Below are 72,089 nucleotides of genomic sequence, written 5' to 3' on the forward strand. Positions count from 1 at the left end.
TAAAATGTACGTAGCAAGCTTGGCGCCTGCTACACGCCTAATTACTTTACCGTTTTAATGAGATCCACCTGTTCCACAAGGAAATAAGTGAGCAATGATCGCGCCCTTACAGCGCTAATTAGGTAGTCGACGCGCTTCGACGTACTTGAGAGGTATTCACATGATTTGCATCGGCCGAATTCACGCAACTTTCAGAGCCGTCTCAATGCCTCCATTACGTGAAACCAATCAATTGTGACCCTACCGCCACAATAAACGGCTCTACAGCAGCAAAAATGAAGAGCGCTAAACATAGCATTATAAGTACTGTAGCGTCCCTGTAACGACGAAGAACGCAACAATCAAACCTGGAAAGATCGAGCTACTGTAGGCAATGCGGCGAACGTGTGCCCAACCAACCGAAACACTCGCTATAAGATGACAACGGCGACCGCGGTCTTCGGTCGCCGAGAATTTGATTTGTGGATTGATTTGTGGATGCTTTGAAATTATACCTTCTATCGTCTTAAATCATTCTATGTTGTCCTTTTTGAACTGTGATGCAGCGATTGAATTGTTTTAGTTGTATTCATATCCATGTTTTATTGTTTCGTTGTTTTGCTATAGCTGTTGTATAACATTGTTCTATTGATGCTACATTGTCTTGCCATTTGCCTTTGCATTTTTTTACATGCTTCCTTTATCGTGGGTCCCACTACAGTCTTCGGACTATGGGACCCTAGTCTGTAAAACGCCTCCTTCATTTTATGCATCGCTACTTTGCTAATAATAATAATAATAATAATAATAATAATAATAATAATAATAATAATAATAATAATAATAATAATAATAATAATAATAATAATAATAATAATAATAATAATAATAATAATAATAATAATAAACTAAACACGCCAGAATTTGTACATGCTTCATTGTAGATTCCAGCATTTTCGGTGGGGCTCGGGTACGTTCCAGCATGTACTCAACTATTCGAAATATTTAACAACTACAAAAATTCACACTGAGAAAGAAAACAGCCATGGCCTGCGGCTAACGTAGGGCCTTTGGAAATAAGTGCTTGTCGAAATAAATTTTGCTAGTAAAAAAAGGGACTATGCATGCATGGTTGATAAATACTAGAGTTCACTTTATTCTTAAAGCTAATTCATTCCCGTAAATCTATGCTCTACATGCACTATCACTTGGCGCAAAACACGCCTTGATGTGTTTGAACCTTCTCGAACGCTTTATTCTAATCAGCTTATGTGCGCGACGCCGATAGCGGAGTAGATCCTGGGAAGCACGCGAGGCTAGCGCGATTTTCTGGAAGGTACTATAACTATTTTACGAATTGCCGACGCGTCACATACGTCGATCAGATTTCCGACGACCGACGCCTCTGCACGCCGATGTCGTTCTGCAATGAGTGTTATTATTGGGCTTAGGTTTGACAAATAAGGAGTACCTTCTTCAAGTTACGCTTCGATTTCCAACTCTTCTTTTTCTGGCGAGGAAGGCGAAATTATCGCATTGTTATATACCTTCACACGAGGCAACGCTGTTTGCCAAAACAAGGTATGTATTTTGTAAGTGCCATGATTATCCGGTGTACTTAATATTTTAAACTGCTGTTACACTGGTTCTATTAAATGCGAAGCATTTCTTAGCGAACTTCTGCGACTTTGAGCGTATCTATCTATCTATCTATCTATCTATCTATCTATCTATCTATCTATCTATCTATCTATCTATCTATCTATCTATCTATCTATCTATCTATCTATCTATCTATCTATCTATCTATCTATCTATCTATCTATCTATCTATCTATCTATCTATCTATCTATATCTATCTATCTATCTATCTATCTATCTATCTATCTATCTATCTATCTATCTATCTATCTATCTATCTATCTATCTATCTATCTATCTATCTATCTATCTATCTATCTATCTATCTATCTATCTATCTACGACTTTGTGCTCTCCTGGCCGTTTCGTTAATAGGATGTACGCCAAAATTATTATGGCGTAACCTGACTTTATAACGAACATAAATCACAGGTCATAACATGAAAATCATGATATCCATGTCATGAACGACATGATTTACATGCCACTGTTTTCCTGTTCTTGCGGCCGTTTCGTTATTTTGTTATAAACCAAAATTGGTATGGCGTGACAAGAGTGTATGGCGAACATAAATGACACGTCCTAACATGCAAATTATGACACGCATGTCATGTACAGCATGACTTACGTGCCATGCTCATGGTGCACTCGCGGCCCTTTCGCTGGCTTGATATACACCAAAATTGGTATCTCGCGAAGTGACCCTGTGACGAACGTAAATAACAGGAGTTAACATGAAAATCATGACACGCATGTCATGTACACCATGACTTAAGTGCCACGCTCATGGTGCGTTCGCGGCCGTTTCGCTAGCTTGATATACACCAAAATTGGTATCTCGCGACGTGACTGTGTGACGAACACAAATAACAGGTGGTAACATGAAATTCATTACACGCATGTCATGTACAGCATGATTTACATGCCACCTCATGATGCGCTTGCGGCCGTTTCGCTAGCTTGATATATATCAAAATTCATATCGCGTGACGTGACTGTGTGACGAACACAAATAGCAGGTGGTAACATAAGAATCATGACACGCATGTCATGCACAGCATGACTTACGTGCCGTGCTCATGGTGCGCTGGCGGCCGTTTCGCTGGCCTGATATACACCAAGATTGGTATCTCGCAACGTGACTTTGTGACGCAGAGAAACAGGTGTTGACATGAAAATCATGACACGTATGTCATGCATGACTTATGTGCCACGCTCATGGTGCGCTGGCGGCCGTTTCGCTAGCTTGATATACACCAAAATTGGTATCTCGCGAAGTGACCCTGTGACGAACATAAATAACAGGAGTTAACATGAAAATCATGACACGCATGTCATGTACACCATGACTTAAGTGCCACGCTCATGGTGCGCTCGCGGCCGTTTCGCTATCTTGATATACACCAAAATTGGTATCTCGCAAAGTGACTGTGTGACGAACATAAATAACAGGAGTTAACATGAAAATTATGACACGCATGTCATGTACAGCATGATTTACATGCCACGCTCGTGGTGCGCTTGCGGTCGTTTCTCTAGCTTGATATATACCAAAACTGATATCGAGCGCCCTGACTGTGTGACGAACACAAATAACAGATGATAACATAGAAATCATGACACGCATGTCATGCACAGCATGACTTACGTGCCACGCTCATGGTGCGCTGGCGGCCGTTTCGCTAGCTTGATACACACCAAAATTGGTATTGAGTGACGTGACTGTGTGACGAACACAAACAACAGGTGTTAACAAAAACTCATTACATGCATGTCATGTAAAGGATGGCTTGCGTGCCACGCTCATGAAGCGCTGGCAGCCGTTTCGCTAGCTTGATATACACCAAAACTGGTATTGAGCGACATGACTGTCTGACGAACATAAATAACAGGAGTTGACATGAAAATCATGACACGTATGTCATGTACAGCATGACTTACGTGCCAGGCTCATGGTGCGCTGGCGGCTGTTTCGCTAGCTTGATATACACCAAAATTGGTATCTCGCGAAGTGACCCTGTGATGAACATAAATAACAGGAGTTAACATGAAAATCATGACACGCATGTCATGTACACCATGACTTAAGTGCCACGCTCATGGTGCGCTCGCGGCCGTTTCGCTATCTTGATATACACCAAAATTGGTATCTCGCAAAGTGACTGTGTGACGAACATAAATAACAGGAGTTAACATGAAAATTATGACACGCATGTCATGTACAGCATGATTTACATGCCACGCTCGTGGTGCGCTTGCGGTCGTTTCTCTAGCTTGATATATACCAAAACTGATATCGAGCGCCCTGACTGTGTGACGAACACAAATAACAGATGATAACATAGAAATCATGACACGCATGTCATGCACAGCATGACTTACGTGCCACGCTCATGGTGCGCTGGCGGCCGTTTCGCTAGCTTGATACACACCAAAATTGGTATTGAGTGACGTGACTGTGTGACGAACACAAACAACAGGTGTTAACAAAAACTCATTACATGCATGTCATGTAAAGGATGGCTTGCGTGCCACGCTCATGAAGCGCTGGCAGCCGTTTCGCTAGCTTGATATACACCAAAACTGGTATTGAGCGACATGACTGTCTGACGAACATAAATAACAGGAGTTGACATGAAAATCATGACACGTATGTCATGTACAGCATGACTTACGTGCCAGGCTCATGGTGCGCTGGCGGCTGTTTCGCTAGCTTGATATACACTAGTATTCGTATTGCGCGACATGGCTGTGTGACGAACATAAATAGCAGGTGGTAACACGGAAATCATGATATGCATGCCATGTAGGGTATGATTTAGACGCCACACTCGTGGTTTGCTAGCGCCCATTTTGTTAACTGGATATATATCTAAATTGGTAGGGCATGACAGGAGTGCGCGACGAACATAAATAGCAGGTCACGCATCGTATATATGTAGCAGAATATATGTTTCATTAGCATGGCATATACCCGATAGTACGCTCATGCACGTATGACAGTCTCGCGATATATAGTGAACTAGATGTCACGACATGAATGACTTCATTAGCCTCAATGACAAACAAGACGATGTATGCAGCTCTTTGCTGGCTGCTTTGCATTACATCGATTCCCACATTGCGTGGGATCTGCCGATTTTTTTGTTGATTTTTTCTTCATTTTTTATATTGTTATCTCAAGGTGGTATGCACAAAAACTAAAAATGTGTATAGATTCAATGTATTCTTAGGTAGTACCTGACGAGTAGGACCATGCCAAGTTGTGCACAGCAGCTTTTTGCTCTTGTCCTCGCGTTCCATAGAGCTTACGCTGTAATGAATTCCAGATAAATTGATTTCACTTGATTTGGGTTGCCCCGATCATCACCATCACTAGAACGTGACAGTATGCTTCGCCGAAATGTTGAAGCACGGAAAAAGATGTGGGCATTTTTGTTGCAATAAAATGTATGAAACGAATAATGCAGGCTACGTCTAATCGCAGACGAAACAGGAGCATGAGGAATGTGCACTTGGTCTTCTGGGTCGGTGAAACACTAAAGGAATAAATAAAGTATTTACACCCTTGAGAAAAAGTGCATACCGACTACGCGGGCGCATGCCAGACTGCTTATCTGCGCCACCTAGTAGCGTCACCAGCCGTCAATCACAGTTCTGGTCCGGGAATATGGTTTCCTGTTATTGCCTTACATTTCAATTGCCTACTGCCACACGGCACATTGCTAATTTGAGCAGTTTTCCCACAATGGGCTCACTTGCATTAAGGCCGTCACAATTCTACCTCGATTGCCGTATTATCTTAATGACTGTATGCCTCGAGCGGTGTGACGATGAGTGGACACTACAGAATTAAAATAGACAAACAGCCGGTTAAAAGGAAAGTGTGCGCCTGGGGCGTAGCGCTTTTCTCAATGACAAGTCATGCACCTGAAGTGTCTCAAATTGGCCGTTTGCCACGCACTTGCGTGGTACTTGTACTCTGACTCACGAATGTGAGCACTAAATATTAAATTTTTTCGTGTACTCATGTATCCACGTAGCCTAATCTTGGCTATGAGCTGGTCTTGATACAAGTTAGAGGTCCAGTGTATTCCATGTATGCATGCACAGTAGTGATGCTGGCAGAGGTTGGTATAGCGTACTACATGTGAGATGGCGAGTTATGTTCGTGGCTTGGTAATATTTTAAATGCGATTTTATTTCTCCCTGTCTTGTTTTCTCATTAGTGTATTTCCTATAATGGGCGTGTTTAAAATGACTTGTCTTAATATTATTGATATGGTTGAAAAAAGTCAGAAGAAAAGAAAAAAACGCAGAAAACTATTTATCTGAATAATTTCTTTATTTTTTAGTTGGGGTGCATAGGCCATAATAGCAACTCTGAAAGAGAAACAAGAAATATTCTTATGAAAAATTATCGGCGAGTCATTACGATCCTTCAAACAGGACAAATATACAAACACGGACAAAATCTTTTAGACGAGCAAGTAAATACTCATGAAAGTTTTGTTTGAACTGCCGCGCGGAGATATCCTTTCACCTATATGCGGTCCCTTCTATGCAAGTTGGATTATCTCCTCAGAAAACTTAACGTATTCTTGGCCTGCTGCTAAACACTGATCTACTTGAAGTCACATCATGGATTCGTGCACCAGAGGGAGAATCAAGGAAGTGCGAAGTTGGAGTTGAAAAGTAGTGATGGTTATAGACTCGTTCTTGGCCTTGTGTGTTAAACATACTTGAAAGTAAAAGGTTGCGCGAAAACGGGACACGATCACATGGAAGGGTACGGGGACAGGCGACGATCATATAGAAGGGCAGGTACCCTTCCATGTGAACGTGCCCTGTTTTCGCGCAACCTTTTACATTGAAGTGACGGTTGTGTTCGCATTGGAGGTCGTGCCCATACTTTGCGTACGTTCTTTCTATTAACTATTAATTTGTCTAGTTAGCATAATTTCTTGTGTGGCGAACATCTTGGGTGGTTCTTATATATGTGCCTCTTCGGTAAAATTATTCTTAATGAGACAACTTAATTATTGCACCCTTCGCATGATAAAATTTAGGAGCGCAGTTTCTGGAAGAGGCTATGTGCGGGAGATGGTACAAGCAAAAAAATATATTTAGTGACGCGTAGTCCAACAGCTGACTGTTGTGATTATATTTGTAAGGAACGAAACCGTAATGACAGATTTAAGAAGGAGCATGTGAATTGAGAGGTAGAGCACAAACACAACAGTAGGTATGCACTACCAACTCACGGAATATCCCCCGAAAAACGACACGTGAAAGTATATTGTCGCGTAGTCGTGACGTTGAGGAAGAAACGAGGTATAATTATATTATAATTATAGCATCTAAGAAGGTAAGTATAGTTATCTGCCTTTTGGAGCTCATCAAGAAGAAAGTGATATGCAAAATTACAATGTCAGGAAAATGAACTAAGTCGCAATATAAATTGTGGAGGGGGAGTGCAGCTTTAAGTTCGTTAGAAGGAAACTTGGTGCATAAAAGATTGAAATGCTCGCAGGTAAAGATACGCGGAACATTGTTGAACGTATTGGACGTAGCAGGCGACTTTAGTAGTTCGTTCAGTATATGGAGGTTCTGAGATTGTCCATGCCAAGCTGCTCGAAAGTAATGACGAAGGGGATAGTGAAATTCCATGTGTAACCAGCGATAAAGTTAGAAAAGCTTTGCAAGGCATGCCTCATAGAAAAGCATGCCTCATAAAAACACACACACACACACACACACACACACACACACACACACACACACACACACACACACACACACACACACACACACACACACACACACACACACACACACACACACACACACACACACACACACACACACACACACACACACACACACACACACACACACACACACACGGGTCTGTGTGTATATATATGCACACAGTCACCTTGACTATCGCACAAGGCTTACAAAATTACAGACCAAGGGCGACATGAGCAAGACAAGCGCTGTACAAAAGCATAACGGCGCCTTAATGGTCTGTGAAGACGGAATCATGCAAGTGAGTAGTACCATAGTAGGGTTGTTGTTACAGGGTGTTCCTGCCGGTGCATATATGTCTCCCTGATGCTTTCCGCCTGACCATTTTGTCAATTCGCAAAGAAAGTGGCAGTGATCTGAAAGAGAGTGGTGGCGCTGAAAAAAGAAATGTAGAAAGTCAGATCGCTTTTGCATAATCATATCTCCGCATCAGTGTGCTCAACGACACGGACACACCAACAGAACAAGGCGTATAGTGGCACACAGCATCTCAGTAATAATTTAGTAGCATTTGTAGCTAGTCGTTACTTTGAGGGTAGTATAGTACAGACCTTAGTTGGGCAGCAGCCTTCAAGACATTTTCAGAACTCAACCGGAGGTATCAAAAAATAATAATAATATCTGGGGTTTAACGTCCCAAAATCACGATATTTTTATTTATTTTTATTTACAGAATACTGCAGGCCCAAAAAGGGGCCCAAGCAGGGGGCGAATGTACAAGAAATGCATTTAAGCAACGCGAAACGCGTGAAAACGTTAGAAAATGTCAATAATACATAATGAGCAAAAAATAACACTAATAAGTATAAAACAAAACAAACATGAAGAGACGGAAGGCGCAAGCCGTACAATTATTAAGAAGGAACAATGCGAAATGTAAACACCAAAAGTAGCCAAAAACCAAAAGTATACACCAAAATATAGTCAAAGGTAAAATGTTCACATATTTCAAGTTAAAGCCACATTAATAAGAGCGCGTGATATGCAGATACTTATATACACGTATGCTCATATTGCCACGCTCGCTTCTTGTTTTATTTTGATGCATTCGGGTTTGACCAGAAAGGGCGGTTATCAACGCTCGACGCTGACCGCGCTGCAGTGTTCAAGAAGCTTCGCAATTGTAGTAGATCACTTTGTAAACATTGCGCTCAGCACGCGAATAGTCTACATTATTCCACAGCTGGCGCGACCACCAGGGATTAGACTGGAAAGTTGGATGCGTGATCTATAAAAGATCGCGCGTCCCAGCCATGAGTAGTTTTATCGACGGCCGACGCTCTGTTCGCCGCTATCAGTGTACAGTGTGTATTGCTGTTGTTTGACTTTCCGTTTCCCGGCCACAAGTTCGGTCAAATAAAGAGATTCATCTCGGACCGCCGGCTGCTCATCTGGGAAATTTCGACCACCTGGGGTTCTCTAACGTGCACCTAAACCTAAGTACACGGGCCTCAAACGTTTGAGGTATACTCGATGACACCACTAATTTTCTTTTTTTTTTGAGATGTCAAAAAATTAGTGATGTCATCGAGTATGATGACGTCACATCAAGGAAGGGCCGTTTGACGTCACTCGAAGTCCTCGTGTGAAGTGCGAAGCAGCTGCAACCTAATATTTACCGGGAACGCGTGGGAGGGTGTTCCCATTGTTCACAGCCTCCTTATCCATCATGCGGTTTTGATGCTTGTTTTCTGGTTTTCTTTATTAAAACAAATACTGATATCTATGCTGTATGCCTAATTACAAAGAAAGTAACGCCGTTTGCCGTCAATTGTTAAAGGGCCCCCAAACCAACCAGAGATCTAAATTTACTTGTGGAGTTGCAGTGGTACACGACCCTACAGCGAACGCGTTCGTCGGCTCGTCTGACCATCTCTCCAAATGCCCTTCCTCAGCATCCGTGATGAACACGCAAGGATCGCGACCATCTGCTGGCAGAGGAGCACACGAGCGTCTATTGATGGTTTAGGAGCCCTTTAACCTGGCGTTTTGTCTTTGCGCCAGGTCCGACCAACGAGAGGTATACAGCTTCGATATAAAATTTTAAGCAACGTCGTAACTAACTACTTGGCAGATTGCGCAGTATGGTCTTTCAGACGAAAATAACGGCCACGGAAGCATTGTGCATTCCTGTGGGTCTGTCGCGTGTCATCCGGAACATGATCGTTTTATTCTTAGCGTAAGCACACCTAAGACGCTTTAATTATTCAGATTCCTAATTATAACGCAAGCACATTATATGTATAGTATGTAGGAAATGTACGTCACTTTTTATCGGAAGGGCTATCGCCGTTTCATGCGTCTCGTCATGCATCATACTCGATGACATCACTAATTTTTTGACATCTCAAAAAAAAAATTAGTGGTGTCATCGAGTATACCTCAAACCTTTGAGGCCCGTGTACTTAGGTTTAGGTGCACGTTAGAGAACCCCAGGTGGTCGAAATTTCCGAGATGAGCAGCCGGCGGTCCGAGATGAATCTCTTTATTTGACCGAACTTGTAGCCGGGAAACGGAAAGTCAAACAACAGCAATACACACTGTACACTGATAGCGGCGAACAGAGCGTCGGCCGTCGATTGTTTCCCCGCGAGTGTTTCCCGCTTTCGTATGTAAAAGCGAGACCTGTCCAGCAATTCATTCAGTTAATTCTAAGACTGCCATGGGTAGACTACGGAAATTAAAGACTCCAGACGAACAGCGTTAATACAATGCTCAACGAAAGGAACAAATTTGTCTTGCCAGAAATGGTCGCGGAACCAATCACAGTCTTCCACAGCGACCACAAATGGATCATCACTACTATTATTCTAAAGTAATAACAAAACCTACCTCCCCCCCCCCCCCCCATTCAATCAGCATGTTTGGTGTTTGGTACACCTTCACTGAACATTTACGTTCGCAGAGCGGTATGGTGACGAATGTTTTTGCACTATTATGTTTGTTCTTGTAGTAGGAATTGATGATTGTGGCAAATATTTTATACTCTGGACACATGCTGTTGCGTTAGTTGCGAAGACTCTGTTGGGATGTAAAGGCTCAGTGATAGCGCATAACACACTTCTGCTTCAAGATTAATGTACGAGCGAATATGGAAAAAGCGTTGGCAATGGTGTCTCTGAATAATTTATACAAGAACTGTTACAAGTCGTAATGTACAATGGCAATATAGAGTGAATATATGAAGTGAATATATTGGTTTATAGTGAACGGAGAATTTAAAATTTATGTCGGGGGCTCGAACACTCGACGTTGTGAGCATGCACTAGACGACACCTTGACCTCGAAAGTATACAGGACCTCGAACCCAGAACCTTCCACGTGTGTAGGGTATTGAACCAACGGCAAATCCTCGAAATTTCTAAGCGCGCAGGTTATCGAATCCATGACCGCAGAATCATATAGTCTCGAACCCCGAACCTTCCAAGCATGGTGTGTACCAAGAAATGACGGAGATGAGCAAGTTGCGTGATAGTTTAACTTCCGTTGATTCGGATTGACCTCAAGGAAACTGTTTTTCACATTCCTAAATTTAATGCGGTAGAGTTGGCAGTGCTCTAGAACAGACCGTTTTGAGATCCAATCGGATGCACACAACAAACGTATAATTATTTAGAGACTTACCTTAACATAGGACGCATTCTTGTAGTCCGGGAAAAACTTCTGGCAGTAATGTGTTCCGTTCAGGAAAGGTCCTTCCTTCTTTAAGAAGTGATATGGCAAGTAAGTTTTTTGGTACGTGGCGGTTATTTTCAAGCAATACGCGCGATCTGACCTGTTCGAAAAGACATTGGTAGAAGTGAATTTATTGTTCACATAATCAATTACTTTTACTTACTCAAAATTAGCCGTGTCGAAGCAGCTGTCTTCGCGATGAGTTAACGAAACGAAACTTATTATGGCCTATAGCGTTGCTGATATTTCCGTAAAGGGCGGTTATGAAAATTTGAACAATTCGAATGTATTACAGAATAATTTTTCACATGTGTTTTAAGTTTCGAGCGGCGCATAGAGAAAACATTTTGTTGCAGGGATTCTTCGTATTGATTCATTACTACAGGTGAGATAGAACTAGCCCCATCACGCAACCAGAAGCCTAGCTTCACGGCCAACGTAGACAATCTGGCATTTTGCCTTGTATTGCATCTGCACGCAGCATCCCTTACCTGACATCCTCCGTCCTCCACAGAAAGGTTTGCGTCATGTTGTAGTAATGAACAATAACTGCTTTTTAAAAGTAAAGCCCCACTCCTTAGTGGCTTTCCTGGGCAGGTGCCTGCCTAGCCGAGTGTTCACTAAAGCGAAACAATATTGAGTGAGAGAGAAGGTAAGGAAGGCAGACCGTTCCCTGTCTTGAAGGCTTAGGCCAAAAGCTTGCCAGTTGGTTTCAACAAAGCCTACCGGCCCTCCCGGCAGCAGGGTAACAAGCTGAACGAGTTAAAACCGACATATCAACTGCGCAACAATGTGACTAGAAAAGAATAGATGACACGAGCACAAACACTCAATTAGATTAGTTCAGGAAAGCCCTAATCCATATATTGTGTCATTGCCAGGTTCCCTCTGGTGATGGATACGAAAGCTTAGAAGAAAGGAAAACTAAGCAGTAAACAATCGCTATCAACTATCGAAAAGGTCGAAGGTACACCTTTCGTCCTTGAACTGGAATAGGCATGATGACGCGTGCTTTGCAGAAAATACACCGTTTGTTGAATCAGAGGAACTCACCGCAAAAAGTCGTGAATAGCGGCCATGCTGCATGAAGAGAACACGTAGTTTCGCGTTCCTCCTTCGTAAGCGTGCATTAGGTGTTGGTGATCAGGTCTACAGTTCGCCGAGCCGCCTTCTCCATCATGGCTTGAGTTCAACCTAAGACGCAATGAGGAAGAATATTAGAATACGCAGGCTACGTTATATTGTAAGGTGAACATTTCAGCGCAGATCAAGACCGACCAAATGAAGGAGACTGGACAAGCGATAGTGCTGACGCATGATCTCCAGACGTCATTCTTGATTTAAGTCAACTGTAAGCAAATAGCAGCAATCTGCTGCTTGCCGACATACAGCTAGAGCCCCGCCCAACGAAGTAAGTGAGGACGGGCCCTCTGTATGAAGAGAGGGCACATGAAGGACTAGCAACTGCGCTCGTCGCTTGTAAGCTCTAAATGCCACGCACGGCTACAAAATCTGGCTGAAATTCTCACACCAGTGTTTGCTGTTCGTAAAATGTGATTTTCGCCAAGCCCGAGGGGCGGTTCAAACCACATTAAACAGTAAAAATATTGCCTCTGTAATCATGTAACGAATTCGGCAACTTGGGAATTTTTCATCATAAGTTTCTATAAATAGTACATGAATTCTTAAGTCATGGCAGCCTAATGACTGCACCTAATCTCTACCCTGCTTTCGGGTTTCTGTTTATTAAGTATTACTATTTCTGTTTTTCTGTATAGATTCGTAGGTACTACAGACAGATAATTTAATGATATATTTAAAACAATTTTACTGTTGAGTGTACACTTCAATTGATCTTTTCTATTCCACCCGTTTTAGTGACTGCCAGTATACAGATTTTTCCCTCGAGCGCTTTCAAGAAGCTCTGCAGCGGCACCTCGTGTGTTATCGCGGAATGTCTCCCCCATAAAATCCCATCGCCTCCAGGTACTTACAAATGCGATAATTCGTGTGATGCAGTGTGCAACCCCGAATACGTCCGTGGTTCGTCCACTCCCAGCGAGGTCTTGAAGAATGCGCACATTTGCCCCAAGAAAGCCAGCCCTGCGTGCACGCAGCAGTCCACAAATACAATGGGCCAAATACAAGTTGATTATTCTGTAGAAAAAAGGTTTTAAATATTCAATCTTTGTGCTTTGCAGACAACAGTATTACATCAAGTGCCCCTATCTAACACTACAGGAGGCTTAAGCAACATAAAATGGCGTCGTTCAAGACATCAGCTATTCGTAAAAATAAGGTATTTCAAAGCTGCGTAAAAACGTCTCTGTTGTTCCTTCCTACTCTTGTGGCGCTGCACCTACTATATTCACTCCTAATGATGTACCAATCAGGTAGGTTAGGTGCGCTCCTGCATAAAAATAAATTTGGTGTTCACTAACCTGGCATGACATTTTCTTTTTGTCAAGACAACATCTACTCGAGCGTCTCGACTGAAGAGTTGAAACGGTGGCAATATCACTTTCATGATGAAAACGGAGCCCAACGAACACAGGGCAGTGACGTTCTTACCTACGTGGTGAGTAGTTAGCTTCTTGCCGTTCAACTGAACAACAGCTCGCCTGACGGAAAGCAAAAATTTTAAAAATAATCAGCACGACATTACATAGGAGTAGGTGCTTTGCATTTATTGTTTTGATCTTACACGCAGTACTTTCATGCGACGATCTCAGATTACCAATTATAAAAAAACACCGTCATCAGAAGCGAACTGCTGCAGACATGTGTTATAGACAAGTGCAGACATGTAGGAGTTCGTAAACCAATAAAACAAAAAAAAAACACTTTCAATTGTCCACTCCGATATATGTACCATGCATGACGTTTGCCAAGAAGTAGTTTTTCACTGACAGTATTCTATAGATATAGCTTGATATCTGAGTAGCCTGACCTTCTTTTGTTTAAAGTTCTGTAGCGTTAGCTACACTGGCCGAGCTCGAGCAGTTTCGCGTGGCAGTCCGAGAGCCTTGCTGCGCATTCGCGAGTAGTAGTGACGTCACATGACGCACAGCTGGCGCACCGGAGCCGCGCGCGCCTCGCCGATCTGCACATTCCAGAGGAGTGACGTCATAGCCGTGGCAGACATACTGGCGCCGGCGCTGCCCCGGGGACAAGACGCTGCAGTTGGGACCAGGCACGAGACGCTGCCATGGAGACGCTGCCGTCTCTATGGCCCCAACGCCGGCGCTGCGCCGGGCGTTGGGGTCATAGAGACGGCAGCGTGTTACTACCCTGACCGCCATCTTTGTGGCAATGGAGAAATGGCGTTGAGCAAAAAATAAATATACATGTGTCACATAATGCGTACACCATATGTGTGTCATTGAAGCAGCAGTAAGCCTGATAATCAAGCTAATCCTAGACAACCAGGAGAGCTAAGAATAATCAGGTGAACCTTAGCTCACGCTACATATATCCTGGCATAGCCGAGGTAAGCCACTACAATTTTTGTACTCGATTAAGAATAGAGTTAATGAACCCTGTAACATTGGAAGTGGGAGTACCGCAAGAGTAATTGGACTCCTTTATGTGGCGAAGGACTAACTGGAGCGTTAAAGCGTTGCTATATTGAAGCTGGCTGACGAGGCATAAGTGGGAGCTGCGAGAGCTTTTGTTGACTTTCGAGTGTTGAGATTACTTATGGAAACATACTAAAGCTAAAAGCTTAAGCTACATGCATCTGTATTGTCCATTTTAACTTAACTTATGTACGCGCGTACTTGAAATGGGTTCTTTTGATTATGTATCTTAGCCCCTTTCCTGCAACAGCCTCTAATGTGAGCAAGTGTTGAAGATTGGGCGAGTTGGTTCGTCGTACTTGAACTGGTATAGCGCATTACGGGGAAGAAGAAACGGCCGAGCAGACCGACACAAGAGGACAGGGCGCTATCCTCTTGTGACAGCGCTCTGTCCTCTTGTGTCGGTCTGCTCGGCCGTTTCTTCTTCCCCGTAATGCGCTATACCAGTTCAAGTACTCTAATGTGAGGCTAGAAGTATGTTCAAATAAATAAATAAATAAATAAATAAATAAATAAATAAATAAATAAATAAATAAATAAATAAATAAATAAATAAATAAATAAATAAATAAATAAATCTCTGCTATATTCTGCGTCAGTGACAGATTTTTGTGCATATATGTGCACGGAATAAAAATTTCTTGGGGTCCCTTCTTGATTGCTCAGACGACTATTACGGGCTTCTCCAAGAGCGTGTAGAAAAGTGATGCTTTGTAGAAAGACAGCGGATAGTACACAAGGAAGTGACGTGTATTCCCCTAGCATTTTTGTCAGACACTGCACTAAGTGATTCGTGGCGAAATGCACTACTTGGAAAAAGACTGCGAGGCAGAGAACTTGCCGGACAGGGCTGCCAGGCTAGCCTCAGCCTAGCAGCTTCAAGCAGAAGTTCCGCAGTTCAGCGCTGCGTGTGTGTGTTCCTTCTTAGATGTTTCGCATTTTTGCGCTCGTAAACCTATCTTAATTATGAACCAACTCGCCCAAGCAGCAGTTTTAGCAAAGTTTATTCCTAGTAGACAGGGGCCTTTTAACTGTTTTCTTGTTGATCCTTGTCTCATCATTTTGTTCTTTGCCGTGGCCGTATGCCGAGCATGCGGTTTAGCTTTCCACCTTCGCATGAAGCAGCTTCCCGCAGAAGATATGCAGTTAAGCGCTGTGTGTGTGTGTGTTCATTTTCAAGTGTTTCGCCTTTTTGCGCTGGTAAATCTGTCTTAGCCCCAGCCTGTAGCATCACCGCGGTTCAAGTGGAGAGAAAGAGAGAGAGAAGGAGAGAGATAAAGGTTACGCAGAAAGCAGAGAGATTGATTGGAGGACAAATATCCATTTTGTTGCCATGGGATGGGGTAAAGGGAGAAAGGAAAACAGTACAGAAGTCAATGGGAGAAAGAGAGAGAGGTAGAAACAGACACAAGCAGGACAGTGTCACAATCTTTCAACAAGGCTGGTTGCTCGTAGAAATTCAAGCACCAAATTTTATGCGGCAGCTCCTAACAGCGATGTCACATCCAAGTGGAAGGCGTGGTGCTTAATAGCGGCACTATGGGCAGCTCGTGTTGGCTTCATTTAATGATTTCAGCGCGAGGCAATAAACATGTTTATCGACATTGCCACAAGTGAGTAGAGTATCGCACTTACCCGGTGGCCAAGAAGATTGCGTCTGCCTTCTCCATTGCGTTGTTGCGTTTCGAGGCGAGCGCTAGCTTCTTCAGCGTTTCTGTGCCATAGATGGCGTCGTTGTTCCGCTGGTGCACGTAATACTCTTTCGCCTAGGAGTGCAACGTGTAATAAGCGTGACGTCAAGCTGAGCGTGTATTTACTTACGATATAGGATCCCACAATAGATGTTACCGATATGGTGCCGGGAGAGCTAAGCTGTTGCAAACGCAGGGTGATCTGCGAATAAGAAGTGAAAGTGCGGCGTCACAAAAATTTAATGCTGTATTGACAGTAGGCACAAGTGAAAAATAGTGAATTGAATGGTAGTTTAGGTGAACCCACCATAACACTCCAGAGAGATTTTAATTTACAACTAAAAGATATGCTTCTTATACTACGTTCGCCTTCATAAAATGCTTGGTAGCGCTTCGAAGGCTAGGATGATGTTCTATAATTCACGACTCATGACAGTGACACATACATACTAAAGAAAGGTATAATAAGTGCGATGTTACTTCAATGCCAGAAATACGTCGGTATACCGCATAAGTCCTTCAGTATTTTCTATTCTAAATTTGCCATAGCTGTTGGCCAATGGTCAGAACCTTGCAGGCCATACCCACTGCCCCCATCTTTCGTGCGTTATAACGATTGCAAATATCTCATAATACTCCAGAATGGCAACTAAAGAATGCTCGTTCTGGTCTTTACCTTTGTCGCCATTAGTTCTTAGCTACTGCCAGAAATTGTCGTCCTGGCTAACTTCGGGCATCTATCATCTTACGCCAGAGGCCTACTTTGCCCACTTGCTCCTGGGTAAAAGAAGCGGGGGGGGGGGGACACTGAGAACACAAAATAAGTCTACCATTCTTGTGATCAAAACATCGGATATGTTTGTGCCAGGTTCATTCTAGCATTCCATATATATATATATATATATATATATATATATATATATATATATATATATATATATATATATATATATATATATATATATATATATATATATATATATATATATATATATATATATATATATATACTATACAGTAGAACCCCGCTAATACGTTTTTCCCGGGACCGTACCAAAAATTCAACAAAAACCGTAAGAACCGAGAAACGTAAGCGCCGAGAAATGGAGAAAAAAGTGAGAAAGTAGTGGCGAGAAGCGCAGAATTTTATTTCAAACCTTTCGCTTGAAGAAATCTTGCAGCATCGCCTGGCGCATTTTCTCACGCCCGATCAGAACAAGTCGTCTCTCAAGCGCCTGCTTCCTCGTCGCGTTTTCTTTCACTACACGGACAATGTTTAACTTCTCTTGCAGCGAAAGGGGCTTCCACTTTCTTGGTGCCATCCTGTTTGTCTATTCGGCGCGTTGGAGGCGCCGAAGCACTGAGACGACCGCGCACCAACACACAACCAACACGGCAGCCCACAAGAAAGAGACAGCAAACGTGAGAAGAACAGGAAAGCATTTCCTACAATAACGATAGCGATGAGTCCACCCCGGCACCTAGACAACGCAAGGAGATGACTCCGGGCAACAAAAACTCACCTGGAAGTCTGTAATCTTCATGAATGCATCAAAACGAATTTTGAGCACCCAAACACGTCATAGTCGTCATGTTTAGACGAAAAATACATATCTCGGAGGTAGTGTTTTTGGTGACGCGACTTAAAAATGCCTCGTAGATATCGCTCTCACCGCTTCTGGCGGCCAATTCAGTCGTCAAGCCACTAAGCGGACCAAGCCAAGCCACTTGAAAAGTCAACATGGCCGCCTGTGCAATCTCGGAGGGCCGGTTCGCAACGTACAATGCGGGAATGGTCCCGCAGTTACGACGTAACAGCGGGGTTCCCAGTGCATTGGATCCTATGCAAGCTATGCTGGGGCCGGCCAGAAACGACGTAACAGCCAGATAACGCAGCACCTAAGAACGTAACAGCGGGGTTCTACTGCACATGTTCGGAACGAAATGGAGCCCCCGGAAGTGGCGGAGGGGGGGGGGGTGGCGTACGTGGAAGAACAGAAGGTCAGCAGATTTCTCAGAAGCGAGCAATTTCTGTCGGGGTTAAAAACACAGGGTTTCGAATATGACAGCGTGCTTGATTCTTGCGTCCAAGAATATACACAGTAATGTCAGAAAAAAGTGCCTGCCTTCCTGCAACCTGAAAATTAAATTTATTTCGGCCCGACGGCCGCCGCTCTCTGTGGCAATCTGCCCGATTTCGTCCAGGGTAGCTGCTGGCGGCCGCGCCCCGATCAACCAGAATATTTGCCCGAGTTATGAGAGGGCAATTGACAACCTCCAGTTTGTAGCACGAAGCCACAAGGAAATACATACGTATTTCTCAGAAAGATCTTTCGGCAACGAAGAAATCTTTCTGATAAATACGTCTGAACTTTCTTGTGGCTTCGTGCGATGAACGGGTGGTTGCCAGTTGTCCTTTCTTAACCCTTCCGCCAAATCGCGGGATTCCGCGGAACCGCAGACCAGATTTGCAGTATTATGTGTCCATGCGCTTCGAGTTGCCCATTAATTCGCTGTCACACTGCCAATTGCTAGCTTCCTGGTTAACTCATTTTGTATAGCGACCGCCCCGGAAAGGCTTTTTTTTTTGTTCCGGGTTCGATTCCCGGACCAAGACGAATTTTACGGCAACTAAGAAGCTTTCTTTCTGAGAAATCCGTATGGATTACCTTGTGGCTTTGCGCGACATACGGGTGGTTGTCAGTTGCCTTTTTTTAATTCTTCCGACACCTTGCGGGAATCCGCAGGACAGATTTGCGGTATTTCGCTAAGCTTTTCGCAGCTCATTCATCTATCTACGGAGCTTCCCCACGAAACCGGAGGGGTGAATCAAGTGTACTATCTCTAAAGGACGGCTATCAACTTCGGATACAGCACTGTGCAGATATCTAGGGAATGAGCCTTTTCAATCCACTGACGTGAAATCATAATTGTGCAAAAATTTCATTAGCAAATATCGGGCATTCACGTAATATTAGCAACGAACATCAGTACAGTGGCAAATACTTCAGTCCATTAGTCACTCGGGGAGAGAGAGAGAGAGAGAGAGAGAGAACAACCTTATTAAAAATAAACGAACCCCGATCCGGGTTCACTAAAAAAGAGCAAGGCCTAGCCATCAGGGAGAGAATGTTGCTAACTTACCGCTTGTGCAAACACCTGTATATATTCGTTCTGTCGCACTCTGGAAACCTATAGTGTGCTTGTAGTCGCTGCAGAAAACCAACTCTACGGTGAAATTTCTCGGCAGCTTTCCAGTCGCTGTAAGAAGAAGTTGTCGTTTTTTAAGCTTTCGTTTAAAACAAGTCACACCTGCCAAAATTTCGATCAGCACGTACCTGGCGTAGGGACTCTTGTGATGTGGAGATTGCGTTCTGAAATGACGAGTAAGCAACGTTTAAGCGCGACGGTTGTACTACTGGAACCTGTCAGATTCGGCAGTCAAATGCACGCAATAACACGGACAATCGCATGCTGCTTATTATGTCGAGTTTGATGTTTCCCAACTACGTTGTCTTGCGCTAGAATTTTTATTGCATAATCTCGTTCTTGTTTTGAATTTATATATTAGACGAAAACTCAAACAGCACTCAAACTCTCACTTAGCGAATTCAGTTCCCCGTTAAGTTACCTAAATAAAAAGCATTCGCTTGGATGCCCACTGGCGTTTAAAAATCAGTTTCTGTGTTGACTTTAAACACAAATTTTAGGGCTAATACATAAACAAACACTACCAAAAATAAGTAGAACATAAAAACTATAATATAAAACTGCATCAAAAGAAAATATCAGATAGACGACGAATTAGTTTTTAAATAACGCTTCATCAAAAAACCGTTACGTATATTAAGCAAGGAGTAAGAGGGCACTCATGCATGATAAAAGGAACTGCTGAAGCGGGTGACCTGTAGCTAATGTTGGCCAATATTGGCTAAAATTTTAATATTTCTGCCGCATAATAACAAGAAAACTTCATTTACCCTGTTTTTATTGTCTGTATTTTCTATTTGCTCCTTATTAATGCGGCAAACTAACTACGAAGTAGGCAAAAATGCGAATAAGAGATTCAGTCGTCATGCTTACAGTGCCAGGAAAATAATTTTTCCTGAATAATCATGCGTTATGCTGGAAGCAACGATAAAATGATCACGAAGATGGGATTTCGTACAAAGTCACGGTAATAGGTGTGTAATGTGCACGGAATTGAAAAAAGTTATCTTCAGGGAACCAGTTGGCTTCGCATGACATTACAGTTCACCATGCGAGTTTTAGAGAACCTGTTAGAACCTGTTAATTATTCTTTACAGCAAGCTTGACTACAAATCCCAAAACATAAATGTAAGCTCACCGCTTGCTGTGATAAATCTATGGTTTCCTTGATTCACTTTGACCGCCGATATCCTGTGTGCAGTGGTGCCTTCCGAAGATCTCTCATGATATGGGAGAGGCTCAATCAAATGTGTACTGTTGACGAGGCCGTGCTAAACAAGTGCGCAACAATTTACCAATATTTTTTTTTAAATTTTGGGACGGGCATGTAAAATTCACGAAGTAGGACACGTGAAATAATCACGAGTATCTTACTATGTGGTAATGTCCTCCCACTTGTGATGTGATTATCAACGAAGCCATGCTTTCGGAATCTTGATACAAATCTCTCTCGTGTTGCCTACCATCGATCTTTAAAAAATCAGAAACAATACTCTTTAGGTGGCGAGCCGATGAATGACATCTCATAGGTTTTTATGCAAAAACAGATAAAAGCACAATTAGCATACAAAAGAGAGCACACGTCTTCTTGAGAGGCCTTGGATGTGACATTGAGCACTCGATTCAGTCACTTTAAATATTCGTAAACAGTTACTTGACTTAGTAAAGTCGAATATGTTTGGCTGCGCCTACGCAACTGAATGAAATTGTTTACCTGTACTCTTACCACCGTATTTTGTAAAGAATGGGCGATAGTTTAACATAGTCCCTTGCGCTTGTGAAAGACAGCAAAAAGAACCAGTGTGTGATTAGAATACTTTGAAATCATATATAATAAAGAACATTCATTCATTCATATAAAATTTGAGCATGCCGCACAAGCAACCGTAGACACAATATTGATTCTTCATCTGGCTGTTTATGCTCTGAAAGAAGCTTTTGTAATAAAAATACATAGGGAGGTGGCCACTCAGTTTTACACAAATATCCGTTTTCAGCCATCTAACTGGAATATTCAAGTCCCTAAAAAGCAATTCTTTTTGTGTTAGCAACGAACCAGCAAATCATAAAAGCCGATTTTCAAAGCCATTGAAGCCTACAACTGTTTTCGGGTCTAGATTGTACATGCCAAAACAGCGATTGAAATGATTATCCGAAGAAGCCCTTGATAATAAGTCGCTGGCTACTCACGTAGGTCTCGACGACTCCATTTTCAGTTAAATCGTGCAGTAGAACGCTCTCAGCAAGCACCGACCCTTTGCTTAATTTGAGAGAATATCCTTCGTGGATGACGAGGAGCTTTTCAAAGTCGTCTCCTCGATCTTCAAACACGTGAGGATAAACTGTGACGCTGCTCTCTATGGGTGCTCCATGACTCCTAATGACTATGGGAGAAAGCACGAAAATAGAACTGACGTTAGTTAAAGCTGTTAAACCATATTTCAGAAAATAGATCATGCACGAAAGTGCGAGGTATCGGCTATCGTGTTTTTCTTAGTGAGAGGGAATGGTTATCAGACTTTATTTTTAGTGTAAAGCTTGTAAAGATAATTTCGGGAACGGTCTTACACCTTAATCATATTGTGCAGTGCTTTCATTGGCTAAGCGACTGTTGAACTTCAATTACTATCCGCCTCTCACTCACAGATGTTTTAAGATTAATCTCATAACATTTGCACTGTCTACCTAAAGCGAATACTCTAGAGAACTAACCAAGCACTAATTCCCATCTTCGAAAAACTGCCAAAAGATTGCTATTTTTATCAATTAAAACATTTTCAATTATATCGTGTTTTATGCAGCTTTCAAGTTATGTATTATAATAATCAAAAGTCAATTTACCTGTATGAACTTATATAGATTTTCCTGCTAGAACTGCAATCTTAAATGTAATGCTGCCCTACGCAGTCCGGATTCGGAAGCATTACTATGGGCAGTCCAACGGGTCCGCGACGTGGCGGAGAGGCTAGGTCTATGCGCCCGACGTGGGAGCGGCCCTCTGCGTGCTAGTTAACGGCCCGAAGGGCCTAAATAAAGTTTTTTTTCATTCTCTTCTGAAAGAAAAGCGAAGTATGGCAAGGCCTATGTCAATGCCAATGGCATAAGCCATTGGTATTGGCAACGCCAATGCTAATATATTTGTTCGCATTTTTAACTATTTACATGAAAACCGATGCATGCACTAAGAGACAAGGAAGGCAAAGTCACTAACAATATAGGTAGGATCGTTAAAGCAACTGAGGAGTTTGACAGAGATCTGTACAGTAGCCGGGACAACCAGGGCGATAACGTACGAAGTAGTAGTAGGCAAGAGGAAGTGGACATCCCACCAGTAACGACATGGGAAGTAAAGAAAACCTTAGAGGGAATGCAAAGAGGCAAAGCCACTGGTGAGAGTCAGGTAACATTAGATATGTTCAAAGACGGTGGACAGAAGCGGCAGAAACCTGTATACGGGATGTCTCTTAACGGTAAGGGTACCAGAATCTTGGAAGAATGCCAATATCATCTTAATCCATAAGAAAGGGGATGTGAAGGACTTCAAAAATTACAGGCCGATCAGTTTACTGTCCGTTGTCTACAAGCTGTTTACAAAGATAGTAGCTAATAGAATTAAGGCAACATTAGAATTCAATCAACCAAAGGACCAAGCGGGATTTCGTACACGCTACTCGACAATAGACCACATCCACACTATCAATCAGGTGATAGAGAAATGCGCGGAATATAACCAATATAGCCTTTATAGATTACGAGGAGCCATTTGAGTCGGTCGAGATATCAGAAGTAATGCAGGCACTGCGGAATGAGGGCGTCAACGAACCATATATAAACATACTGGAAGAAATCTACAGCGGCTCCACAACCACCACTCTCCTCCATAAAGAAAGCGACAAAATCCAAATAAAGAAGTGTGTAAAGCAGGGAGACATGATCTCCCCAACGCTATTCACCGCGTGCTTACAGGAGGTTTTCAGGGCCCTAGATTGGGAAGAATTAGGAATGAGAGTTAATTGAGTGTACATTAGTAACCTACGATTCGCTGATGACATTGTATTGATAAGTAACATAGGGGACGAATTGCAACTTATGGTTTCTGAAATGGACAAAGGAAGCAGAACGGCAGGTCTGAAAATTAATATGCAGCGAACTAAGGTAATGTGCAACAGTCTCGGAAGAGAACAGCGCTTTGCGATAGCTAGCGAGGCCCGGGAATTTGTAAAGGAATACGCTTACTTAGGACAGGTAGTAACCGCGGAGCCTAATCATGACACTGAAGTATCTAGGAGAATAAGGACGGGATGGAGCACATTCGTCAAGCACTCACAAACAATGAATGGCAGATTGCCACTATCACTCAAGAGGAAGATATATAACAACTGCATCTTACCGGTACTCACCAACGGAGCCGAAACCTGGAGGTTACGAAGAGGGTTCAACTTAAACTGAGGACGACGCAGCGAACAATGGAAAGGAAAATGATAGTTGTTACCATAAGGGACAAAAAGAGGGCATAGTGGGTCAGAAAACAAAATGGTGTTAAGGACATCTTATTTGAAATCAAGTGGCAGTATAACCGCTGGTCATTAAAGTAACTGAATAGATTCCAAGAGAAGGCAAACGTGCGAGGTGGAGAGAGAAATGTTAGGTGGGCAGCTGAGATTAAGACGTTTGCTTGAATAACGTGGCAGCAGCAAGCACAGGACAGAGTTGATTGGAGGAACATAGGAGAGGTGTTTGCCCTGCAGTGGGCGTAGTCACGCTGATCATGATGATGATGATGAATTACTTACATTAAGGCACACAATTACTGAAACCACCCTCACTATGCTCTTCGAAACGCTGTCAAGTGGATCGATTCCTGACGTCGCAAACCACATTCTTTATCTTTTTAGGGTACTTTTCGTTCTACGTATGTTCCCATACTGCGTGTTTTGTCCGCCCCAATGGGCCCGTTTATCTAATAGTCAACGATAAAGCGCACCACAGTTAATACACTTACAGTTGTAAGCATTTCAGTTGGTCCCGGTAATAAGAGAACTAGTTAACTCACAGATCACACAATGCAAGAAATGGAAAGTGAATGCAGCCGTGCTTACTTGCTAGAGCGCTGCACAGAAACAACAATGTAAGTAAATTTCCCATAACTGTATTCGAACACACGGAAGCGAGGACGCTCTTCTGATTCAAATGCTTTGACTGCTTATATTTCGTGCTGGATGACCAATGCTGATTTGGCTTGCGAAGGGTAGCGTCTGACTCCTCAAGCAACACTGGTGGTCTTACTGGTATTATTCATATAATGCCACAGAGCATATACATCACTTGTTGCCTCCGGAAATTTTGCAGCTGGACACCTTCAAAAAAGGTTGTTTTCTTTACTGTCGGCGTGATGTTGGTGCGCTTGCAAATGGACAAATGTTAAAGAGATGCGTGAGGATTCTTTTAATGCACACTGTGTTTCACACGAAAGAATGTCGGGTTTGTGTCCTAAAATCTATATATACACTGCTAGAGCCGAGCAAGAGGGACAAATAATTGTGGTGTTCTGTGTTCCATGTGCCACTCACGCCATGATACAATGTCGTTCTGCATGATACAAAGTGTCAAAGCGCGGGTTTTATTCTCGAAGTGGAGGCCACGTTGAGATAGTTGCAGCATGGAAAGTAAAACACTCATGGGCGTGGATTGGTGCGTATCAGGTGGTCTAAATGAATTGGTATTTCTCCTCTACGTCACTAATGACGGGTGTGTTTCTTATGAGCACCAAATGTTATTTTCGTTTGATTGAAGAATGGGCACTGATGTCACAAATTTTCACTCGGGGAAAAGGATCCCATCACAATTGTACATAACTTTCATCAGCTACGGTCAGTGGCATAGCCAGGGGTGGCACGCCGGGCCCGTGCCCCCCCCCCTCCCCCATTTTTCGCCATGGCATACACAGCACAAAATGACCCCTCTCGACCGCATCTGCCTGCCCGGCCCCCACTTCAGATCAAGGAGGTCCCCCTACCCCCTCCCCCCCCGCCCCCCCGGAAAACATTTCTGGCTACGCTCCTGGCTCGGTTGATCACGGAACATGCTCCAAAATTTTTGCGCACGAACGTTTCTGCGTCTACCTCCTGCCGAATGGGATGAGCAAGGCGTGAAGTCGAACACAGGACCACGTGTTAGTAAAGAGTGCCCCGACCATTAAACCAAATCAGTAGGTCGATGTATGGAAGGGCGCCGCAGATGCGCTTGCATTGCACGATCGCGATTGACCAGCTAGTCCGTATATAAGCACGCCATTCTCGGCAGGCTTACATCGTGGACTGTCGCGTGACCTATGTGTTGTAGTAGGTGGAGACAAAAGCACTCAGCCGTTGAGGCCAGTACTATTTGTGAAAAGACGTTTACAGCCTCCCTGTATGTATACGTAGTTTTCGTGCATTAGTGACTGGAGATGATCAATTAGTTTAATCACGGAGACGTTTGTAGCATTGTTCATCGAGTGTGTAAAACCATAGTGAACGCGGTAGACGCAAGTAACGTCGAAAAAAATGAAGTGTTTTATTTTTGCATAACGAAGAGGGAATCCAGCGTACCCACGTAGCGCGCCTGATGAGGCGAGAATTCTAGGAAGGAAAAAAAAAATGGTTGATCCCTCCGTCATAGGAATCGGAATAACACGGAAGTAATGCGTGCCTTTACAGAAGTAACTGATTGTTTACTGTACATTGATATAAGAGAGTTTGCACAATGTATATTGATGTATGGCAGCTATAGCACCCTTTAACGTGGATGCACCCGCTTTGATGATTGGTGGTACATCTCCATCACGACGACTAACGTCCATGCTAAATGATTAAACAAACCCTTGTGGTAGCTGTAGTTAACGGTGAAAGCGTAATGAGAGAACGAGGTGTGATAGCCAGAAGAGCGTCGCGTATTGGACGCAGAAGTTGGTCGCCATCCTGCGGCAAGTTAAAATGTGATTGAACACATTTTAACCGGACTAGAGGGAAACGCAAAGCGCGTCGTGCAGCCCCGGTAGCCCGGCCGCGATTTTTCTCGGGGCGAGCGCGTGAACGGGGAACGTGGTGTTACAGCCAGGCGAGGCAGGCGCGCGTCGCAGAGCTATTTTAAAGACGATAGTCTTTCTTGGGGAACTTAAACGCAGAAATTTTGGTCTGTCTTTCTGTCTGCCTTTCTGTTTGTTGGCACGTCACTCGTTTCTGCCACCCAGCCAAAGTTGAACCACTTGCCCAAGGGTCAGCCATCTTGAGCGGCTTACTAGGTTCATACTTGTGTACATTGTTGATCAAAAAGCAAACATTACGCATATCTGAGGCGCAGCATCACTAGGTGAGTATTAGGTTGTGTGTTCCTGTAATAGAAAATACATATATACGTAATTCTAGAACCCTAGTTTCTTAAGCTGCGCGGAAAATGCGAATGCGCTGAAACTTGCCTTCCTCCGTGCCCTCTGCATAAACTCGTTGTGTTTAGGTTTCGGTTGTATTGCACTGTACGAATGCTATGGGGCGCCGCTCTGGCATTCCTGTTTTACCCAGGCGACGTGTAAATAAAAGAGTGTGTGGAGAGTATTCGTTGAGTGCAGACGTTTCTTCTGCTTCGGCGCTTCGCGCCAAACCGCGTGTGCGGGCTGGCTGGCGTCCCCGCCGGTCGCTTTGGTCACCGCCGGTCTTCGCCTGCCGCTGCGCCGGGACTACCAGCCCGCAACACAGCACTCATGCTTCCCGACATATTGCCAGATGGCGCCCATATCTCACGCAGCGCCTCTTATATCGTCTTTAGACGACATTTGCAGCGAAGCACGCAGATACGCAGCCAATTTTTTGGTTTGTATTAGCGTGATGCTATGAGCGAGGCCGACGCTTTTACGACGCTTAGGCTAAGGTCGCCACCTCGAGGTGTGTTAAGGCATTGACAAAATTGAACTTCTATTGAAAACGCGCCGTATGGGACGGACGTGTAACGCGTTGCAGGTGCTAATCGCGGAGGCCCCAGTAATGACGAATTACTTTACCGCTCCAAGAGGGCAACACCACCCCGCCGACCGGTAGAGTGGTAGATATAAAAAGCGCGTTTGCAAAGACTCCAGTGTCTGTGACCGTGGCGCAGTGGATAGCATGCCCGGCATCTGTTGCTGCGGACCGAGCGGTCGTGGGTTCGATGCTCGTTAACGGAACTTTTTTTTTCTTTGCCATCTGACTGTGTAAATTTTTTTCGACATCATTTCTGTGACGGAAATACGTCACTGAAGTCTTGGTAGACCCTGGCAAAGAACACTTTCGTGTTAAAAAAACAATAGCAAAGAAGTTCAGTGCATGATTCAAGAAACAGCGCAAAAATCGACAGTACATACGGAAGGAGGCGCGTATAGCGCTGTGTGCGTCTTTTTCTGCATGTGCCGGCGTTTTTCGCGCTGTTTTTTCGAATAATGTGCAACAAACAAGTCCACTTCTCCGCGCTCTTGGGAGTTCAGTACGTTGCAACCACATTGAGAGAAAGGAAAAACGGGGAAGCACGGAATGGGGGCTCGCACTTGAAGAAAACGCCCGGGAAAGCGGTTTCGTATCATCTCTCCACGTGTGGTCAGCGGTACTCGCTGAGGGAAACAACGGTGCGTCTGCAGGAACACAGCACAGCGGAGGTGTTTCTGACCGTGGCGGGTGGTCAGGCGCCACCGCTCCGGTATACTGGTTCCATAGCTTGAAGGTGTAATTGTTCTGGTGTGTGCAACATGACCGTTACAGCCGAGCTGTAAAGCTTTTCGTTATGCCTCGTCGCGTGAGGTGGAAATTATCGTCATCATGAACCGGCACGCATTCTCTTCACCCTCTTCTTCATCTCCTTCGCTCCCAGAACACGTGCGCCGATTTGTCCGGCGTGGGATGCAATAACTCTGATGGGCGAGAGAACGAGTACAGGCAGAGACACAGAAAGAAAAGAGAGGGATAGAACGAAAGAAAAAGAGAGAAATGCACGTAAGGAAAGGGGAGAACAAGACAAAAAGATAGAAAGCAACAGAACGAGTTCACAGATAGAGAGAAAGAAATAGAAGGAAAGAGAAAGAGAGAAACAGAGAGAAAGAAAGAGAGGTATAGATAGACAAGCTGAGAAAGAAATAGACAGAGATAGAGAGATAGAAAGAAACAAACAAAAAGAGACATCAAGCATAGCCATGTCTAGTATAGTATAGCAACGGGTAGAAAATGATAGTGAAGGAGAGGAAGAGAGAAAAGAGGAGGGGAACGCCACCAGCTGCGCTGCTGCCTCACTCTCCTGACCACTAGTGCCTAGCTGCCCCACTTTTTTTATAACTCCCTTGCAATGATGGTAGAACGTTGATTATAAATGTAATAGCACAACTGTGTGTTCTTTGTAACATCTATTGCTTCGGGTGTCTACGCATAATTTCGTGGTATTTTTTCTCATTTGTCACAATGCAACTGTACATTGCATGTACCAGCTACTGCTTCGAGACCTTCTTTATTGTTGTTCGTATTAGATACCTTCCGGGCTAATATAATGGTAGCGAGGGGCATAGCCAGACTTTTTTTTTGGGGGGGGGGGGGAGCGGTGTGGGGGTTCAACCACGCTTTATGTATGTTCGTGCGTGTGTATTTATGTATGTGTGTATATGAATATACACAATCAAAAATTAAAAATTTGGGGTGGGGACTGAACCCTCCACCCCAGCTACTCCTCTGATGGTAATATTTTGGCTCTTGTTTGCTATCCAAACTGCACGTTGTAAGTGCCATATTTAAAAAAAAAACAAAAAGTAGACGGCGTCGTATTTGTACGCCTAATAGTAATATGTAAAGGAGAGGTCTTTTAAATCAGAGGCAAAATAAAAATTACATAGCCGCCTGCTCAGTACAGCGTGATTACATTGAAAAAAAAAAAGTCTGAGTGCTTTGCTGACATTTTGCGATATTTGTTTCCTGAGGACCAGCGAGAACTACAACTGTGGAATTACAAGTGTCTTTTTTTTTGGGTAACGAGGCAACCTTAGCTATGTGTGGGCGTTGTTCTGTGAATAGTCACGATGGGTTTCTACTCGGACAGACCACAACTGCTTTCGTCAGTGCTCACCTTTGGTGGTGCGAGAGACCTAAAAAATCTGAGTGTAAAATTATGGCAGTTCAACGACCTTATCTCGGTTTAGGTTGCGATGGCGTACGGGGCCATATGTATGAAATGTAAGCGTCCCTTACAAATGTATTGCTATTTTAGGAAATTCTTATCCAAACATTTGAGTTTGCTCTGACCTTGTCTTGCTTGTTATGAAAACGCACAAGTACACTTGATATGGAATGACTCTCTCTCTCTCTCTCACACACACACACACACACACAAATATATATATATATATATATATATATATATATGTATATATATATATATATATATATATATATATATATATATGGGTCATTCCGTATCAAGTGTACTTCGTAAATGTTCGACCACGTCCGATCATGCTGAAATAAATTGGGCTGGTACGTGTGAATGTCACACATAGTTATTGAGGCGTTACACTCTTTCCAAACTATATATATATATATATATATATATATATATATATATATATATATGCTCCTGGAATGTCTAAATCGCAATAACATACACAATACGACATGATGTGTGACTCATCCAACCCTTTTAAACCATGAAGCTTAACATCCCCGCTAAAACACATACAAGCATAAAGTTTTGTTGTTGAGAATGATCGAATATGGTCCGAGTATCTTACTTTGCCACCGCTAATAAAGGACCACAGTGTGCCGTAACAGCGAGAAAGATCACGATCAGCACGTTCTGTAGGACTGCCGTGGAGCACTTCTGACAAGTTATGGCCAAAAATCTCAAAGCGTGATAGGAAAGTACGCGTGTGCGTTTCCCACCAAGTTGCGAGACCCTCTCAAGGCAAAACACAGCGGAGAGCTCAATAAAGGCATCGTATTGCTGCGTCACAGTGATCAGGATCACTTAGAACAGGTGAAAATGACACACGCGCCATCCTTACGCCACGAAAATTTTCTCGATTCCCTATACATATTACCTACTTACCACTATTGCGAGGTAATAACTCTGGAAATATTGGAGCCACGAGAATGGCCATGAAAAGTAAGAAAGCGTTTATTTTTTCTCCCAAATATTGCAAAGAGCGGGAAAATATGGAAGCCTCACCTAATATGCAGAGAAAAATGGCAGCATACAGGAGCGTATGCAAAGAGTTGTTGTCAAAAGTTGCGGCCTGATGTTTATATATTTAACAACAAATATCGTAATTTTTTGTGTCTGAGACGGTTTTCGTTGCTCGAATTCTTTACCTGTAAAAAATGAAAACTGCGCTCTCTCATTCGTTCAGTGAAGGGTAGACGGTGCACTGTATGCACGCTGCTGGTAGTTTAGTTTCCTACATTTCGGATGACACAGGAAGAGTTGCATGTTGCAGTTTTGATCAAGTGTATGTGCCCTTTAATGTGAAATTCATATCACGCCGTTATAGACAAAGACAGCGTTAACGCAGGACACCCTACTCTGAAGAAAAACCAGCGAAAACAAAAATTTTCAGAATATACGCTGGGTTTCACAGAGCACGTCTCGTAACGAAATTTCACGGGTATTTATGTGATTTACAAACCAGAATTCTGACACTGAACAAATACTTGTTTTCGTTTTGCCCTGGTCATGGCGCATGCTGGTAATGAACATGTGCACTTTTTGCAGCTGCTGGTACTTCAGGGTCATCTGAGCATTGTGAAGCCGCTTTCGCGGCTGAAGACGCAGAGAAACTTGCAACTTATTAACTGGGAAATAAAACGGGATTGTGATCACGACAGAGATATAAAAAAAAGAGACGAAAAAAATAAGCGAGATGAAGACTGCGTGACGTAATGACCACTCTTATTGTTTATTTCCTTTGCATAAGTTTATATATATATATATATATATATATATATATATATATATATATATATATATATATATATATATATATATATATATATATATATATATATATATACATCTCGCCGAAGAGATACATTGTCTTGATAAAACTGGGCTGAGGTTTCCCTTGTTCATTCACAGTTAATCACACCGGTATATTCCATTTGAAGCAGTATTGAGAGCCTATAGTTACCACGCACGCCCGATTACCTCGTTAGGGTATTGTGCATGTCATATACAAAGTCCGTATCTGCACTTCTGGAAGAAAACGAAAGAGAGCTAGTGTAAGTTCTTGTTACTCAAGCTCTAAACTAACTAGAAATATTTTCTCAGTTCCTAAGTCATTAACATTTTTTTTGTCGTTAACTGAAATCCGCTGCAGGGCAAATGAGCTTGAGCCTTCGCTGCCCCTGCACCGTTAAAAACCGACTACGTGTAGTATTCCTGCATCAGATGGCTATCTTTTGCACATTTATTGATGGTAAAGCCTTAGATGGGTCATCAAACGCGAAAAGTGACCGTCGGCGTCAACACGAGTGATGCAATGAATTTGTGACATCGTCATGACGTCACTCTAACATCACATAACGTGACGTCACATCATGAAGCCATCACATGACATCATGGATTGGTCGGCCGATCCAGGAGGCAGTGTAATAGCACGTCGGGTGCAGGAAGCTTTCGGGGGGGGGGGGATGTAGGGGATCAACATAAGTGACTGAGAAGAAGGAGATGGCTTTCGCCTTCGAGCCGTCTTAGGCAAATGACCATGCGACGTTTTCGTACTGCTCGATTTTCCATAATACCACGGTTATCACATTTTTGTTCCTAATTTTTTTCACCCTGCTGAACTTGCGAATGAAAGCGAACAGCGTTTGGGCACGTGATGTGTGACATGGTACGGTCAGAAGTCACCACTGTATGTGTATTTGGAAAGAGCACCAAACCACATCGGACGTTTTACTACACATGCTGTGGTGCCCCGCGGTAAAGAGAGAGGCACCACTGTCAAAATGTTCACCGACAATGCAATTTCTTCGTTTTCGCGATCAAAACCTGCAGCGAAACTTCCAAACGCGCATGCAAAAAACAAAACAAAACAAGAACACAATAAACAAAAAAAAAGATGCATAATCATTGACCTACCTTCCTGTAGAGAAATTCCGTATATTCAAACTCATGACCTTTGAGGTCGGCTCTTGTTTCTTGAAGGTGCCGTGTTAATTCATTTCATAACTATCATGTGCGAGTCAACACCGGAATTTGCAAAAATCAAATACGAACTTTCAAATACACTCATATTTTTGCAACATTCTGCGGAACATGCACTGAATAATTTAGTTTATAATGCTTGGTGTAATGGTCTTCTTAATTTAAACCAGGAAATTCGGGATTTCATTTTCTCTTATGCCAGAATAATATGATCTTATAGGCATGCACCTAAAACGTGGGCGCGTGCTGACATATTTGGCGGGACAAAAACACGAACGTTTCTCTGTTCTTGTCCCGTCGTCTACGCTTCTACGTTTTAAACCATGAAATGTACCAAAAAGCTCTACAGTCCTTGCTTCAGCATCTTTTAGGCAATTTTATGCACCAGGACCTAATGTTTAAGACAACATTAGTCTGGGTTGGACTATCCATTTGTGGCGTTATAAGGAAGTCACTATGGTTCACATAACGTGATGTCACATGACGACATCACGTGACATCGTGGGCTGGTCAAAGGTGTGCCGATCGCGGAGGCACTGCTAAACCACGTGAGGGGCAGAAAGCTTCCAATGCTTCTGATTCCAGAGGCAATGCAAAACCACGTTGAGTTGAAAAGGAAAAGCCCCGTTTGTGTTATCCTTGATTTCAACAGATCTTAGTAAAATATTTCTTGTTTATTTATGTCGACAAGCTTTCAATTCATAATGCTTCAAATATGCTCTTATGACTAGTCCATAACCTTAGATCAGGGCAGTTAACGCTTGTGAAGCCTAAAAGAAACAAAGATGGAACTTCACCCTGCCGGTAGGCCGAAACGCCTCATCTCGTCCGCTGGTTAGTTCGTAACCACAGTTACTGCTTACAATTTTGTCAGCGCAGCACGCTTAGTTATGATCAACCGGTACTTTTGTCTCGTTACCGAGACTGAGCATCGTACGGCATGGTAGCTTGTGGCAGTTTCCATTTCAGGTGCGTAAATTTAACCATATTTTTCCAGTACCTCGGAAAAGTGATTCAGAGAAAGCGACATTTATACGGGAAAAGCTTAAAGGGGCCCCGCAAGACTTTTCCAAATTGGTCAGAAAACGCTGCTGATCGGTAGTCGCGGCTCCTGTGAACACGCGAGCTAAACATGGCAGCACTGCACGCGGCAGGGAATCTACAATTACGATTCGAAGACCGGTAGAAATCCAAAGAGGACTTCTTTTCGGGATTCCTAGCTGTGCTAAGCTAGGCTAAGCTAGAAATCGCTCGCTCTTCACTTGGCAATCGATGTACCCGATACGTCATCGCAGCGAAGAATACGGCCATTATCTGATTTTGTGATAGCATGCTGAAGGTCACGACGCGCGCTGACGTAGCGCCTTGCCCCTTTGTCATTCCCCCCTGTGTAGCTTCCAGCACTCACGTCGAGACGAAAGAAAAGAAAGAGCGCTTAAAGCCTGCGAAGTATGCATGCGACTCCGCTTGTACTTGAAGGAAAGAAGGTGGCTTTTAAGAACTCGTTTTTTGAATGAGAACTAACAGACAATAATGCCAAGGAAAGAGAACAATATGAATGAGAACTAACAGACAATAATGCCAAGGAACGTATAGGGGGTGTTATTTGTAGTAATTAGAATATAAATATGAAGAAAGTAAAGTGGACGAAAAGATAAATTGCCGCTGGCAGGGACTGAACCTGCGACCTTCGAATAACGCGTCCGATGCTCTACCACTGAGCTACGGCGGCGGTCATCCTCCCGTCCACTTTATGAAGTATATATGTGCATTTAAACCGATCGCAGCCATAACGGCGAGTGTGAAACACTCTTTTTCTGTCTGTTGGCGTCACGTAGCACGTGATCTTTTTACGAGCTGGCAACTGACCAATAATCCCTCGCATACTACCTGAAGGCATCAAGTCTGCCAGAACGAGACCCTGGCCATAAATGATGGAAAGACGGACTTGACGGATTAAAAAAAAAAATGAAAACATTGCGATTCGTCGGGAGAGGAGATTTCATGAGCTTAATACCTTTTCGTGCTTTCCCGGTTGGCATGGCGTTCCCTCCGGAGCAAATATGGTTGCTTCTTTTGTTTTTGCACCCGACGTCTCTAACTTGCAGCGAAACGAGCAGTTGTCAGTCGGAAGCGACTGTAATATAATGAAGAGAAGATTTTACAGTACACGTGTTTCTTGAGGATGGTTAAGTGTGCGCGAAGATTTGATTGCACACGCTAAAAAAATAATGGAGCTGATCTGAGAAGCACGTTATTAGGACTGTGAAATTGGGCTAACTTGATGTGATGCACGGTAAACTGTAGCACAGAACGCAAATACGGGGAGCTGTGATGGTGTGCGTGGTTTTTGGCTTCTACTTTCCATGAAACATTTCATGAATGCACACACATACGCAAGCACTCGCACATACACATAAACACAAGTTGTATAAACAAGCATTTGTAGAACAAAACGAAAATTAACTTCGATCATCACAACCTGAATTATGTCCCAAATTAAAAAGACGGAAATGAAAGGCGTGAACGGGAGACGTAAAGGTGGATTAAGAAAAAGAAATGTCTTTTTATTTATTTATACGTACATGTAAAGCATAGGCAGGTAGGCTAGGTTAGAGCATGCTATCCCATCAACATAATATTGATATTCAAAACACACACACACGAACGCACACACACACACGAACACACACACACAAATCATGGAAAAGAAAAAAAAAGCCGGCAGATCCCACGCATTGTGGGAATCGATGTAATGCGAAGCAGCCAGCAAAGAGCTGCATACATCGTCTTGTATGTCATTGAGGAAAATGCGTGTCATGGTTTTCATGTTAACTCCTATTATTTATGTTCGTCACACAGTCACGTCGCGCAAGACCAATTCCGGGGTAGTTCAAGCTAGCGAAACAGCCACCAGCGCGCCATGAGCGTGGCACGTAAGTCATGCTGTACATGACATGCGTGTCATGATTTTCATGATAACTCGTGTTATTTATGTTCGTCACACGGTCACGTCGTAATAGACCAATATTGGTGTATATCAAGCTAGCGAAACGGCCGCCAGCGCACCATGAGCGTGGCACGTAAGTCATGCTGTACATGACATGCGTGTCATGATTTTCATGATAACTCGTGTTATTTATGTTCGTCACACGGTCACGTCGCAAGAGACCAATATTGGTGTATATCAAGCAAGCGAAACGGCCGCCAGCGCACCATGAGCGTGGCACGTAAGTCATGCTGTACATGACATGCGTGTCATGATTTTCATGATAACTCGTGTTATTTATGTTCGTCACACGGTCACGTCGCAAGATACCAATTTTGGTGTGTATCAATCTAGCGAAACGGCTGCCAGCGCCCCATGAGCGTGGCACGTAAGTCATGCTGTGCATGACATGCGTGTCATGATTTTCATGATAACTCGTGTTATTTATGTTCGTCACACGGTCACGTCGTAAGAGACCAATATTGGTGTATATCATGCTAGCGAAACGGCCGCCAGCGCACCATGAGCGTGGCACGTAAGTCATGCTGTACATGACATGCGTGTCATGATTTTCATGATAACTCGTGTTATTTATGTTCGTCACACGGTCACGTCGTAAGAGACCAATATTGGTGTATATCAAGCTAGCGAAACGGCCGCCAGCGCACCATGAGCGTGGCACGTAAGTCATGCTGTACATGACATGCGTGTCATGATTTTCATGATAACTCGTGTTATTTATGTTCGTCACACTGTCACGTCGTAAGAGACCAATATTGGTGTATATCAAGCTAGCGAAACGGCCGCCAGCGCCCCATGAGCGTGGCACGTAAGTCATGCTGTACATGACATGCGTGTCATGATTTTCATGATAACTCGTGTTATTTATGTTCTTCACACGGTGACGTCGCAAGATACCAATTTTGGTGTATATCAAGCTAGCGAAACGGCCGCCAGCGCACCATGAGCGTAGCATGTAAATCATGCTGTACATGACATTCGTGTTATGATTTTCATGTTATGACTTGTCATTTATGTTCGTCATACAGTCATGTTACGCCATACCAATTTTGGTGCACATTAGATTAACCAAGCGACCAGGAGAGCACAAAGTCGTAGGCGGCTAGATAGATAGATAGATAGATAGATAGATAGATAGATACGGTCAATGTCGCAGAAGTTCGCTAAGAAATGCTTCGCATTTAAAAGAATAAAAGAGTAAGAAAATGAAAAAATATTAACGAAGTGCAATGTAAATCTGTTCTACCTCATCAAACTTGGCATTGTAGTTTGGGAAAGACTTGGTGCAGTATTCTTCTCCATTGATGACCATTCCAGGTTTCAGCTTGAGCTTAAGTGGAGAAAGGTGTTTGTTTTTATTTTCGTTTAAGCACCAGTATTTTCGCGACCTGCGTGGAATAGGATTGCATTAAATCAAACGATGAGAAACAGGCAGGCTTTAGCAACATAGCGATTGAGTGAATAAGGGCGGGCGGTTGTTTGTGAAGAGGCAGGTTTCCTTTTTCTGTGTAGCTTTGAGCACGTTTTGAGTAGGGCGAAAGGAGAGTGCGATGAATCCTTGTAACACCGCTCGTACTTGAAGGATTCGAAAAATTTTGAGCGCAATAAATTCATGAGGCAATAGCCCCCTTTAGTGAGGTCATTCGATGCTTACTTGGAAAGTGTTTCAGGACCCATTTAATTAGCGAACCCCTCAACAAATTATTGACAACGATTATTATGCTTTGCTTTTGCGATTACTACGCTCCTATTCATACAAAGGTATTAGAACCGAGTGATTACTACATTATGATTACCAAATTACCATTTAGCACAAAACAAAAAGCAACGTTCTGTCTACATGAAGACGCTGTGCCGCCTGTGGTTAGGAGTAGCTTTGACGAGGGCGTACCATTTTTGCATAGGATTGGCAGACACCTCCAGATGTGCCTCGTGCAACAGTCACGAAATGCTAGAACATTTACTGTGTTTCTGTGATCGTTCTGTGAGCGAACGCAACGTTCTACGCAATGCGCTGAACAAGCTAGACGACAGACCCGTTCTCCGAAGAGAAGATCCTCGGATCGTGGCTCTACGGCGTCGCAGGCCAGCAAAGCGACGCGCGCATCGCTACTGTTTTTAAAATCGACCGGGTTAAGCTTGTAGGTGTGCAGTGGACAGGCGCACATGTACCATGACAGTGTTTTCTTCCCTCTTTCTTTTAATTCCTTCATCCCCTCCCCCAGTGTAGGGTAGCAAACCGGATGCGCGTCTGGTTGACCTCTCTGCCTTTCGTTCCTTTCTTTCCTCCTCCTCCTCCTCCTGAATAAGCAAAAGAAATCGTTGAGAAAGAAAATAGAAGTGGCGGCGCTTTTTTCAGTTTCCTGTAATAACTCTTTGTGTCGTCGTAGATTATGGCGACGTATCCCAGAACTATAGAATTGTTCATCAATAAATACGATACATATTAAGGAGAAACGCTTTAGATGCATCATCAAGCAAGAATACCGCGTTAGGTGCAGAAAGCTTTAGAAGGGGGGCGTGGGAGGATCAGTACATCGACTGAAAAGAAAGAAAGATGAAGTGCAGCAAGCTTGCAATGCCTCCGATTCTGTAGGCAATTCGAAACCACGTTAGGTGCAGAAAGCTTTCGGAGGGAATGTGGGGGGATCAATTGATAGAGTAAGTAAAAAAAGATGGCTTCTGCCTTCGAGGCGAAAGCCATTGCATAAGCGACCCTGTGAGGTTTTGTTTTCTAAGGCAGCCGAAAATTTCAGAAAATTTCATTTAGCATATGTTAACGAAATACAAAGAAATCGAGAAAGCTGTGGCATTAAAATGGTGAGCTTCCGGCGCAAAACTAAAAAAAAATAAACACTGTCCTTCACTTTGCCTATGAATAGTAGGTGGCTGCAATCACCAAATTAAGAACAATAATGTTGTGAAACGATAATTTGTCAGTCTAAACTCAATAACTCTTTCGCTTTGCTGTTTAGTTAAAAGCGGAAACATGCTCTCATTAAGCAAAATGTAACGATAAGGTAACATTTACCTCGTACCTTGGTCATCGCGAGGAAAAAAAACAAACTTACCGCAGAACTTCTTTGACTAAGTTTTTGCTGCATTGTGACCACTCATTATCCCTCTTGCCACCATGAACTGGACTCATAATGTAACCGTGGTTTCCGAGGCAAGCTTCTGCGCCTTTATCGCCATCATGGGGCAAGCCTAATCTGCAACGAAGAATTATCCTTTGGTGACGACAATTCCATAGCAATGAATATAGCATAATTTCTTCAGTAAGCGAAGTGCAGTCTGATAATTCTGACGACTGCGATGCACAGCCAGTAGCTTGAAAAGAAAAAAAAACTGTCACCCAACCGTTTTTAGCACAAAGCTACAAGGAATTGTATATGGGCGGAACTTTATGTTGGGATTGTTGGTGTATATATAGGAAGGAAGAACTTGGAGGACGCTTGAGTTTCGCTTTTAAGAGTAGAACGCGATAGCTTAATCGGACCGTGTTCGTATCGCCTTCCTAGTCGCTAGCCTAGCTTTGTTTCTCGGTAGACACCTAAACCATGCTGCAAGGACAGCAAAAGTGCGGACGCTCTCAGGCTACAATACTTATCCATGCGGCGCGACGAAACACGGCCACACGGCGGGGCAATGTCATTTAAAAGCGCGCGAAGTGGGCGCTTCGTGCCAACTCGCTGGTGATAATCAAGTCGCTGATGAACCTCCGAGGTGCGCGTACCACCAACGCTAAATGGCGTATATAAATACCTCGCCGTTGGTATGCTAGAGGATGTGTGCCTGGTGGCCGAGTGGCTAAACGCATCGGGCCACGGAGCCAGGGGTCGCAGTTTCGAATTCCCGGTCTCACTTTTTCATTATTCCTTTATTTTTTATTGTTGTTTTATTTGCATCTACCTCAAATTTTCGCTCACAGACAACGCAGAATTTTCGGTCACAACCAAACACGCCGCCGCCGACACCGGAATTTCTGCGAAACGAGCTCTTTGACGCTGTCGCCTTAATAAAGCACCAAACGAGACGAGCCCATGTGTCCATGTCACCTCTTGTGTTCGTCTCGTCGCTGCATTATTCATTCCGTTAAGTACATACGGATTTCTCACGAAGTACAGCTTACCAGTTAACAAAAAAATTGCAGTGGCTTAGCTCGGCTATGCCAGGATATACGTAGCGTTAGCAAATGTTCAGCTGATTATTCTTCGCTTTCCAGATTGTCTAGGATTATTAGCCTTCTTCTGTTCATTCTTCGTACGCTGAACCGCTAATTGCCAGGCAACTACTTCGGGATCGGATGAGATAAGCTTCTTGGCTCTTCTGCGCCGTTGAGCAGCATTTGCACTCTCCTTCTTTATGGCGTTACCCACCTGCAAACTCCAGTCAGAGGCACTATCAAGCGGCTCCAGCACAGTGTCAGACGGCTACTGCACAACGAAGGCGAATAGCTGCGCGCGCGCTGGCGCCAATACGTCTGCCAAGGCTACGACGTCACTCTGGAAAGCGCAAACAGGCGGCGGCGAGTCGCGCGCGGTGGTGGCAGAGTCCGCGCGCGCGCCAGCGCCAGCGGCGCCAGTTTGTCTGCCGCGGCTACGACGCCACTCCTCCTGAATCCGCAGACAAGCAGTGGCGAGCAGCGCGTGGCGGTGTCGGAGAGCGCGTGAGATGCCAGCTCCGGTGACCCAGCTGTGTGACCTCACTGATCCTCGCGCATGCGCAGCACGGCTCATGAGGATCCACGCGAAATCGGCTCCGGCTAGGCAAGTGTAGCTAACGCTACAAACGTTTGTCCACATTCGGGGATTGCACCCGGGGCCAACGCCACTCCGGGGCGGTCGCTCTACTGATCGAGCTAACCACGAGTCTTACAATTGGCAGCGCGAGGGCGCTGGAAATTGCAAGCCTCATGCTTCGATCAAATGGTACTAACTGATTTGTTAGAGCTAGTAAGAACCAAAGCTTACGAGCCCTATAGGTAGCTTTAACGAACCAGTTGCTAGAAAGGCATAGGGCCAGAGGCCGTTGAAATTTACCGGCGCCCTTATGCAGTACTCTACACCCAATAATTTCAAAATATGTAATTTAATTCTATGTATTTAACAAGTTGAACGCACCACTCTACCCTGTGAAGGCGGATGGCCTAGGTTGCTAGTTTAATTTTGTGATTATTGTTCTCAGGACATACCTTTGTATTCTGGCGGCACAGATACACAATTCATTAACATAAGTCATCCCAAACATGTCGTAATGTCGTAATCAAGCAGCACGTTCTCGCGGCGCTGTGCATGTATCACTATGTATAACCATGGCCGGAAGCTCTGCCGGAGATTGGCTCCGGAAGAGCTTCCGGAGCCAATCTCAAAGGTCATAGATAACGCTGCCGAATGTTTCATTGCCTTCTGCAGTAATTCTGGCAACCTTAATTTATAATATTTATTCAGAAAACTTCATTCGGATAATTGACACGCAATTCCTATAAATCTGATGCTGTGATTTAGTCTGTACAACGCAATTCCGCATTGTTGTGCAGGTGTACTAACGGAGTGAATACTCACAAGTGTCCCAATTCGTGAACTATTGTGCTTATTCCAGAATAAGTGCCTGGTTTGTCTTTTCCAATGGCAACCTTGTCCTTGGTGCAAATTCCTCCCCGTGGCGCCATTCCTTGGAAGGAACAAAATGGTCCATTTATCATACTAATTTTAAGCGTGTTGCGGGCATCAGTAGCGGATTGGCGTGACGGAAGAAGTTGCAGTTAAGCATGAGTTTTAACACATCGTCCCATATAAATAGACTAGAGAGAAATAAATGAGCAGAAGTTGCGGCTTTGATGTTTGTTAGCGATAATATCTTGAACTTAACGGACAGTGAGAACGAAGAAAGAAAAGACAAATAACTTTTCTATGTAAATTGAATCCTAACAGTAGAAAAAATAAACATTCGTGGGGTCCTGTATGCATTCGCCGAAGGAGACTGGGAGGCGAAAGTCGTCCGTTATGGCTATCTAACTGTTCATTTCACATCGAGCAAACGTCGCTTGTATGTTTTAAGGCGAAAGTCGTAGGTGCCTCGTCAAATGCGAAAGTTCACCATCGGCGCCAACACAAGTGATGGAAAACATTCTCATCACGTAAAGACGTCACCATATTGCCACCTGCTCGTCTTTTTGTACTCTTATGTAACCGACCAGTTACACGTGTAACCACTGTCTTGCGCGAGCCTCGCCGGCAAGTCAAACATTCCCGATGATTTTAGATTGTTCTGATAAGCCTGAACGCTCAATGCGAATAGTCGAGTTTATTGTGGAACTAACGCGGCCACCGGCGATAAGGCTTGAATCTTCGTTGCCGATGTATAAATGCCGACGCGCCGTACCCCTGACAAGATTTCTCGATGGCCGCCGATTTTTCTCGCCTCTATCAGTGTACGGCGTGAATTGCTTGTACCTTGACTTTTCGTTTCCTGGGCACAAGTTCGCCCAATAAAGAGTGTCGTCTTTAATAGCCCGAGCGCCGTCTTCTCCGCCGTCACGATCACGTAAGAATATGGTGTCGTCATGACGTCACAAAACTCCAACATTTACGACGTCATCATGACGTCATAACGTGACGTCACACGATAGCGTAATCACATCACATCGTCGCTTGGTCAAAGGTAGGCTGATCACGAAGGCAGTTCAAAACCATATGAGGCGCAGAAAGCTTGCAATGCTTCTGATCCTGGAGGCAATGCAAAAGCACGTTAGGTGCAGAATGCCTTCGGAAGGGGGCTCGGGAGTATGAACGCGTCGTCTGAGAAGAAGGTGGCTTTCGCCTTCGATTCGTTTAAGGCGAATGTATAAATGACCCTAGCGAGTTTGTTTAGTTCCGCGAACGCCTAAAAAACGAACTGAACCTTCACCAGTGCTCCTCGGGCCAAGAGACGCGCTGTTGGTCATGTGACTTTTTGTGCCACATGCTGGCTTTTCGCTCAAGGTCACGTTGATATGAAGCTTTCGTCTTAACCCTTTCCCTACCTTTAAAAAACAAGAAAATTGTACGAAATTTGCCATTTTTTTCGCTCAATTTGTCCAGCTTTTTCTTCTGAACGGCACCAGTATTTAATTTAATGGGGTTCAATTATTTCACTATTTGCGCAGAAAGATAGCTCGAAGATGGCTTCACCGCATGGCCATACAATGAAAAATGACAATACAATGAAAACCCAAACACATATGGCACAACGTGGACAAGCGTGGCCATCTAGCGTCAAGAATTTCGTTCGCCCACCCCTCATGTAATGTCCCATGTGGGACCTTTGAGGTATTATGAATAAATGAATAAAGAAACACAACTATGACGAGTATAGTCGCCATTGGTTCTTTGTGTGACCAATTTTCGTTGATGACGAGTGTAGTCGTCATCGGTGATTTCTGTACAAAATCTCATGACAACTATACTCGTCAACGCAGGAAAGGATCATTAAAGAAACGGGAGTAAGAGGGAATAGAATGCCAATTGAAGACCAAACCACGTGCGATGTTCAAGCATTGACCTACTATTCCGCCAACTCCGCTTGGTATTTGTGTGAGTACCCAATCCGGTCCCTTAAAATATTAGGCAGCGAAACACGGCTGTAGGAGCGGACGTGGAAATATCGCACGAAAGTTTGATGAAACGTTGATTTTTTAAGGGCGAAAATGTTGGCTAAAAGCATCGAATGAAATTGTCACTGTTTATGATATATCTTTCTTCTGTAACCTGCTCAATTTGTATGCTCATTCTACCGCTAAATTACAAAGCATTAGGAATGCAGCTGTATTCACGCAATGGGGCATCCTGACCGTTATACTCAATCTCCAATGGTACCACGACGTGGTAATACTTTGCATGCCCCTTCACTTCCAGCTGAAACGCCTTATCAGCGGTGGTAAATACGATGCACAATGGCAGGGGGTGCCCATCCGTACGTTGAATCAAACTTACCAATAGCATTGCCAGCTTCTTTCCCGGAGCTGTCTATATGGACCATTGGTCTCCTGAAAACAAAAATGCGGAGAAAATAACCATGAGCACCTATAGAACGGTGCATTATTCGGTGACTGCCCGTCCTTTCTATATATCTTCAAATTCGCGTCACTGTGGACCATTTTTGACACAACCAGAATATTAATGTTAGTGAGATCAATAACACACCTTAATAAACTAACTGAAACCTCTAATTGTAACATCAATAATACTATCTAACCATCTCGTGACGTGCAAACCCCTTTTTTGTTTTAACTAATCATAATTGTCAATGTGTTTTTTTTAGTGTGAAATGTCTCCACAGATATTTGACAATAAAGATGTTTTGAAGATGTTTTGAAGGACACTCTCACGTCTACCAAAGGATACTCGCTCCGTGTGTACATCTCCATGTGTTCTCAGAGACAATGAGCCTCTCCACTTGTGGCTTTGCCGTAAAAATTCCTATTCATGGCTTATATTCTGAAATGAATGTGTCGCATCGCGAGCTGACACATTGAGGATTCTCATATATACTGCGGTATAAAAGACGTTGCAATACTTTTGAGCTATAACGAAAGTAGAACCTTCACAACCATAGTCATTTTTCAACAAATTATAACACTAAGATAAGCAGTACAAGCAAAAAAATGGGGCAGCTACCCACTAATGGTGCGAAGTCTGAGGAAACTGCGTAGCTGGTGGCCTTGCCCTCCTCCAAAGTTCTTTGAGAGCACATATAAAGATGTCGGAAAGTCACGCGTCATCTTCACAATTTTTGCGCACCAAACACAGGGACAAAGACGGGCAACACACGGACGAGCGCTAAGGGTAAGAGAGAAATTTGAAACTAAGGAAAGTGGAGATGAATACTTGTATATGAGACATAAGCACGCATTTGCGAATTAGGTGAATAATGTAGTGTACAGTATTCCTATGACGTGTGATCATGTGTACGTAGGGCAGACCGGCAGATGTGTAAACACAAGACTAGGAGAACATATATCCAGTCCGAAAGGACGACCTAGTACACATTTAGCCATGCATTGCAATGGGTGCGCATGCACGTCCTTGTTTTAGTAGCACTACCATACATGGCAATCAAACTTCGAGGGAGATTGTGGAAGCTCTCTGCATTGAAGAACAAAAAAAAAAAAAGAAGTCTGTGCTAGTCATCCATCTGTTGTGTAGCTTGATAAAGAAATATCGTTGTTGCTTTCTTCCGAAGCGGTGCTATGTACACTGTTCATGAGTTCTGTTGACTGAATCGCACATATCTCTGAGTCCTTAAGAGAACGTTCTCGAAAAAAGAAAACAAAAGGCCTGCGCGGAGCACGCAGAACAGTCACAGAGAAAGTTGGATGAGGGGGCCCTTTTTAGAGCCCCTTGTAAACCCTCTGGGCGACTACGCCAAGTACAGTAGCAAGGTACCCTCTACGCCATAAATAATCATAATTTTCCGAAGTAGCGAAATACCCACTATGCCATTGTTCATCATTCTGCACTGAAGCGAGGTACCCACTACGCGTCTCTGAGGCACTATGTGCACATTGTTGATGTTGGGGCTGATGAAGAATTATGACTGAGCCCTTTGTAATGAGTGGGAATAACTTTAAACCACCTACTCGTTACGCAGTTCGCATCGTGCGATACCTAGCGTTATTTTATTCTTTTACCATGCTATATTACATCTATTGACGCGATTACTCGCCCGACGTGACGCGAAAGAGTTTTAAGCATCAGCGTGGCTCTGTGGAAAAACACACGACTGCCACGCAGCGGGCCCGGGTTCACTTCCCGCTAGATCCTGTATTTTTGCTCACTCTGCGCGATAGCAGTGGTTACAGACACCGCCGGTGGTGGTGGCTCACAATTACGCCACCAAAATCGGCTGTTGTTGCGATCTCACAACAGCTTTCTCTGTAACAAACCCCTTGTTAGAAAGCACTCGTCCGCGTGTTGCTCGTCTTTGTCCCGACGTGTTGTGCGCAAAATAATGTAAAGATGAATTTATTCCAACTATGGCGACTCGCAGCAATGCTTAAGTTGCGCTTACTGGGTAGCCATGAAGACAGCGTCGGCCTTCTTCATTATATTGTCTGTCTTGGCGTACTCCGATAATTTATCCAGCGTTCCCTCTACACTGAGCCTCTCGTGATCCCGCATCTTTAGAAACGTTTCTCGAACCTGCGAGTGCAACTTGTTGTGAGAATAAGGGCAAATGAGAAAATAATTCTACTTACCTTCATAAGTGTACGTACTATTTTCGTCAAGGAGATAAAGCCTGGCGGAGTAAGCATTTGAAGACGAAGGCTGACCTGCGATGTAGAAAGTCGCAAGCAGTTCAGTTGGTAGAGGTTATGTAAACAGGGCGTGGGAGACTGTGTCTGTGCAATGATGTGACATTTTTTACATGCGGTGCGTGCTCACAGGCATAGTCATGGCTTGGGTGAAACAAGTTGCACCAGGTAGTATTGTAGGTACTTGGTGTGTTGCAAATCTGTGAGCGTAATGTAAGAAGCATGTACGTTTCTGAATGTAAACGGAGAGGACTGAACAAACAGGTAGCATTCGAAGATATACCTAGTTTTATCAATCATTGGCTAACAAGATGTAGCTTCCTCTAGGGCTAGTGCGCATGCTGAGTACGAAATAAGATGACTGATTGGGACGACTGTAAAGGTGACTCTGAGTATATGACGGCAGGGGCGGCGCCAGTGGGGGGTTCGGGGGGGGCTCCAGCCCCCCCAAAATTTCCACCTGCCCCCCCTTTGCCCCCCCAAGAGCAAGCATAGTCAAAATACAATGCATATGTTCCCAGCCTCTCTGCCCCCCTGAAGGAACCCACTTGTCGTGGGTGCCCCCCCAGTAAAAAAATCCTGGCGCCGCCCCTGTATGACGGTATACACTACCGGAATGACATTGGCTGGTAGTTGTTCTTCCAGTATAGATCGGTTGCCTTGGAACTCTCCACCTTAGACGATAGACGATAGACTGTCTGCACCGAAACATGTTCCCTTCTAGTTTCTATTCCAGACAGGAACAAATTTTTCAACTAGAAAGGCTTTTTTTCTGAGAAACACGAGTGCGGTACCTTTCTATATTCGAACTACAAACAGGTTGATGACACTTAACCTCTTTCTCGCCGATAGATTGTTTGACGCCCTCTACTATAACAAGTGGAGCTGCATTTGATCAGTGGTGTTACGTAGCTAACCGTGCATCAGCCTAGAATCATCCTCAATGGACCCTTGAACTTTACGGGCATAAGGCAAATAAGTATTCACTAAATGTAGTTCCAGTACACATAACACGGCGAGAACCCAAACATGAGCGAGCTATAAGGCGTGGAGTATCGGCACAAAATAATGGGCAAGGCATATTCATATACGGCTGGGTCAACACGCTTCTTTGCCTACCCTGTTAAATTTGCGGCTCACCATATAAACAAATAATTGCCATATTAATGATGTAAAAGTTTTGAAATATAAAAATATAAACCGTACAGTACTGATACTTGCCGCGAGCATGAGCACTGTTACATATTCAATATGTTCTTGCTCTTTGTGTCTATATAGCTGGCTATGGGTAAAGTCACTGAGAAAGGAAAGCTCTATCGTGAAATTGTCAGGTAACGGTCTTCTGGGCTCTACAAGGAAATAAAAGCAATGTCTTAGAACTTTAATATGTAACAGACATGTGAGCAGAGGAATATTCAAACGTACTCGTCTCAAGGGTACTTCCTCGTCTGAGCCCAGTGCTGCCTGGAACAGACAAGGAATAAATGTGATTCAGTGAACATGTGTGCAGTGCACGGTGTATTCTCTCAGCAGAAAAGCAACGCTATGAATTTCTATTGAACGTCGTAAGAAAATTGAGAAGTTCTACAACGTCTTTCGTTGGCACTTCATCGCGGATCGTACGAACAACTTGTCTGCGAGATACGAGAAATGCTGCACTATGCGATTGAAAAAGGACACAACGTTGTGTTTCAGTGGATACCAAGTCATTGCGGTCTCCCGGCAAAGGCCTCGCCGATGAAGCTGCCAGAAAAGCACACGTAGAGACAAACCTTGCTTCTATACCACTATTCAGGATTGACGCGGCTCGATAGCTAAGTAAGCTGGCGCAGAACATGACACTGCAAAAGTGGCAAACATCACAGTTCACACACCATCGACTGTATTCTCTTGACCCCTCTCTACAACTTCGGCTACTGCCTGGTCTGTTCCAGGAGGACGATACAGTGTTGTGCCGTCCACGTCTGGGTGTAGCACTCACCAACGCATACTCATTTAAGATCGAAATGGCCGACAACACCGAGTGCAACGACTGTGCCGTTGATGAAACTATTGAGCACCTTTTGTGTTACTGCCTGACATACGCAAAGGAGAGGCTTCACCTCAGCACTGCTCTAAATCAACTGGACGGAAGCGCTTTCACTGTCGAGGAGGTATTGAGAACATGCGGCTGCCGATCACAGCTCCGAAAGGCAACAAAAGCGCTGTTGCGTTTTCTCAAGGATACCGGACTTATTCGCCGTTTGTGATGTCAAACGCGAAACTGTTACGTCGGCTGAAAAGAGTGACTTTTCTATCCTCCTCTCTAACTTTCCTTCCCCCTCCCCTCTTCCCCAGTGCAGGGTAGTCTACCGGGCTCAACCCTCGTTAACCTCCCCGCCTTTCTTTTATTCTTATTCTCTCTCTCTCGTCCGAATAGGCTGGTATTTGTGGCGAGAAAAGGCAATAGGTGTATTTATTAAGGCCTAGCTTGAGAACAACCCGAAAAGGCAAGAATGGGGCCTGCAGAGGGGGGAAGCGTCTATATCCACTTACTGGTATGGTAAAATCAGCGCAAAAAGACGGCAACACAAGAAGAAGAATGACACAGGATCAGCACTTGTCCTGTGTCGTTCTTCTCGTGTCGCTGTCTTCTTGCGCTGCTTTTATCATGAAGATCAACCAACCAGCCCAGTTTTGTACCCTGTTACTGGTATCTAACGCGCCAACAGCAACAAGTCGAACCATCAGCAACTCGCGGAAAACACTCCAATTCAGTTCTTGCATCATTACTTCGAACGTATAATCAGCTCTCAGGTGTCAGACAGTGTTTAGTGTGTGTGCTGGAACACTTCTTGAATAAGCAAGGCAAATATTTGCCTCGTTACTATATGTCACGACTTGGTGTACTATGTGTGGTCGATGTACCCATTGCAGTATTAACCACCTGCAATATTCTTTTTTGGTGAAAATCGTGTTCTGCTTTATTCCCCCCCCCTCCCCCCTAGTAATGCCCCTTGAGGGCTTTCAGGGTATTTGAATAAATACGTAAGTATTTAGAAAACACGAAAAACTAAAACTCACGTGCTGTCGCAACGACGTCATGATGGTCTTTCTCAATTAAAATTCTGGATATTTTATGTGCCGGATGTCCTTCGGACGACCGTTCTATGGTTTCCAAAGGCCTAATTTCATGTGTGGCGTTTAGAATACCAACCTGAAAGCAGTAGACCCCATTTCTACAGGTAGGTCCTCAGTACACTGAGTAATAAGCTGATTTATACAAGTAAACTGTGACGCGTTACTTACTACTTGGTAATGTCCACCTGCTTGAGGTTTAATGAGCAATGACGCCTGTTTTGCAGCGTCATGATAAAGGTTTCTTTCGTAGTATCTTCCATTAGCTTTAAAAGCAAAGATTTTTTAGGATAAAGGCATAGATTTGGCAGCATTTTATTCTACATATACATTTCTTATAAGTCTTGTCAACTGACAAAGAAATGTACTTATAGGAATATCTAGTGCAAAATATCCCCCTCAGGTGCGAATTAGGATGGACTGCCTACATATCTGTCGAATTCGCGCAACACAGTTCCAAGGCACTCGACATTACATTCCAAGAACGAAAATGAATACGCTGTTTTGTGCGAGTTTCAGCAATTAATATTAATTAGCACGCAATAAGAAATACATAACTACATTGTAGTCAGTCATGTTTCATTGTAGCATGAAAGGAATGAAAATGTACGCTCATAGTGCATGATCAATTGCTTTTGGGTGTATTCATTTCGAGCAAAGAAAAAATTACACCATTTCCCGCTAAAGGGGACCATGAGGCGATGCGAAGCCGGAGCACTTGCACGATCGCGTTCCGTTGGCGTTCTTTGGGCATGCTACCGAACTCGCGTCGTGGAACGCGAAGAGGGACGCTACGCGCGTCTTGTCTTCCCTCTAGCCTGGCTCTTAATTCTCACAGGACGAGCGGGGAACGCGGTCGGCAGGCGTGCGAGAGAGGGGCAGCGTAGGACAGGAGAGAGAGGGGGAGGGGACGCGCATGCGCTGGTGATCATCGTGGCGTTGCGCAGGAGAGAATTTCGGCATGTCTAGCCCGCGTTTCAGAGGAAGAGTGAAGAGGGGGAGGGGAGAGGGAATGTGGAGAGGAGGAAAGGGAAGAGGGTGAGTGGAGAGGGTATGCGCATGCGCAGTAAGGGTGGTCACGCCGCACACCACCACCACCACCGGATTGAGCTCCGTCATAAGATACTTCGCATCTAAAATAATACTTTTGGCGTTGGTCCTGGAACGCGGTACGTCGAACGACTCGTCAAACAACGCAGTGCCGCCGCCAAAGCGATTGGCTACAGTCATACTCCGCACATTTAGGTCAAGTTAAGACAGATTGACTATGCGAAAGGCTCAGTCCATCCTATGTGCAATGTACCCTGCTCAAGTTTCTTGGCCACTAGTTCAAAGAACTCGCAACAATAAGTGGCATTCACATATGTGGACACTACGCCTCAAGGGGATGTTGTCGACGAAAAGCGATACATTTTAAGACATCAAAGCGGTAACCAAGCGTACGGTTCCGCTTCACAAATATACCAAGCTGGAAATCTTCCATGAGTCATTAATGACTTGACGACGTAAAGACTTGAATTGGTGAGGAAGACAAAGGCTCGAAGAGGTGAGTCTTCGTTAAATAAGGAATGTCGTCGAAGGCAATGGTTACAAAAGGCCGTTATGCCATATTATGTTTACGCAGAACGGGACATGCGCTCATGGTTTTCTGCTCTCTCTTCTTTGTCCGTGTTTCAGTGCGCTACAAGGGATTCAATGCGAGTTGTCTTCGTCAGACACCTTCCTCTACTAAATTTCCATAATCATTTGTCGATTGCACACGTACCGTCAAAATAAAGTGCCTTGGACATGAAACATTTGTTGAACAGGGTGGCAAAAATCTGATTTATTCTGTGCCGTGTAGACAAAGATCGCCCAGATGTCAAATATTCCTCCTCAAAGCGCCGGCTTTAGTGACAGTTATTGCCAGACTAGAGCTGCTTACTTAAGTTTTCCATGCTCCTTTAACCATTTGTTTTGTCAAAGCACCCATTCGAAAAACATTCCGAGGCCTTACAGACACTACAATCGAATTATGAGGCACATCGTAGTGGGGGAAGCCGGAATAATTTTGACCCTCTGAGGTTCCTCAATGCGCACACTATGCAAGACACACTGGGGCTCCTGCCTTCCGCTCATTTTAGAACGCAGCCGCTGTGGCCGCGGTTGTACTCAAGAGCTCATTTTACACAATCTGCAGTGCAAGCACATAATTTCTGAAAGAAAGGTAACGTAGTAAAGGAAGGAAATCAAAGTGGGAAGCATACGCCTTGCTTCCTTTACTGTTACCTATCTTTCAGCACTTACGTGCTTGCGCTGTAGATTGTATAAAGTGTGCGTAAACCAACTCTCTCACATGGCACTTCTTCAAGAGCTCATGTTCATCAGTGTGTGAACTTGGAGTTACCGTGACATGAAAACTTCTACTTACGTTTTTCTCGACGATGCCGCTTTCTGTTACATCTTGCAGTGAGACTGTATCAGCTAGTACGGAAGCTTTCATCAATTGAAGCGAATATCCATGGTGTATGAAAAGTAGTTTTCCAGAGCCGCCCTGTCGTTCCTCGTATATTTGAGGGTAAACTGTGATGCTGTCGAGTTCCAGCGGCTCCTGGTTAGTGACAACTGAAAGGAGTAAGGCCTGTTAGAGGTATAATGTCGGTTGTTACTGGTTAATTTATGCTCAAGGAAGGTATTCGCTTCATGAACGGAGTTGTTCTTGATGCTCTATTATCAGTTTTGACTGCATGAAAATTCTAGAGGGGTAGCATTCTAATGAGCTTTGTAAAGTTTAGAAGCGGTTTATATTGAATCATAATTATCACTTACTTTAACTTAAGTCCCCTATATGGGTACACACAAGTGTGGGCTGGATACAGCAGCCAAGAAATGGAAGAATCACACGGTTGCAAAAGTGGTATATGGGATGTATCCATAATACTTGAGAACACACACTGCTGACTACAAAGAACGACAAAGGGCTACCTCATAAAGTTAGTACCAACTAGCCCTGCTAAATGCATTATCGGGCAAATAAGAGTCATTCTGTGACTTTCTTCAAAAATAGAACCAAACGCACCCTGTGTTGAACCCAAGACAACAAGAAAAAAAAATGAAAAGCAGAAAGCATGAAAGTCGGTAGAAATCAGTTACGAAAAAAAAGGGAGCAAGGCATTTTCAAAGTTTACAGTTTCACGTTATAATTGAGGCGTGCTTTGAAAGAAGCAGGGTTGCGTCGTTCGTTAGAACTTCTGTCTCGCAGACTTTTCGGCGGCGCTGGACAAAAAGAGATTAAAAGAAGAGCTTGAAACATGAAAGCGCTGGGTACTGCAAGGCTTCAAAAGGCGACAGGACTTACTTTTTAGTGGGACTTGCAACCTAACAAGTAGCTGCGGGCGATATACCTTAATATTCGATAACATAAGAATGTATGATACTGAATAAAATATTTCGTGGGCTGCGCTCGAAGGGCGAGCGCTTGACAGTGACGACGATATATTAAGCTCAAAAGCGCCCGTCTCTCGTGCCGCCTTCCTTCATCCTGTCTTTGCGCTGTTTTTTCAACTTTTTAGTTATGTACCAACTACCCCGCCTTTCTCCGTTTCTCCAGTGCATTAGGCAAGCACGAACTGGTTTCACGCGACAACCGCACATATTTGTTGCCACGATGTGGATGTGATGAACACCGCAGCCAATGTTGAGCAAGCACTCCCTATTCATTGCCTCGCTACAGTGAACCTCTGAAATATTGACGTAACCCGATGTCAAACACTATAGGCACATCGAAAGTACAGGAGATGGAACTGCCAACCTATGTTGGCTCGCTAAGCCTTCACAGCCGACGCAGATAACCTGAATGTGCGGAGTATTGAAAACTGGCGCAGCCGTCACGGCAGAGCCCGCTGGAGGAGGAGACGCGCGCTTACCTACTCTTTTCTCTTGCTTATGTATATGGGCATAGTCTACGTCGCAAATCTTTTAGCAAAGAGAAAAAAAGCCGTTAAAAAGACGTAGTGGTCGCGAATGCGAAGGTGACGTACGTTGACCATCCTGTCGACTGCGTGAAAATGTAACGTTATTTTTAGGGGTGTGCGAATATTCGAAAGTTTCGAATATTCGTCGAATATTACATTCGAAATATTCGTATTCGATTCGAAAATCGTGTATTCGAAAATTTTCAAATATTCGATAACTTCGAATATTCGAAAAATTGGAATATGCGATTTGATTATCATGCATAAAATAACTCGTCTTCCACATTTCTGCTGCGTTCGTATCGCTAAAAACGTTGCCGAGAGCAGCGATAGACATCGTAAGTACATGGAGGCAAGGGAGCGCCTGCTGCCTGATCATGTGGAGCAACTCATATTTCTTCATGCTAACATGTAGTCATTGCTTTCATTGTGCCGTGACATTTGCTTGTGTTGTGATGTGCATTGTGTTAGCCTGGACATTGTGTTCTGGAGACAACAGTGTATGTTGTGTTACCAGTCAGGCTGTTAATGTTTTTTTTTCAAATAGCTACATGTTAAATAAAATATTGTTACTGTGGAGGCATTTTTCCTTTGATATTCGATTCGATATTCGAAGGTAGATATTCGTATTCGATTCGTATTCGAAAAATTTGATATTCGCACACCTCTAGTTATTTTGAATTCACCATCGTACACGTTTCTATCTAACCAGACTGCTACTTCCTTTCTGCTCTGCCGAAAGTCATTTCTCTTCTTTCTCTGAGCTTTACAAAGAGGATTTACACTTCTGAGCGATAAGTGCTGGTGCCTACGCAAGTCTGGCAATGCGCAGCCGGCCGAATTATTGGCTAGTAGAAGTGGGTGAAACGTCAAGTTTCCTGTAAGTTATAAACGATACAAGAAGCTTGGGCAACCAGTCCAGGCTCTTACCACCAATAGACCTTTACATAAAGCCATAGTGCTCATGCGGGCCGAATATATAACTCGATGCGAGCGCAAGTAATAAATGTCATTATTATTACTGGTCTGCTGAAGCTCTGTAAAAAGAGGCATCATCTGTTACACTGCTCCTGTGCTAGGCACAAGCGCACAAAACAAAATGCGGCTCATGTGAGTCATCTAAAAGTTTCGGGTTGCTGCACACCAAAGCTCGAGTCGCGCGCGAACTCTCACACGAGAAATAGCTCTGGCTATTTTTTGTATACAGTAAAAGCTCGTTAATTCGGGTTTCACGGGACCAGAAAAACTGTCCGAATTAGGTGAATGCCGAGTTATCAAAAATATCAAGAAAAGAATCAGTAAATGTGTATTGCATCATTGTACCTTCATTTTCTTAGCAATACGTATATCCAGTAATAATTTTGCATTCGAGCAGCGCAAAAACCGCAATTTTCGTAATTTGCTACTTAGTTCACAATCTTAACGTGGCTCAAAAGCTCCGTAACGAGCTGTGAACTCATACCTTATTATGTACCAACAAAGCGATCGTGGATGGTGAGCACGCCTTTCTGAAAGCCCGCGGCCATTTCGACTGTTTCGACTGTCGTGAATGCCATTTTCGTTCCTTTGCGTAGTACATTTGCGGTCGGGCTCGGTGCGCTCCGAGGATCATCCAAATGAACTGGGTTGAGTCCTAATATGACTGAATTAACGAGAGTCTGATGCCATATAACAATGAATATGGTGGCCGGGGCCAGAGAACAGGCCCGAATTATCGGTTTTCTGAATTAACAAGTGTCCAATTACCCACCTTTTTTACTGTATCAAATTTGCAGCAAGAGTGACGTTCAGGGAGCATGCAGCTGCGTCTCGCTTCAAGTATTATTTGTTTTAGACAGTTGCACAAAAGCAATCACCGTGAAAAATTAAACAATATACGGAAGTATATATTAATAACTGGTCATTGCCAACAAGAGACACGAAGCAAAAAGGACATGTGCTTGCCTATTAGGACGCTGTAGATAATCCACACTAGAAGACAATTTTCCACTTCCATATGCTTGTAGATGGAGCCCGCTACTGTTGTTTAGCGGATGTTGCCACTCAGTTTTTATGGCACACCAAAAAACCGGTAGCAGAATTTATTTCAATCCCTCGGCTTTGCTTTGAAAAAGCAGAAGCAGCGCTCATCGAAAGACAATGCCACAAGACCCTGTGCTCATCCAAGTGCAGATCACGCGATCGACGTTCCTAAAGCCAAAGAGAAAAATCGATACTTTTTTACTCGGAGTTTGTGCTTGACTGGAAGTATTGACCTTTTCAGTTCCGCAAGTATAAGCAGCAAGAATGAACGATTAGTACGTGTCTCAAAATGAAGAGCTATAATAATTTTTATTAGCTCGTGGCGGTCTCCCTGCTGACGTTAGACAAGCTTTGTTTTCTTTCAGTATACGGAAACCTCTATGAAAGGGCACGTGAAGTCGAGCGATATTTCATCAGCTGATTTAGGTATTTCTGTGGGCTTCATTAGCCTTTTCTTTACTAACAAGTGTAGAAATGGAGTTGTACACTCTTTAACAAGGCAGCGCAGACTTCAATATAGGCAGGCCAAATTCATTACAACATTTACAGTAATTGCTATTATTAAAAGCGTTTTAGTTCATGACTTTATCAAAGGAATCGGTATAGCACAAAAGTGAAGCGTGTCTTCACATGGATTATGTGTGAAGAAATAATTACAACAGCACAAATTTTCACCATATCTATTGCTATTTGTACTACATGGCACCTGCCAAGAGTCGAGTGAGGGGGTGGAAGTGTTCAGAAACAATGTAAAGCCCGTTCTTGCAGCTTTGGGAACTCACGTTGGTAACAATGGCTAGTGCGCTCGTAGCTCATATTCGTAGACCGAGATGTTGTAGGTTCGATTGCTAATTCGAGCACCTAGCCAGAAATTCCCTCAATGTTACTTTTCAATCTCTTCAATTGCATATTGATGACATCATTTCCGTCACGGAAATGACGTCATCATTTGTTGGATCCTGTTATAAAACACTGTTGCAGTAAAATAAATCTCAGTTGCAAGCCTTAGACAAAGACGACACTAAGAGTTCGAAAATAGGCTATCATAAGTGATCTAAGCCACAGCCACCATATGGTTGTGAAAAAAAATTAATAGTTGGCGTGAAACCTACCGTATTTGTTTCGCATGCTGCACCTATGGACTAATCTTGGTTGACGGTGGTGTAATGTTGGCTGACGGTAGCTTGTTTTGGGTATATACGTATTTCGTGACTGATGTCGGGTATTTTTGATTATGTAGCTGTTTGATGAAGTAGTATACTGATACCTTGTACTACTTTGTTTGGGCCTCGCCAGATGAAGTTCTTTGCATACTGTGATCGGTTGCTTTAGAAATTTTCGGCTCCAGCTATTTAGTAATATTTTTAGATATAACCAAGTCATCAGCAAAAAAAAAAAAACAGTTTCACTGGTGGTAGTGGAGTGCCAGTCGAAAAGGGCAAACGCCTGATAAGCGTATAACTACAAACTTTTCGTTGTCTTTAATTGAAATTTGGTCAGCGTCAACTACGACAACGCGTATATGTTCGCTAAAAATTTGCCTGGGGTTTATAAAGCTGACTTATGTACCCCTTGCTTCAAGAAAAATGGTTTCAACCATAGGCAGGCCCCCAATGTCTAAAGCTTGGAGCTTCAGACGCTGAAATCAAGGTAGTGTTATTGCAGCTGATGATGCGACGTGGATAAAGTTGTTGGTCTAGTTCCTCGGTTTTGTCCGATGAAAAGATGGCTGCCGGGGACTTAAGCCACGTGCAACTTTTGTGATCAAATGTGCTTGCAATCAGGTATCCTTGCTATTAACAATACGGGATCAGCGCAGCGTATACAATTTTCCCTCAGAAGCGGCTAAGAACTTTCTATGCTAATTAGTAACATAAGTACTAATCATTCAATCGATGTCGGTAAGCAAGCGACCAATCAATCTTTCCGTCCGCCATCTACAAGGGCTCTTAGCAATACCTTAAAAGTATTAAATAGAACTTGGTGAATTAATTAATCTACTAATTAGTTGTGATTAGAGGAACAGCGCTCTCATTATTTGTGATCAGAAACCAAAGCACTTAATGACTTCCTGATGGAGTATTCTTCAGAAAGTATTCACTATTGCTTCGTCGAGGACCCCGCAAATGAGCCAGCAGGAATGAATAAACAGAAGACAATTAATCAAGACCTATACCTAATTATACGCGTAGAGATATTAAATGTGACAGTAAATAATAATGTATTTCTATTATGCAAATGTGTGGGCGTAGGTTCGTACTGAACGAATTGTTTCCTTTTTGAACTGTCCATCAGCTTCGAGGCAACCAGATGCAATAGTTTTGGCATAGCGTTGATCTGGTATTGTTCAAGTAGTGGAAAAGCAATGATCATCATTATACTACGCCTTTTTCCTATTGTGTGGCGGTCAGTAAAAGGGAAATAACGAAGGGAGCAGTATTACTGCAAACCATTTTAATTGATTGTTTTGACAGAAACATCACAAACAGGCTGCAACATATATTTGAAAGATTGGAACATTACAGGATGTAACATAATTTTTTTGTTGAGCATGGTAAACCAGCTCTGTGCTAGCCCGCAAGGTCGGGGAATCTTTATGGGAATTTTTGAACAGCGGAGCTGCTCTTAGTCGAGGCTTTGATGTCCGGGGTCGGCGTAGAACTGATCACGTGGCTTTTGGTCTTGCAGTGTGGTGAGAGTCAGGCGCGCTGTAGGTAGGCGAGGGCTGCGCCGTGCTGCGAGAGGCGTGAGCGTGCTGCGATATGCGAGGGCGTGGCGAGGCTGGAGGATGTCGAGTGCTGAAACTTGAGAAACGCGCCAAGATGGGGTGAGAGTGAGGCGCATAGTAGTGTAAAATAGCGTGTCGATGTCAGTGTTCAGCAGTTAGCGCTTTCAGAATGGCGAACATTTCTCTTTGTCCCGATGAAGAGCGCCAGAACGGGCATATCGTCGCCGAGAGCCAACCGCGATGTTCGCGCAAGGGAGGCCGAAGTTAGGCGCCAGCGAAAGGAAGTCTTCAAATGCATAGAAGTACGATATAGGCTGATGAATGACGGGCATAAGCTTCGCTGTTTTGACAGTGTTCGCGAAGTGGAGCTGGCTGGATTTTTTTTTTTTTCAAAGTTTTGCTGGGGAGAAATCCGTGCGTGTCCTGTGCATAGCCTTGTGGCACAAAAAGCTGGATGGCAATTTTATACTTTGAGGGGCGAAGCACCTTACGGTCGAGGCTTTTGCGGTGTGCGTTGTTGCCCGTGCCGACGGCACAGCACCGTGTAAAATCAAAACATTAGGTTTAACAATAGACTAATATCAATCATAATCGCGACAGAACAATATAAAACACCTAGAAGCACAAACCCTTTATACTAGTCGGTGACTTCAACCTAGACATTATGGACCTTAGGACCTAGCTTTGTCATCGACTGTTTATGTCGCTCAATTTACATTATATGGAGCAACGCTCGGGCAAAAAATGTGAGTAAAGAAGGTTTACGACACACGAACGTCAGTCATGATTGCGACGGAACAATATAAAACACCTACAAGCATAAACCCTCTGTACTAGTTGGTTACTTCAAAGTAGACATTTCGGACCCTAGGAGCTAGCTTTGTCGTCGACTCATTATGTCACTTTATGTCACACAATCTACATTATATGGGGCAGCGCTCGGGTAACGTATGGTTACTCATCCATACGATACCCAAAGCTTCGCCTACTCGTCATGATTCACTTCGTGGAGATGCGTGGATTTTCCTCCTCCTTGTTTTTAGAGAGGCGAACGCCAGTTTTTGTAACTAATACCGAAGCTACTTTTCCGATAGTGCTGATAGTTATATCGAATTATTAGTGCTGCATTATCACTGATAATTGTGACAACCACAAGTGGACAAATAAGTAAATGCGTAATTAGGAAGACTACAACAGTGCTGCTTCTCTGGCGAGCTGACATTGCTTAGGACACCAGCCAGCAGGGGACTTATTATTATTAGTGTGACACAGAGGTCTGTGTCCTTTTTCTCCTTGCTGTCATCGAAAGCCACAACTGCACGAGTAAAAAGTTAGGGAGCGAAGTGTTTTTTGTGCTGTCTGTCGCCTCAACGCGAAGCGGTGCGAGCGCAGCACCAGTACTAGCTGCCCGCTGATGTCTGTCGAGGCATCTGTAGACTGCTACTGGACGGTGAGACATCAGTAGACGATGATATGTTATCGCATGCGTCCTTCGCGCGACGGAGATGGTCGGCCAGTTTTATCTCTGCCTCAGCCGCGTTTGTGCCCAACAATCGCGCGGAGAACATATGCGATGCGCGGAGCTATGTTATCGATGGGGACGTTATACGGAACGTGACGGTGACGGAAAAGACGTGCCGACACTGTCCGTATAACTGCTAACGCAATAAAACACTGGGAGAGCATGCAAGGAACGAACCTTGGTGGGCGCACGCGATTGGCCTTGGCATCGCACAAAGGAAAAAAAGAAAGTTGACGTTCCTATTGTTTGAACTTGTACTGCCCAATACGAGTGGGACATTTCCATTCCTGCACTCACCGTTCTACGACTAAGCCCAGTTAGTGACCCCCATTGTCTGCTAAGAGGTCAACGCCCTTGATAGCCCGGAACAGCTTGAGCGAAATGTCATCTGGACTTAAAACATCAACCGATGTGACGTATTTCCTAGCCAGTTGAAATATGCCTTCAAGCGACAGAAATGCAAGGTGCTGGCCTCTGCTAAAGGCTGCAGGGCTTGACGGCTAGCTGAAAATGACATGTGATACGCCAATGACGGTGACGGTCATTTTTAATCATGAGTCACGTTGATGAGCTGAGGTAAGAGTTGATTCGATTAATAACAAGCGTTATTCAAAGTGTGTCTAGGCGACAATGAGTGAATGAGGGGTGCAGGCATAGAAAAAAAATCAACGGTATTTTCTTGCATGATCGTTTACATACCGGCCAATCGGAGTTAAAGTAGGGAAAATATGGACGTTTTTTGGTGCTGCTGTAACCTGCGTACATATAAAAAGTCACAGTTTCGCCGCAACAGCGAAGCAATGAATGCGATAGCAATAAATTGGAATCAAACGCGAAGAACGGAAAGCAGCTCGAAATTGCCAGCGCGTCGCTCGAGCCCAAAGGACGCACGAAAAGAACGCACACAGGACGAGCGCGAACTATCATGCGTCACAACTCGACACTTGAAGCGGAGTGCTCAAACATAAAGCACGATGCACGAAACGAACGAACAGGTACACACAGGACGAGCGCGAACTATCACAGTTGTTACTTATTTCTGTTTGAACAGCACGCCGCTGCAGCAAGCGAAGTGGCCTTCGTACGCTCTGTGACTTCAGCGCGGACATCGCGGGGAAAGCACAAGACATACAAACCCCCGCTCCCCCCCCCCCCCCCCCCGGCCGCCCCCTTCTTTCCTCGAGATCAGCGCACGAAGATGACCACGCCCTGTAGGGCGAAGATCAACGGGGTTCGCAGGAGCGGGGCGACGATCTCTAATGCACGCCCCGCGCGCACTTAGCGCTATCTCGGTGGTGACCAAGAAAGCATGCTGAAGTAAATGGTGTATATAAATAGCTTGCCGTTAGCAGGCTGAAAGACGGTGCTCTTCGTGGGCTAGCCGTCTAAAGCCCGAACCATATAGAGCGTTTTTGCCGGCGTTTCCTGGCGTTGCGTCCCTCGGCGTCGTCGCATCAACGCCGTCAGAGAGGGCGGCAAACCATATGAAGAGCGTTAGCTCAGCGTCACACAGTGTGACCAGAGGGAATGGACCTGACACCTCGTAAAGCAGTGTACAGTTTCCGTCAATGGACCAACAAGATATATTCCTGATTATAGCTTTTATGTCTCATTAGCAGTTCTGTGGTGCAGAAAACGAGTCACAGTGACACAACGCCACCGAAAAGTCTATTTTTTTTTTATTTGACTTGTAGCGCCAGCTATTGGCATTAAGAAGAAGCACAAACTTGTAATATATGGCCTCTGAGCTTGAAGCTGCCGTACATCTTTGAGGCCACGTATTCGGCCAATACACTCATTCCTGCTAAGCCTACCGATGAACTTGAGTACGGCACTCGGAAAGACTTCAAAGATATCACGATCGCTTTGCTGTCGAAGCTTCTAGGGAACAAGCAAGTCAAATACAAGCATCAGTTGAGAACTTAAGGGACACACGGTGCACGGCGACGACTTATTAGATCCGAGGCGGGCGGCAGCCATTTTGGCAGCAGCGACGACGCCGTTCCGTAGCGGAAGTCGCTACCAGCCGCACGGTGATTGGTTCTGCGTCCATCGAACTGCTTCCGGCGTCGACGCTGCCGCCCGTGATGTCTGGAACGTCCAGAGGTGGACGTTTCGGCCACCGTCACCGGTAGCGTCGACGTCGAGGGACGCCGGCGTACGAAACGCCGGGAAAACGCCGGCAAAAATGCTCTATATGGTTCGGCATTAACGCCGCGCGCTGCGAAGCGAGAGGTCGCCCGTTCGATTCCGCGCGTCGGAAAGTTTTTCTGAACTATTTCTCTTTGTGGCTTTTATATATATATATACGGAGCATGAAGCCGGCGACAGCTAAAACCAGCCGAGAATGTCCATATAATTGCTATCGCAATAGCAGCAACAACAATAGGTAAAGAGAACACGTGATTTTTAGGTGGAAGTTTCTTTGCAGAGCCAGTGCCAAGACCACATGACTAATGACCGTGAACAAAAAGTTGTTAGCATGAACACTCGCGTTCAAACCAAAAACTCGGACAAGAGCTGCACAGAAATATGAATAAAAAAAGTTGAGGAGTAATTCCACTCTGCGAAGATGGACAACCAGCGAAGCTGTTAAGCACATGGCGTCGAGGTAATATTGAATGAAGGTATGAACACATTTCTTTTTCTAATCAGCGGGCGTACGTACAAAAATTAATTTTCTTGATCGGCGGGTCATTCTTTTATGGTCGAGTGGGAAACGATGCAGAGTATACATATGACTTTTTTACGGGGTGTTTGTAGTCATCTACTGAAGAAAAGTCCTGTGACCCTTTGTGATTAGACCAAGAAAGGTAAATTAGTTGAGATCGGTCGCAGGTTTTATTTTAATATTTAATTTCCGTGTTTGCTACGCGAACCCAAAGCATTCAAGCAAGCGAAAGCAATAAACTCCAGTCAAAACCCATATTCCAAACTTGCGCCCTATCCGTGTGTCGTGGATATGAATACACCCAGGTGATACGGTTCCGAACTTCATTATTTTTTTCTACGTGGTGCCTTGCGCATGACGCCACTTCACGGTATAGCGAACATATTTTTGCTGTCACATCTGCGACATTAAGAGGTATCTCCCCGCTTAGCAATCTTGGTCTACCACGCTTCCGCAATCCCAAAGAATAGAGTTATATGTCTATGCGTAAAGCTTTTTCTTTTGTGTGTACAGCTCATTTCACATCAGCGTAATTTCTACTCGAACACTTACATCAGGGGCAGCATTCTCAAAAGGCGACAATCGCAAAAGTATCGCCTTTGGTGTGCGCTGATTGGCTATTGTACAAAACAGGAAAAGTGAGGGCGCCCTTTAGTATTTCCGTCGACGTGACGGTGCTTTACAGCGCTCCTTCAATGCCTGGAATTAACGAACACACTTTATCACCGTCGGTTGGTGGTGAAGACTAGCATTTCAGTGACGTAGGCGGTAGCTTCTATAGTATTCAGTCCTCGGTGGATGTACGCAGCATTTTTTTGAGCTGAAGCTTTAAGCGAGCATTACCTTGGGGTGTTATCAGTACTCGTTCTTTGCCAGCGCCTGTTTTTTCGTGGGTTGAACGTCCCAGGAACGTGAATCGTGTGTTGCTCGCGTGGCTTATCGCGAGCCGGCAACATGCTGAGATGTTGAGACGATATCGCTGTGGCGGCACACTACAGCTGAACTCTCCGAGTACGCCCTGTTAAACTCTCAACGAAAATACATTTTCACGCAAAGTTGCATTCTTTAAATATTATACTGTGCATTAAACAATCGCACAAAAAACGTTGAAAGCACTTTCAACACGTCCTATATTTCAAGTAGCCACCGCCAAGCCTGGCCACTGCGTAGAAGCCAGCATACGCTCGAAAACGCCGGACTCTGGTCGCTCTGCGCTCGTACGATACACTCACTCCTGTGTTGTGAGACATTCGTAACACCAACGGCCAGTGCAACAATGACGTCACAGGCAAGTGTTTCTTCAGCTATTGACCGCATCAGATTCTACGTCACCAAACACGATGCTATCGCCTTTTGCGATCGTTTGAGAATACGGGCCCAGAGCCAATATTATATTTAGCGGCCGGATTTGCAGCAACATGACCCGTTTATCACTGGCATTTGCTCATAGCAGTCAATATAATTGGAGGGGCTCTCATCACTTTTCAAAGCGAGCGTGGAATGGCTTCAACAAAATAGCTTATTGCCTCACGAATCGACAGCAGCAAGAATTTTCAGAATGCGTCAAGCACGAGAGGAGTTACAGTGATTTGTCGCACGCTTCAAGCACTTTCTCTCTCCTTTCGCGCTAGTGAGGGTGCTGCAAGTTACGCAGGGAGGAGGGTGACAAGGGGGCAAAAAGATGCGTCCCTTCGTCAGTGCGAGTCATGATTTAAGCATTGCTTTTCTTTTTTTTTTCTTCGAACGGGCTGCTTACCTTTAGCGTGCTGGCGCCCGGCACGTCGCGCCATTCCGCGGCGGCTGCCATAACTATGCAGCTCACGATGCTCAAATCAGCCAATGACCGTGGACTTTGGGTGTATGGTGTGGTCGGGTGGGTTTATGGTATTGCCACACACTCTCCTTTCTTTCTATGTTCTCTGTTACCGGCCCAACGCACGTGTAGCTGCTGCCTTGCAGAAGGCGCGCCAGAATGTCTGAGAAAATTCCAGATTGTAGTAGACAATTTTTTTTTAAGATTGCGCACATGACGCGAATAGTCAAGATTATTCCAGAGCTTGCGCTACCACCAGTGATAAGGCTGCAAAGTTCGATGCGTGACGTATAAAAGAAGGCGCATCGCAGCAATGTTCCGTTTTATCGAAGGCCGACGCCCAGTTCGCCGCTATCAGTGTACAGTGTGTATTCCTGTAGTTTGAGTTTTCATTTCCCGGCCACAAGTTCGGTCAAATAAAGAGTTTCATCTTGAACACGCCAGCTGTTGTTTTCGTCGACGTCACGACCCCGTATCATTTGTCGTGAAAATAGAGAGCGATTTCTAGCTGACTTTGAGAATTAATTGCATGTTCCAGGCCTCGACTACCGATCGGCGGCGTTTTCTGACTTTGCTGAAAAAGTGTTGCAGGGCCCCTTTAAAAAAGGATGTCGTGTGTCGGTAATTTTACGGTGTTCAGTGAATTTACATTACTCGGTTGTTTCTTTATATAAGTTTGTATAGTTTCTGCAAAAAGTGTATTACGGCTTTCTTTTTATTTCTTTGCAGTTCATTTTCAATCACGAGCATATGCGATTGGTCTCTCGGCACAAATGGAATATTTTTTTTCATTAAAGCAGGAATAGCTGTTCCTGAGATAGTCCTGCCGCTTTGCACACATTAGTTCTGTGATGAAGGATAACTATGTGTGTCCGCACGAACAAAAAATGGGCTCAGTAGAGCTATTGAGCACAGACACTACTCACAAAGATGACACAATAACTTGACTAAGAAAGCGTGCCGAACAAATACGCCCGTCTGTAACTCACAGTACACAATATAAAAATGTTTAAGGCATCTTAACACAAAGGAAGGCTTTGTTAACGCCAGATAAATGCGTACTGGTCTGCGCCATATTCGAGCGACTACATAAGATGGGTACTTAATTGGGAGGCAATACTTCTCTGGGCACCCTTTGTACTGGATCATATATTGCTATTAAAGTTTGTGGTGCTATGGTGTCTCGAACTACGGCGAAAGAAGTTAAGTGTACTGAAGTTCCACTTGCGCTTGACACAACCTTATTAAGCCAGAATAAATAACGCCATGGAAAGCACCGGGATTATTACTTGTTGTTTCAGTAGGCGTGCAGTAATTATGGTAAAGAGAGAATTTAAAGAAAGGGGGGTGGGCGTGGAGAACTTCCTACTGATAGGAACCGAATCCGCAATAACCGCATAATCATCCGACACACTACCAGCAGTGCTGTATGGTGGCGGCTGTTCGTATGCGCACTCTTGAGTTCACATCTTGGCCCAAACAAATAAACGCCCCATATCGTATCCTTCATCGCATTATCGCCTGCTTTTACATGATTGTTTCGCAATAGTGCGTGTCTTATTCGCCAAACGCAAACACACTAATCGCCTCATGAAAAAGCATGATCCGATATAAAGTGGATCAGGCTACATTCCCTATTCAAGAAGTAAAGATGGCTGAGGCGACTCGTTGGTATAGCAACATTTACTTTGTCGTAGCCACAGCCTTGGCGAGGACACACAGTAAAATAATATTTGACGACACACAGTGCTAACTAGCAAAACAAGGCTCGTTTCTGTTTCCACTGCTATACGTATGCCACCAGCAGCGTCATACTGTACGTGTAAATTGCATTGCAAAAAAAAAAAAGAAATGCGATAGTAATCATAACACCCTTTCAATCGAAGCTAATCACACAAGGTGTGATTGTGAGTTCACCTTGCAAAATTATAAATCTGACATCTGCATATGTCCTTGCCTATATTTTTTTTTTAATTAGGAAAGAGGCATACATCTACAAGACTGAATATCACATACTCACCTTAGCAAGACCGTCATCGGGCAAGAGTGAGCGGTCTCAGAAATAAAGTGAAAGTGCCGTCCTCATAGAGCAGTATTTGCAGATCATTGTACGTACTTTTCATAAATTTATAAATAAATGATATATTCATGATTAGAAGACCAAATGGATATCTTGAATTAACTTTGAAATTCGTACATTAAACCAGACCAATCCGACCAGGTTGCATACCTACAACGCTGACTATTTCTCTTACTTTTCCATTCATGGGATTCTTCTCAAACTTTTTTTTTTAATGGAGGCTTACTTAATGTTAAACTGGATTAATGTTACGGCCTTGACCTTGCCTTCATTTCTCATTTCTTTTCGTTTGATCAAAGTAACTGACAAGACAAGTGATGTCCATTTAGAAGCAAGCACGCTTACGTGTCACACTCACCTCTACCATGATCCATTTTGCCTTTCACAAGCACAGAATGCATTGTCCCGTTCCCCCTTACGTTGCCACAATCGTCGAAACTGGACATGTCAACATTTCCTTGAAAATGTGTAATGCTTTACTGCCGCGTATTTCTTTAAAAAATCTTATCAGTCTTTTGTGCTTTCGGGACTTGAATCGTCGTCGTCATCATCATCAGCCTATATTATGTCCATTGCAGGATGAAGGCTGCTCGAAAAGATCTAAACATTACCTTGCCCAGCGCGAGCTGATGCGGTTTTATATCTACATTTTGCCTTAAATTTCATTACGCACCAAACTTTATGTTGTCAGTGCCTACGCTTCCCATTTTACGGCATTCAGTGCGTTCTTTTGGCTGACCGCCTCCTATTTGCAGCAACAATTATATGGTCTTGGAAGTATTTAGTGAATGAATTAATTATTTTTAGTGATTGTTTAGAAAAGATTGTTACGTAAAATAGTCACATTTTCGAGTTAAGCATCAAACAGCCGCCGTGGTTTTATGTAGGGACGTTTGACTTTCGTGTTATGAACGATTGCTATGAAAGAGGAATGAACAACCATTTCCTACTGTTGTAGCAGCCGCGTCCTTTATCCCGTTAACAATACTTGATCCAGTATGTGTTTTTTTTCGTCGCCTAAAAGTAAGCTAAGGTCAAGAATAGTAAGCCGGGGCAATCTGTTTTAATTGTTTTATCGTGCGCTGTGTTCTAGCAATGCACGGCCATATGTTAGTCATTTGTTGAGCCAGTATAATAATTACAAAATACCGAATGAATCATAATAATCAATTAAAATTGGACTTTACCTTTAAGGTTCGCATTTGAATCGTCCTGATGTTGCATACTGCAGCCACGAACGGGAGAAATTTAGGCGTATTCTTTATGCCAGCTAACAAGGCTATAAATCCATGTGCGGGTGTAGTAAGTTTTGAAGGTGTTCATACATTAAGAAATGCTTTATTTTTGCGTAGTTTGTTAAAGAAACGCGGCTGTAGTAAATGCACATTCCTGTGCTGTCAGTATTTCATTGTTTGATCCCCAGGAAGTGCAACATTCGAGAGTAAGAGTCCGACGCTTGCAATTCCGGTGGGCTTTCGTGAGTATATGAGCACTTTTGGGCCATTAGGCGAAAGAGGAAGATATTTGGTTCGCGCTGTGAGCAGACCTTATAGGCAACTACTTTTAAACACACTTGGTATTCTTGCACTTCTGAAAAAGATGGTGAAGTTAAAGCGAAATCAGTTTCCTTGCCAGAGACACTTGTGTGATGAAAGTTGTTTGTTGAGACGCATAACAAGACAATGGGGAACCATCAATGGGGGAAACTACAGATAAAAACCAATTTCCAATAAGCGGTCGCAAATTTTCTACTATATATATATATATATATATATATATATATATATATATATATATATATATATATATATATATATATATATATATATATATATATATATATATATATATATATATATATATATATATATATATATAGTACTCCTCACCTGCGAGGCTGCGCGGAAAATTCGACTGTTTATCATTTCTGAATGTCTGAGGAGGTTACTAAAATAAACCCGGAATGAATGACTTACTTTGCTCAACGTTTAATGAAACTGTACAAAATAAGATTGTTGTGTTAAAAAGTTATTTAGTGAATGTCTGAAGTGTTTCATTGAGGAAATCGGTGTTTCAGAAATGGTTGGAAATCACAAAGGTAAATAGAAGGCGTATTGTAAATTGTATGAGCGGAAAACAGCAGCAACAGAAGCGAAGAACTTGTCAGGACAGACGCCCAACTTACAACTGCAGTTTATTGGAAATTTTTCTCACACGAGAGCACAGAATCGCGCATGTGCAACCACTTTATCACTAAAAAGACAAGGCCAACCTGAAGGTTACTTATCCGAACTGATATGTTCCGCGCTTCAACTATTTAGATAGCCTATTTCTAGGGGTGTGCGAATATTCGAAAGTTTCGAATATTCGTCGAATATTACATTCGAAATATTCGTATTCGATTCGAAAATCGTGTATTCGAAAAGTTTCGAATATTCGATAACTTCGAATATTCGAAAAATCGAATATGCGATTCGATTATCATGCATAAAATAGCTCGTCTTCCACATTTCTGTTGCGTTCGTATCGCTAAAAACTTTGCCGAGAGGAGCGATAAACATCGTAAGTACACGGAGGCACGATATCTGCCTGCGACGAGCGCCCCAATACGTATGATTTATTGCTGGTGCATCTCCGACGTGCAGCGCTGTTGGCGATCATGTAACCGTGCATTTTCAATATTATGCGGCCGTAACGTGCCGCATTACCACTTGTTCGCTATGCGGCACCACTTCTGAAGAAAGACAGTGACCCACGGGACTGGTGGCGGCCTGTAGGCACCTTCAGATACCCCAGTCTGGCAAAGCTTTGCCCCATGTAACTCCCTATACCAGCCACTTCTGTTCCAAACGAGCGTGCCTTTTCAGTGGCAGGGGGTTGTCTCTGTTAGAAAGGAGCGCCTGCTGCCTGATCATGTGGAGCAACTCATATTTCCTCATGATAACATCTAGTCGTTACTTTCATTGTGCGGTGATATTTGCTTGTGTTGTGATGTGCATTGTGCTAGCCTGGACATTGTGTTCTGGAGATAGCAGTGTATGTTGTGTTGCCAGTCAGGCTGTTAATGTTTTTTTTTCTTCAAATAGCTACATGTTAAGTAAAATATCGTTATTGTGGAGGCATTTTTGCTTTGATATTCGATATTCGATTCGATATTCGAAGGTGGATATTCGTATTCGATTCGTATTCGAAAAAATTGATATTCGCACACCCCTACCTATTTCCTTATATCATTCAACGCTACCGAGGCGACACTGATGCACGTGGTTGAGTTTGCTTTAATCTGTCCAGCTTCCGTGATCTCCCTCGCGAGTCTGTGTTTCGATTTACAAAGAACATTAGTGCTTGCGAACAGCGGATCGCACCCGCAACCTCTGCAATGAAGAGGCAAGTGCGTGCCACCTGCGAGAAACTTCAAATACGAAGCATGTTTTCTGAGTCTGTCATTTAGACATCGGCCCGTCTGGCCTATGCACACATTTCCGCAGCTTTTATATCGTAATAACTAGTCATGTGACTAAAATCACCCATCATCCCGTAAAATCTAGTCACGTAGCATGTTTCAGTTTCAGTCTATCGATTTGCCACAAGCACGATGCATGCACAAGGTGTGGTGGGGAAGACGTGATAAAAACTGCGTCAGCAGCAGCTTGACTAGCTCCATCCCCCTCACAGAACATGGCATGGCAGCAAGTATGGCAGCTAGGAAGCACCTACTGTATTAAATAATAATAGCATAACCAATTTCATGTCGAAAAAAATCTGCATGGTAATACAAGCAATAACCAGTATGCAATATTTCTATACAAATACACTGAGAATATACGGTACGTTAGAATAATTTTAAATAGTTATTTCTTCGTTACAATCCGCACCTGCTTTTTAGGCCAGCTTATATTTGTTTATTATCCTCGGCAGGCTGTTTTCCAGCATCTGAAGACCGTAGTTGATAAGTGGTAGTGCACATGCCAATGTTCGTGATAATAGGTGGAACTAGTTGAAGCATTTAGCTGTAAGTGGTTCCCGCCATAAACACGTAGCGACTACTTACGTGACTAATGTCACGTAACATCGCGTAACATCTAGTCATTGACCTGTTCCCGCCAAAAACCACGTAACTGCTAGCCACGTGACTAAGATCGCGTAACATCATGTAACATCTAGTCACGTAACTGAAATCACGTAAAATCACACAAAAACTAGTCACGTGACTAAAATAATGTTACATCACGTGACTAGTCACGTGAAATGTTGCCGCCAGAACCACAAAAAGCTAGTCACTTCACATGTTCCCGCCAAAACAGCGTGACACGTGCGTTATGTGGGGAACCCACCCAAACCGGAGAACAATAGCCAAGTCTGCACGTACCTAGTATTACTGAGCAAAACTTAGCATCTCTAGCAAAAGCTTGGGATTACTTGCTGAGCTTAGCTAAGTCGAACACTAGCTCCGCTGCTGGTCCAGCCTTGCGCCACTAGTGCAAGCTGAGCATATTTATTCTTCTTCTTATTATTATTAATATTATTATGGCATTATTATTATTTTGTCCAAGGAAATATGGGCATTAAAGAGCGGATTACCATCTCCGGTCGAGACCTGTTACACGGAGTTCCATCGTATGCATATCTGATGGCATATTTAGGTTTTCCGTCTGGCTTCATATACAACCTGCAGCGAAACTTGCATTGCTTGAGATCCGAATCCCACTGTAAGATAGAAAATGTTTTCTCCGTTGAAGCCTATGGCCTATGACTTGATCAAAACAACAGCAATAATTCTTGCCCAACTACATTTTCTGATCTGGCTAGCACGATGATTTGTGGGTACGCGTGGAAGGTTGATTTCGTTTCAATGTAAAAAGAAGATAAATAAAGAAACCAAAGTTTACAGGATCTTCAGCTAATGCTGAGGCGAGGGCAGGCAAGAAGCTATGCTCTCGCAGGACACTCATTAAATGACTTCGATGTTCTCGCTCTACAGTGATTCGCGTTTAATTTCCCTTTCTTCATATTCGATTCCCTCCAATTCTCCTTAAAAATGTGTGAATGTTCTTCAATACATTTCATTTGATAGTCAGCGCTGTGTACGTTGCTCCTTTACACTGTCCGTGTCTTTTGCGCTACGTTTAATAATGTTAAAAATGTCCAGACTCATCTTTAAAAGTAATAATCAAATCACCTCATTATCGCTGTTTAGTGCGTCATGAATCGATCACCGCCAATTGTTTCAAATCCGTCGAGAACAAGCGGTGTTACAGGGATTTGTCGCATGCTTTAAGCGCTTTCCCTCTTCTTTTGTCTCGACGAGCACGCTGGCAGCTACACAGGGAGAGATGACACGGGGGGTAGAAGCTATGTCAGCGAGTGTCATGAAAAGCAATCGTTCTCTACACGGCTGATTCCGTTGCGCTCTAGTGTTGTTGTTGAAACGCTACAACACTACCGACAAAGCCGCATGTACTTCCCACCACCACACAAATCACTCAACCGAGAAGACGCTGTTGCCTGGCGGCAGCTTCAGACTAATTCATTCCCCTGCCTTTACATCCTTCATCTCTTCCACCCCACACAATATCCCTCATACTGTCCCTATTGTGGAGCGAAGCCCACGGTGTATCACTGCACCTGGGAATGTCCACAACCACCGGGCTGCCGCCGTATTCCTTCACCCTCACAATCCTCTTGGGAGACTGCGCTGACCAGCTCAGAACCGCAGGAGCAGCGTCGGCTGATCCAGCGGGCACGTTGTGTGGCGCGAGCCAATGGGGCCCTGAACTAAGGGCTCCACCCAACGAGGATAATCCTTGAGGCCTTCACAAATAAAAGTTTTCTCTCTCTCTCTCTCTGTACAATTTTAGCACCCCATAGAGCACGGCGCCGGCGCATGGTGGCACCCAGGTGCAAAAGCACATCTGATCAAAACGCTGCTCTTGGTTTATGTCAGATATCGACGAATAGCAGCAATCTGCTGTATGACGCCATAAAGCGGCCGCCGGCCGCTCCGAAGAGAGCGAGGACAAGCCTCTCTATGAAGAGAGGGCGCTTAAGAAAGTGGCAACTTGAAGGCCTGAACACACGTACGCGTTGCAGCATGTCCAAAAGTCACGC

The 72,089-nt window shown here is 43.9% G+C and overlaps 3 protein-coding genes across 3 annotated transcripts in view; all 3 read right to left on the reverse strand.

Annotated features, from left to right (window-relative positions):
• Window positions 1-5,952: 5,952 nt before the first annotated feature.
• On the reverse strand, window positions 5,953-22,053 carry LOC119401511 (uncharacterized). Its single transcript, XM_037668387.2, has 12 exons — window positions 21,777-22,053; window positions 20,961-21,056; window positions 19,715-19,750; window positions 19,521-19,637; window positions 16,507-16,578; window positions 16,321-16,451; window positions 13,679-13,728; window positions 13,102-13,210; window positions 12,161-12,301; window positions 11,057-11,207; window positions 7,685-7,807; window positions 5,953-6,004 (listed from the first exon to the last, which is right to left on the reverse strand). The coding sequence occupies exons 6-12, from the start codon at window positions 16,353-16,355 to the stop codon at window positions 5,966-5,968; spliced, it is 648 nt and encodes a 215-aa protein (XP_037524315.2). The 5' UTR covers window positions 16,356-16,451; window positions 16,507-16,578; window positions 19,521-19,637; window positions 19,715-19,750; window positions 20,961-21,056; window positions 21,777-22,053; the 3' UTR covers window positions 5,953-5,965.
• A 9,591-nt stretch (window positions 22,054-31,644) lies between these two features.
• Window positions 31,645-49,451, reverse strand: LOC119401510 (A disintegrin and metalloproteinase with thrombospondin motifs 17-like). Its single transcript, XM_037668384.2, has 12 exons — window positions 49,364-49,451; window positions 49,139-49,271; window positions 47,501-47,539; window positions 47,297-47,424; window positions 46,019-46,093; window positions 45,832-45,962; window positions 43,755-43,807; window positions 41,346-41,454; window positions 38,853-38,993; window positions 37,028-37,169; window positions 34,789-34,908; window positions 31,645-31,817 (listed from the first exon to the last, which is right to left on the reverse strand). Exons 4-12 carry the CDS (start codon window positions 47,303-47,305, stop codon window positions 31,791-31,793), a joined length of 807 nt encoding a protein of 268 aa, XP_037524312.2. The 5' UTR covers window positions 47,306-47,424; window positions 47,501-47,539; window positions 49,139-49,271; window positions 49,364-49,451; the 3' UTR covers window positions 31,645-31,790.
• A 17,881-nt stretch (window positions 49,452-67,332) lies between these two features.
• Window positions 67,333-72,089, reverse strand: part of LOC119401513 (uncharacterized) — an 11,315-nt gene continuing 6,558 nt past the window's right edge. The window contains exons 4-5 of the mRNA XM_037668390.2: window positions 70,563-70,688; window positions 67,333-67,571 (exon numbers count right to left, since the gene is read on the reverse strand). Of these exons, the coding sequence (XP_037524318.2) occupies window positions 67,545-67,571; window positions 70,563-70,688 (153 nt within the window). The 3' untranslated portion in view covers window positions 67,333-67,544. The remainder of the gene's footprint in view (window positions 67,572-70,562; window positions 70,689-72,089) is intronic.

This window comes from Rhipicephalus sanguineus, chromosome 8 (assembly GCF_013339695.2).
Source record: "Rhipicephalus sanguineus isolate Rsan-2018 chromosome 8, BIME_Rsan_1.4, whole genome shotgun sequence".
NCBI lineage: Eukaryota > Metazoa > Arthropoda > Arachnida > Ixodida > Ixodidae > Rhipicephalus > Rhipicephalus sanguineus.

Bases quoted from the DNA above. Each gene is read 5' to 3' on its own strand.
- LOC119401511 (XM_037668387.2), bottom strand. From the start codon at position 16,355: ATGGAGAAGGCAGACGCAATCTTCTTGGCCACCGG. The intron at 13,211-13,678 runs GTAAGAACGTCA...GCGTGCACGCAG, and splicing joins GCTAACTACTCACCACGTAG to GGCTGGCTTTCTTGGGGCAA. The intron at 6,005-7,684 runs GTACTACTCACT...TTTCTCTTTCAG, and splicing joins GTAACAACAACCCTACTATG to AGTTGCTATTATGGCCTATG.
- LOC119401510 (XM_037668384.2), bottom strand. The intron at 43,808-45,831 runs GTAAGCGCAACT...TTTTGTTTTCAG, and splicing joins GCTGTCTTCATGGCTACCCA to GAGACCAATGGTCCATATAG. The intron at 34,909-37,027 runs GTAGAACAGATT...ATTATATTACAG, and splicing joins ACAATGCCAAGTTTGATGAG to TCGCTTCCGACTGACAACTG.